This window comes from Antechinus flavipes, chromosome 1 (genome assembly GCF_016432865.1).
Source record: "Antechinus flavipes isolate AdamAnt ecotype Samford, QLD, Australia chromosome 1, AdamAnt_v2, whole genome shotgun sequence".
NCBI lineage: Eukaryota > Metazoa > Chordata > Mammalia > Dasyuromorphia > Dasyuridae > Antechinus > Antechinus flavipes.
The window spans coordinates 635,891,877-635,963,965 of NC_067398.1; positions in this window are offsets into that span (position 1 = coordinate 635,891,877).

The following is a 72,089-nucleotide window of genomic DNA, read 5'->3' on the forward strand; positions in this document are numbered from 1 at the left end:
CTAGGTGAAAAGGAGGATGAATCAGATGAGAATGGAGTTAATTACAATTCGGAATATGATACTTTACAGCAGGAGGAATTAGGTGATTCCACATCTCATGACCCTCCCCCCGCAATTAACCCTTCATGGGTGGAACAAGGGGGAGGGAGAGAGACAGAAACACAGTCAGCTTCTCCTGTAAAGCAGAATTTAACAAGATTAGAAAAAGCATTAATTAAGGCAAAAAATGAAGAAGAAGATATATCTGATTTTATAAATGCATATCCTGTGATTGAAGAGCTCAACTTCTCAGGTCAAAAAGAGAGAAAATACACTCCTTTTAATTTGGGACGCAATAGGCAAAAAGGAGCTGTTGTACAAATCACTTTTGACCAACTAGCTGGTGAAGGTCAGTATGCAGAGAGTTCAGAACAGATTTATTATCCCATAACAGTCTATGAGCAAATTTCTAAGGCTGCAATAAAAGCTTGGAATTCTCTCCCTGGACAGAAAGATGGAAATAATGCTTTCACAAAAATAGAGCAAGGTCTCAATGAACCTTTTGCAGATTTTGTGGGACGTTTACAAACAGCTGTAATAAGAACCATTGGAGACAATGCAGCAACAGAAATAATGACTAAACATTTGGCTAAGGAAAATGCCAATGAGGTTTGCAAAAGAATTATATGGGGGCTAGACAAAGATGCTCCTTTAGAAGAAATCATTAGACACTGTGCCACAGTGGGCACAAATGCTTATTATGCCCAGACTATGGTGAACTTGGAAAGACAAGGTCCTTCTTGGCAGAGGAATTCTAGAGAAACTCGTCGATGTTTTCATTGCGGAAAAGTTGGACATTTGAGAGCCCAATGTAGAAATGGAGATAGAGTGAGAAGACAGGGTGAGAGAAAACCCAAAACCCCATGTCCAAAATGTAACCGAGGCTTTCATTGGGCCTCTAAATGTATATTGACCCAGAGGAAGGAGAGGTAGGGCCCAGCTCTAAAGTATCAATCAAAAGACAGGTGGGGCATGATAGCAGTTGAAGTTACACCCAGAGAGACTTTAGAAATTCAGAACTCTGATGTCATCAACCAACAGAAAAGCAATCAGGATTACAGTTGGGAAGAATACAGGCCTTTTAAGACAACAAGACAATATCCAATGCAAACAGCTCCAATGTAATTACCAGATGATGAGGAGAAATCCCAAAAGTGGTAAATAGAAGAGAATTAGATAGGTTAAGTGCTTGGGGAAGAGGATCTGCTTATATTTCCACAGATGAAGAAAGAATCAGATGGCTGACAATGAGACTGTCAAAAGGATTCTTAAAATCTTCAGAAATCATTGGGTTCCCTGAGATGAAAAATTGTTGATGAGACTTTTGCAGTACTTCAGAGCTTACAGGAATTATTAGATTCCTGGCACATGAACTAATGGACAATGGATTCCTTATGGACTATTTCTAGGACTTATGGACATTTGTAAATTTTCAGGTCGATTTATGTTGTTACATTACTACTTGCCTGTGTTATATTACTATGTGCTTATGTATTTTAAGCAATTGCAAGAATCATTGGATTTCTTGAGATGAAAGATTGTTGATGAGACTTTTGCAGTAGTTAAATTTTCATGTTGATTCATGTTATTTGTTACATTACCACTAGCCTGTGTTATATTGCTGTGTGCTTTTGTAAATTATGTATAATGCCTCCCATATTGATGGATTTATGTATACCATGTATATCTGTTACAAAGTTCTGGCCCATATTGATGGATTTATGTGTACCCCTTCAGAAACCCCCTATGTTTTAAAACAAAAGAAAGGGGGAGATGTTGGAATCCTTACTAACTGCTAACTAATTAGAGTTGATCTAATCTTACAAGAAGATGTTTTGGGCAGAACCTGAAACAAGGTACTAAGTAGAACTAAGTTCAATGAGTTCACACCTCCCTTGAAGCTCGTTGGGCCAGAGAGCACTATGGGAGAAAACCCATAATCCCTCTCTCTCGTATCCCACAATTCCTCCCTCTTGGATAAAAGAAACAGACAGAAGCTCTCGGTCAGATTTCAGTAGAGTTACGCCAGAAGCCCTCTCTCCGAGGCAAGGCAGAATATTTTCCACTTGGCTGGCTGGTGGCAGAAGTGTTCTTCGGAGAGTGAAGATGCTACAAGTCGAGATTTCAGCGGAATGACATGAAGAGTTGGAGCTGGCTGGAGGCTGAAGAAAACTGAGGCAGAGGCTGAAGGACCAGACCTTTGGATTTGGTGACATTCGGAGAGAGCTCTTGGAACCAAGCAGAGAGATAGGGCTCTAAGCTAACCGGGCTATATTGGGACAATAAAAGATCTGAACTTTTATCACCTGGCTGCGTTTTGAGAAGAAAAAGCTCACCACACACGTGCAATACCAATTACCTCTTTTTCCTGGATACATGAGAGTTCCAGATGTGTTGCTATGGAATAATAACATTATTATTAATAATAAAAATGAAAATGAGATCATATTCCAAGATGAACTATATTCCAAGAAATGGAGAAATGTGTGGATTGAGCCACTATCATTGATTCTTGAATCATTATGGCAATAAGGAGAACAGCAATTGGGAGCCTCAGAAAAAGGAAAGATTACTCCAGTATTCAAAAAATGGATAAGGTCCTGAGCCTTTTGGTTTTGTTTTAGTGATATAAAGAAGACAGTAAATTAAAATGATATTCAATCATTTGGCAATTATATATTTAGAAGTTCTATTCTCCAGACAAAAACTAAGCATAAAGTAATTTACAAACGTGAATTAGTTATTACAATGTTAATTTAAAATAAACGGTCTTGAATGTTGGAGGGGATGTGGGAAAACTGAGACACTCTTCAGGGGTCCTCAAACTACGGCCCACAGGCCAGATGCAGCAGCTGAGGATGTTTAATCCCCTTACCCAGGGCTATGAAGTTTCCTTATTTAAGGCCCACAAAACAAAGTTTTTGTTTTTACTATAGTCTGGAACTCCAACAGTCTGAGGGACAGTGAACTGGCCCCCTATTTAAAAAGTTTGAGGGCCCCTGCTACATTGTTGGTGGAGTTGTGAACTGATCCAACCATTCTGGAAAGCAATTAAGAACTATGCCTAAAGACCTATCTATCAAACTGTGTATACTCTTTGATCCAGCATTAACTCTACTGGGCTTATATCTCAAACAAATCGTAAAAAGAGGGAAAGGGACTCACATGTGCAAAAATGTTTGTGGAAGCCCATTTTTATAATGGTAAGAAACTGGAAACTGAATGGATGCCCATCAATTGGAAAATGGCTGAATAAGTTATGGTATATGAATGTTATGGAATATTATTGTTTTTTAAGAAATGATCAGGAGGATGACTTCAGAAAGGCCTGGAGAGATTTACATGAACTGATGCTGAATGAAATGAGCAGAACCAGGAGATCATTGTACATGACAATAGCAAGATTATATGATGATTATATATGATAGACATGACTTTTGTTAATAATGAAGTGATTCAGACCAGTTCCGATAGTCTTGTGATGGAGAGCCATCTTAAGAGAGTGGACTGTGGGAACTGAATGTGGATCACAAAATAGAATTCTCACTCTTTTTGTTGTTGTTTGCTTGCATTTTGTTTTTTCTCATTTTTTTCCTTTTTGATTTTATTTTTCTTGTGCAGCAAGATAATTGTATAAATATGTTTACATATATTGGATTTAACATATATTCAACACATATTGGGTTGCTTACCATCTAGAGCAGGTAGTAGGTGGAAGGGGGAAAATTTGGAACACAAGGTTTTGCAAAGGTCAATATTGAAAATTTATCCATGCATATATTTTCAAAATAAAAAGTTGTTTATATGAAGTCTGATAGTGCAAAAAGTACTGATTGGTACTGCCTTTGCTGCATTAATACCAATAATTGCAGTAGCATTAGTAATCATAAGAATATTGATGAAAAGTAACATGGAAGATCCTCAATAAAATCTTGATTAATGACTTTTGGGAACTTTTGAAAGAGGTTTTCAATCTTTTATCCATAATGAAGATACACATAAACATAAAAACTGAGATATATAGAGTATAGAATATAGATAGAACCACAGAAACAGAATGGATTGGCTGAATAGTTTTCCCGACAAAGCTATCTGCCAAAAAATGGTAAGGACTCTGTGAATAAGGCTAGTTGAGCTAATCAGGCACAGAGTGTATCATGAGATAAATTGTATTGCTGACCTGTCTCTCCAGAGATAAGGAAAGCTTTTCCCTCTGGATTTACTTTTACCCCTACAGCTTTCACTCCCAATTCCTGAATTCCTGCCTGGGGTTTCCATGTGAGGAAGTTCTCAGACCAACATGTTCACTTCTTAAATTATCTTGCTCCAGACTCTCTAGACTTTCCTAGCAGGTATTCCACCCTGAATTTGCCTTTGCCCTTTGATATTCTCTTCTGATAGGTGAGTTCCCATTTGGGGTCATGTCATGAATTAACAAAGTAATTCATGATTATTCTCTCCAAAGACTTTTCTGTCATCATTCCCCTTTATGCAATTTAAAAATAATGTTTTAAATTGAATTCTAGAGAGGCGCAATCAAAGTAAACATTGAGATGAGACATTTTTCTAACCCAACACAACTTAGAATGTTAGAAATAAAGTGGGTGGAGGGAAGTTAGCCCAAAATGTGGCAGCAACATCAACAGTAGATTTTAGAGCAGGCAACAGTTGTAGCATCACCTTAAGGAATTCTCAGTCCAGGAACCATAGGGGGTCAGATAACTGGAAAAAAAATTATAAAGGACCCATTCCTAGAACTAGATGCATTACTAAAACTGTATGAAAACTCCATTGCCCATGTGCAAAGCTATATTGCAGTTAAAGATTAGAGAGGAGTATTTGTAGTTGGTCCCAAGTAGTAGGGACCTTTGTGATAGTTAAAGTTATAAAAAAAAAAAAAAAAAGTGTTAGAATGTGTGTCATAAAGGAACAAATTCCTTCCTAGGTAAAAACCAGAGTGCAGACTAAGGAGAAAAATGACCATTTCCAGATCATACCAATTTGGGAGGCCCAAAAACTTACACACCTTCAAAAGTAGCTCTGAAAACAAAAATGCAAAAAATCCTGAATCTTGGGGTGGTACCTTCCCACTCCCTACTGAGCAGATTCCGGCTTTAACATAAAATTCAAAGTCAAAAAATAGGCTAGAAAAATGAATCAACAATAAAAGAGGAAATTGCCTGTAAAAGGCTACTTGATAATAGCAAAGATTAAGATGCATTTAGAAGACAGCAACATAATAACAATAAAAAGAAAAAAAGGCTTCAAGTGAAGAAATGCAAATTTGACACAAAGACAACAAAAAATCCTGACTGAACAGAAGAAAGAAATAAGAAAAGAAAAAAAAAGATGGGGAAAAATGAGAGTGATGTAAGAATAGTATAAAAAGATAATACACTTAGTAGGAAAATAGGTACAATAGTATTGAATAAAATCACAATTAAAAAGCAGAAGTGGCCAGACAGTAAAAGAAGCATGAGAATACACTGAAGAAAAGAACTGCATAAAGAATTGCCAAACAGAAAAGATATTGAAAAATTCATTAAAGAAAATAATTCTTGAAGAATCACAATTTGTCAGTTGGAACCTAATGACTCCATGAGATAATAGAAAACAAAACAAAAGACAAAAAAAATAAGGAAAGGTGACATATTTCACCAGAAAGAAAAAAAAAAAACTAACCTGAATAATGGATTGAGGAGAAATAAGTTTTGGATTACTTGAAAGCTTAAAGATAGAGAGAGACAGAGACAGAGATAGAGACAGACACAGAGACTGAGACTGAGAGACAGAGAGAAAGAACACCTAGATATTATTTTAAAAACCTATAATGAAAATAGCCCCCAAACTTTAGAAAGAGAGGGAAAATACAAATTGAAAGAATCAATTACCTCTTAAAAACAACATCAAAATAAAAACTCCAAGAAATATTGTAGCTAAATTCCAGAGTTTCTGTGTGAAAAAGAAAACAATAAAGGAACTAGAAAGAAATAATTAAAATATGGTGGATTTATACGATTATGCAAGATTTGGCAGCTCACAAGTTAAAGGAGCAGACGTCATGGAATATAACATTCTGAAAGTGAAAGAAACTTAGATCTAAATCCTAGAATAACATATCCAACAATATTCAGTGTAATTTGTCAAAAAAATATGGGTAGTGTTTGACAGAATCAAAGATCCAAGTCTTTGGAGTAAAAACTTACCATGTGACAAAAATTAATGTGAAAACTGAAAAGCAGTTTGAAAGAAACTAATCATAAATGAACATCTCACATTTTATGCCAAGATAAGATCAAAATGTGTACATGATTTAGATAAAAAAGTTATATCATAACCAAAATGGATAGGATTAAAAAAAAAAAAACCTACCTGTAAGTTCTATGGCTAAGAAAGATCTATGATCAAATAAGATATAGGAAAGATCTGAATGTATTTTTTTCCTTTGTAAATAATACAAAAGTTTTTCATAATCACAATCAATGCATCCAAAAATAAAAGGAAAACAATAAACTGGGAGAAAATAACAGCAAGTTTCTCTGGTAAAGGTTTAATTTCTCAAATATATTGATAACTGATCTAAAGTTATAAAAATAAAAACCTTTCCTTAATAGATTAATGAAATAAAGTGAAATATAAACAAGTAGTTTCAGAAGAAAAACCAAAGCCATTTATAGTCAAAAGATACTTTTAAAAATCAAATCTATTTGTAGTAAAAATATTTTTTGTTAATTAATGAAATTCAAATAAAACAACTCTGAAGTACCACCTCATGCTTGTCAGATTATCTAACTATCAGAAAAAAGAAAAGGATAAATGCTGAAGAGGATATGAAAATATAGGGACATTAATCTACTGGTATAGGTGTTGTGAAATGGTCTAACCCTCCTGGATAACAATTTGAAACTTTGACCAAAAGGACTATAAAACTTCATACCCTTTGAAAAAAACTCACACCACTATTGGTCATTATCCTTAAGTGATTAAAGAAAAAAAGGAAGGGGGGAAGAGGGCAGGGGAGGGCGGGGGAAGCCCTACATGTATAAAAACATTCATAGTTGCTTTCTTTGTCATGGCAAGGAACTTAAAATTGAAGAATGTATATCAATTGAGGACTGGTTGGACATGTTGTGGTATATGTTTGTGATGGAATACTGCTGTGCTATAATAAATGATAAGCAGGATATGCTTAAAAAAAAAAAAACTAACAAAACTTACATGAACTGATACAAAGTAAAGTAAGCAGAGCCAGGACATAATTGTGAATAGTAACAGCAATAGTTTAAGGATGATCAACTATGAAAGAATTAGGTGCTCTGATTAATATAATGGTCCAAGATTATTCCAAGGGGATCATGAAGAAAAATGCTATACACCTTCAGAGAGAACTGATAAACTCTAATTCTTTTTTAGTTTATTTATCTTTTTTGTGTCATGGCTAAAGTGGAAATATGTTTTACATTACTTATTATAAGTGATAGCACATTACTCACCTAAATTGATAGGAAAGTGCCTAAAGTAAGTGATACAATAAAATAATATCAGAAAATATTGTCACTTAGAGCAAAGTTTAATGTCCTCCTAAAAATTTTTGGCTGATGAATTTAAGCAAAATTATAGGCTTATGATAGTTTACAGATGCCGGGATGGAAATTTTCCCAATTATCCAACAGACTAAACAGCTATAGTCAGCAAAAATTGATTCTGTGCAGTTACATGAAGAATTAAAAGAGAAGACAAAGTATTCAGACTGGGGTTCTGAACAGTGTTTAAAATCACAAGTTAGAAGATAGCAGTGATTTGGACCATGTGAAAAGAGAATCAGAAGATCAACTGGGATCATTCTTCACTCTTTTGAAATTACTCAAAAAAGGTTTCTGAACACGATAACCTTCAAAACCCTCAAAGTGAGAAGGCTAAGGACAAGAGCAACCCAGTCACAGGAGGACATTTGTCCATACAGTTGGAGGACCCAAAGTTAAATTGGTGAGTAATATAAGAAAAAAAAAAAAAGAGAAGTCAAAGAGTAATAGGAAAAAAAAACCCTGAATAAATAAATAAATATGTATATATATATATATATATATATATGATAAAAACACATAAACATCCAAAAAGGGGATCAATACCAGATAAAAGAATATATGCAACATCAGAAACCAGTGGGTTCTAAATCAATATAATAAAAAGGCAGCAAATTAATATCATTTGATATATATCATAAATTCAAACCATAAATATTTATTAAACACTCTGTGATAGTCAGTGTGGCTTTGAATTCCATACAGATCTTGCGACAACTATGGAAAAATATAGACTACTTCTTAATAGAATTCAGTCATAAAATAAGAAGTTAGGAATTGATTCAGATAAACTATTATAGATTTCAAAAAGATTTTAAAGAAATTTGGAAAAGTAGAGAAAAAGTGAATAAATGATGGAAATTTGGGGACAGTTCACTGCTTCCAGAAATTGATAAGAATACTCTTTAGGAGTTTTTTGACCAAAATAGATTATGGAAGGAAATGATAGGAACTGAGTCAAATATTACTGAGGACTGTTGAAATTTATCACTTACAAAATACCTGGCAAAAAATGACTTAGTAGTCAGAAATATAACTCAGAAGCACATTACATCTCTAATGGACCTACAGATGAAATCTCCAGATAACAATACTGAACAAAAATATTCTAGAAAACTTAAGCAACATACTATAGGGGAACTACTTCTTTATCAAAGACCAAACTGTTTTTCTATTACCAGAGTGGTGCTGTGCATTATTTCAGTAAGCCCTATAATAAGAATTTACATCTAAATATATTTAGTCTACTTAAAAAAAAAAAAAACAGTTATTTTATCCAACAGTGCAATGGACTATAGAATATGAAATATAAAAGAGCAGTAGCAGGAAAAATTACTTAGAACAATTTTGATGTTATCAATATAATAAAGATAAAGACAAAATGCTAATAACAATGACAACAACAAAGCATTAACACCTCTGTAGAATCATTCTTAACCACTACATCTGGAACTGTTCTGGAACAAATGAAACAGTCCCTGTGTTCAAGAAGATTACATCATACTTGAGAAGTATTCCATGTTGACCATGGGGACAGTTTATTTTAAAATTTTCATACAACTTCCTCTTTAGATTAGAAGATCTCAGTTTTGTTTAAGAAAAATGATAATGGATTTAAATTAGTCAGAATAATAAGAGATTTTAAATTTACCTCTGAAAGAAAATGAATATTTAATGTCAATTACTCTTGACATTGTGTTATTATTTTTAAAGAATTTTCACCATGGAAATTAATGCTGGTATTCTTTCTATACTTTCAACATGTGAATAAGCCAAGGACATAAAGAAGAAAAAGAGGTTTTGAGGTTATCTACAGAAATAATATGAATAATATAAAGTTTTGGGGTATCTTATTTAACAATTACACAATCAATAGTATACTGTTCATTATATTCCCAGAACTTTTTGACAGTCTTTTTGCTGCTCATTCAATATATTATTTTCTTATAGGCATTTGTGTATTTATGAACATATTGTACTACATGTAATAAAGAATATGTTACCCTTATTTTTTGTTGTCATTTTTTGTCATGTCCAATTCACTATGATTCCTGTTTTAAGTTTTTATGAGCAAAGATACCAGACTAGTTTGCTACTTTTTTCTTCAGCTCATTTTACAGATGAGGAAATGGAGGCAAATGATTTGTCTTAGGTTACCCAGCCAGCAAATATCTGAGGCTGCATTTGAACTCAGAAAGAAGAATCTTCCTGAATCTAGGTCTGTTTGATGTCAATAAGCTGCCTAATAATGAATATAGCATTTGTCAAATTTTCTACTCATCATGTTTTCTTTTTTTTAATCAGAAATTCTTGAAAGTCTCCTATTTCACTGAATACTCATTTTTTTCCCATGGAGGATTATATTTAGTTTCATTTTTTTATCCCTTGTTAGCTCTACTTATTCTAATATGCCTTTTGCCATGATGATAATTGCTATATGTATTATTGTGTGAATGTCCTGAAATGTGGTTTATACTTTCTGTTTATTATAGTCATACAGAAGGCAAACTTTTTAAAACATTTTCAGTATGAATCTCCTTTTTCTATCCATGTGATAAAACTCTAAACAAACTTTTTATTTTAGAAAATCCATTCCAAGTATACAACTTCTTCTAAAAATAATTTAAGATTTTGTATTGTGTTTTCACCCTTCTTATTATTTGGTAAATTTTCTATAATTTGAGTAATAAGTACTTTAATGACCTATGAGTATTCAATTTTTCATTTTTAAGATTTCAACAGCCTTGGATTTAATTTAATTTTATCTAAGTTGTAACAATAGAATTATGTCTTTTGATGTTCCTATACTCTCTAATAATACATTAATGTTGCATTTGGATAGTTTTAACAAAAATACATGCACACAAAAAGTAATATGAAAACCTTCCTTATGAAATTATTTCTAATTTTGTTATATTTCATAATAGACATTTTAATCTTCAATTTATTTGAAGTATATTTATAGTTTGTTCACTTTAATGATCAGTACCACCTGCATTAAAGTGATTCCAACAGCTAAAATATTGGGATTTCTGATTTGTTCTCCTATAACTTTTCTTCTTATTTTGTTAGACTTATAAAGAAGCACCACTAGCTCCTCAGTTTTTGTGTCAACCTGAGCATCACAATTATTTCTAGTGGGATTGGTCTTAAACCTCTGCCCCTACATCTATCTGATTCTGAATAGAAGTCATATTACACTGGCCAGATTGCTAACCTAATTAAGAAATTGGTAGGTCTACAGAAAGAAGCCCTACATTTTAAGTTTGACTATGATATCTACTAATTTGTTACCATCCACTTTTCTCATCTCTAAGTTAGCTAGATCTAACAAGATGATACAGTAGTTGTAGTGCTGGAACTGAACTCAGGAAGATGTGAGTTCAAATCAAGCCTCAATTTGATGATGTTGAATATGTCAGTCAACCTCCTTATATCTCTGCTTACTCATCTATTAAATGGACATAATACCATCTATATAACAAGATTGTTGTGAGGATAAAATTATGTATTTGTAAACCTCTTTGAAAATCTATATAAAAGTATTATATAAATACTACCTATGATGAGATTGATGATGAAAATGATGGTGGTAATGATGCTTAGGGATCAAGGGATCATCATATTCTGGTTCCTATAAGGACTGCAGGTGTAGTCTCAGAGAATATGAAAATTCTTCTTGGATATCATGCTGGTTAACATTCTCTTACCTTGTCATTGTTATTATCCCATAATCTACCACAATCCCATGTCACTGGAAATATCCTGGACTTTGAGATGGTTAATATCATTATAATCATCACCTTCCCTGTAGTCTCATGTATAGAGAAGTGGTCCCAAACTAGGAAATAAAGGTTCCAGTTGCATCTCTTTCTGCATAGGTTATATGGCCATGGATATGTTCATGATCTGTCTAAGATTATATAATACCAAGAAAATATCAACCTATATTAGTAGAGAGAGCTTCCTTATCTGTGAGTTCTTTACATCACTAAAACTATAATTTCTATACTATCATTGATAATAATAATATTACATTCTCCTTTTTTATTGCATAGAAGAAATTATTGACAATTAGATTTATCTATGACCATAGTAGACTGCCTGAAAAATTGCGAGTGCTACATCACTGGAAGTACATAAGCATAAGCTATTTAACTCTTATCAGGGAAACTGCATATATTGAAATACTTTCAATAATAATAAAACCACCACCTTTACAATCAAATGCCATAGAAGTCTCCATTATTCTATAAGAAGATGTTGAATTGGCACATCAGGAATTGAACTCTCGAGGGAAACAATCTAAATAGAAGGAATTATGCCTGGAAAAAATCCTTTCCTGAAAGTAACATCAACTTGAAAGCATTGGTTATTTACAAGATATCAATGAAAGTTAAAATTTCAAAAGAATGGAAAATTTATGGATGACATTATTATCTAAAATAGATTTTATCATGGACTGCAGTAACTTTGAACTTATATAACAACTTTATTATTTTTAAATAAATATGTGAAGGCTAGTCATATATGAACCTATAAGAAGGGAATAAAAAAGACATTCACAAATTATTTTCTAGTGTTAATCACATCTTTATTGTTAAGGAAGATACAATTCCTTTTTAAAAATTAGTTTATTTCTTTGGTAATATTGAACACAAAAAATTTAAAATTAATACAGGGAAGAAAAGGATGAAAACATCTTCTTTGACAAGGAGTCTTTCATAACTTTGCTAATAAACAGAAAAATTAAACAGTTAATTCAACTCATTGAACTTCTGATGATCAGAATAAAAGAGGAAATAAATAATTGGAAGAAATAAAACTAGAACTAAAGGTGTTTTCTGGTATCATGTGGAATTCTTTGTATAGAGTTCATGTGGAAACCTGTAAATCGTTCAGATATCTCTTTTTTTATGGAGGATACATTACTTCATATCCTAGAACTCAGTTTCTTAAACTTTGGTTCGCATTCCCATATGGGGTCTTATAACTGGATGTGAGAGTCGTGAAATTATGATTTATTATCAGTAAATGTTTGATTTGTTTATTTATTTTATGGGGCCATGTAAAAAATTCTTGAAAGAAAAGGGGTCATGAGTGGCAAAAATTTAAAAAGTTCTGTCTTAAAATGCCACAAGGATTACTCAGTTGGACACTTTGTCACATAAAATATTTGTAAACTTTTACTGTATAGTAATTTTTTATTTTTACAATAATACAAGCTTAGCAATCCATATAAGAAAAACTAAATGGATGAAAAGTGCCAATTGTCCAGACCATAACATTCATTAGGATGCCCACTCCATTAAATCATCACATTAGCATATATATCTGTTATTGTTATTACTGATGAATAACAAATTGTATTCAAAATTGAATTAGAAGGAAAAATGGGATAAATTACATATAGAAAATTTTGGAATTATTTTTAGTAGTCAAAACTTCTTTTTCACAAAACTTTCCTTCTAAAACATTTCTGTCAATAATGCTATAGTGATTAATCTTCAAATAAAGAATTCTACAATATTAAATAATTAAAATAATTATCAATTAAATATAATCTAAAAATAATAGATTCATTTTGTTACAAGTAGAATATAGTATATTTTCAACAATGATCCCTCTTGAAAAAGAAATGTTTTGGATATGATCAAGGAAGCAAATTAAGAATGATAAATAAAATAATTTTAGTATAATCTTTGTATTAGTATCCAGGGCAATAGTGTCCTAGACAAAAGACTTCAATATATGTTCAGCATCTATTGATGAAAATGAATGAGTAGTAGAAAGTTAGAAGGCGTGAATATTTTGAAATTAGGGACAATGGAGGGATTGTATAAATCAGTATAATAACTTTGTTAAAATAATGAAATATAAGCAGAATGGGCTATTTGGGGAATAATGAGATATAATTAATAGAGGTCAACAAGCAAATTCTAAATTGAATATTGAAGGCATGCCAAGCTATACCAAAGGATGATTAAGAATAACTTGTTATAGATATTTTTAGTTGTTTTTGTTGTGATGTGGTGGTGATTGTGTTGTTGTGGTTATTGGTTTTTTTTTTTTTTTTTTTTCCTCAAATCTACTATTTCTCTGATGTATGGAGCTCTAACTGAACAACTTCCTCTCCAAACATAGATGGGCAGTTTCTTTCTCTCTTACTGCCTTAGACTGTGCCAAGCAATGGCTGAGGATAGGAAGATAGGGGAAATACAGCCATTTCTTGCAAGGATTTCTCTGTTTAAGGTGGGAGTGATAATACGAAAATGATATAAATAAAAGATAAAGAAAAGAAAATGTCAGTTGTGGGAACTTCCACTTATGTGGAAACTAGGAGTATGCAATTGAAAAAGTGAAGTCTCATTAAGAATTCTCTATTAGCCTAATTATATAATTGAGGGCAGCTTTAGAATGTTTGTGATACACATTAAGGATAAAACAAAATCATAGTTTTCTATAATCTGTACAATGGAATCACTGATTAAGAAAATGAAAGGTAGTGGGCAGCTAGGTGGCGCAGTGGATAGAGCACCAGCCCTGAAGTCAGGAGGACTCGAGTTCAAATCTGATCTCAGACACTGTCTAACTGTGTGACCCTGGGCAAGTCACTTAACCCCAATTGCCTCAGGGAAAAAAAAAGAAAGAAAATGAAAGGTAAAGATTTCAATATACAATTCAACCCAAATATTAAAAATACTACAAATAAAATTACAGGGTCTGACACATTAAGGAAATGAATTTAAGATAATGAGTCATAAATTTTGACTAGTTACATGAGACTGGTAAAAAGCAATGTGTGGTGATAGGATAATAAATAAAATAATCTGCATAACACAGAATTCTTGTTGTGGAATAGGGACAAACAAAGCTAGAGTGATAGTTTGAAGCTACACTGTAGAAGGTCTTGAAGAAAGAAATTTTAAATAATAGACAACTCTTTTCTCAAAGCATCATAAGATAGCAGAGCATTGGGGAAGCACAACTGAGCAAAATATTAGCATCCTCTAGGCAAATAAGCACATCTTCCAGACCTCCTTCAAAGAGCCAAACTGTCAGCTGGACAAGGCACATTTCTCTACTCCATACCCCTACCTTTTCTTCCTCCCAAATGGCAGCTGGCTTGAGGTAAATTGCATTTGAGACCTGCCTCTCGTTTCTATGATTTATTAGCTTAGGCTTTCAGCAGGGTAAGGATGCCGAGTTTATTGGATAGCACACACTCTGGGAATTTATGTTGCATAGCTAAACATCATGTCTGTCTATCTCCTCTCAGTAATCTCTGATAATACCCAAATGGGCCTTTTATTTTAAACATCTGGACAGCCTTATGGTGGGTTGGAATTAAGGTGCCGCATGAAGACAACAGCACAGCCGTAAAGACTGTCGGATAAACAAAGATTTCTCTGGAACATTAACTTCCTCACCAAGAAATCTTCCCGGTTCCTAAAAATGCACTTAGTAACTTTACGTCTTAATCTCCAGGTATCACTTTTCTCCTACAAATACTCTCATGGCAGTTAATGGGGCCATTACTGGAAGAAACTGTGAGGTATTAGCATAAAAGGAACATTGAAGTAAGAATTCTGCAAGAGACTATCTCTTTCCCTGTCTTTATTTCATTTTATTTTTATTTTTATAATCTTTTCTGGCTTTTGCTTTTGTTTTATAGCAGCTTAAATCGTCTTTGACTGTGCAAGATTTGGGTAGTACTCATTTTCACTTACTAATAAATGTTAATGTGTTTGTTAAATTTATTAATAGTCATTGACTGTTGCTTTTATTTAAGGTGGAACCATAGATAGAGGATAATCAAGAACTACCAATTTTTGTTTGTTTGCTTTTCAAACTAGGATGAGAAAGTAAGTGGATCTCTATCCCTTTATTTGTGGTATCTCTTGTTCTAACTTAGATTTCATTTTTGATTGACAGTGCTACCCATAATATTTTTCCCCACATATGGGTCTGCCAGAAAGCTGTTAAGACACATTGTGGTTTAGCAGCCATGCAAAACCAAGCAAATGATTCCCCCAGTAATGAGTTTACTCTTATTAAACCAATCATTAAGGAAGCATCAGTTTAAAACAAAAGATCAATTCAACATGACCAAAATAATACTCGTGTATTTTTTTCACCTAAAATTAACTCATTTATAAGTATCCTTATTTTTGATGAGGCAACTGGGATTAAGTGACTTTTCCAGGATCATATAGCTAGTAAATGTTAAGTGTCTGAGGCCAGATTTGAACTCAGGTCCTTCTGACTTCATGGTTAGTGTTGCTCTATCCACTGCACCATCTACATGCCCCCATCCTCATATCTTTCAAAGACATTATCATTCTTTGAGTCATCTAGATTCACAGTTTCAGAATCATCTTAGATTACTCACCTTTCCCCACCCCACATTTCTAGTGAGTTGCCACATATCATTGGTTCTGATTCCACATCTCTGATATTTATACAACAAGCACCCTAGTACAGGCCCTTATAGCTTCTCACCTGGACTCTAGCAATAACCTCCTACTTGGTCTTTCTGCCTTAAGTTTCTCTTCTTTTTAATCATTTCTCCAAATAGCTGTCAAGTATAAATATGCTGGATCACGGTCTGACCATGTAACTCCTTTTCTCCATAATCTAGAAGTTCCTAGTTATCTCTAGTATTAAATATTTTCTAATCTTCTATATAAAGGTATCTGCCATTTGGTGGCAAATCTATCTTTCCAGCATTATTATATATTAATCCCTTTCATATAGTCTTTAATTGAATCAAACTGACATTAGTGTTCTGCATAAATCTGCTCCTGTTCTTGGTTCTCATACTGTTCCTAACATCTTCATAATTTTGCATTGACATTTCTCTACACCTGGAATATATTAATCATTGCTTCTTAGTACTATTTATGTCCTTAAAAACTCAGTTTGTTCTCTATCCTATATGCCCCTATACCTGTTATTTTCTTTCTTTTCAAAATTACCTTTGAGTTATGTTGCACATATTTTGTACATTTGTATATATTTAAGTCTGTATTTTTGTACTTATCTACATGTATCTGTAAATATATACACTTCATGATTCTCCAATTGGAATGCATGATGTTTGAGGGCTTGTCTTGATTCAAATCTTTTTAAATGCATAGTGCTTAGCAAAATGCATAGAACAAAGTAGGCACTTCATAAATTCATATTAATTGGTTAATTAATGAGGCAGAAAAATTAGAGATTATGTCAGAAATGTAATTTAAGTCTACATCATAGCAAGTCTTGAATCTCAGTTAAGTGTTTTATTTTATCCAATAGACAGTGGGTGAACAGAGGGAGAAGAAAAGTACATAGGTGGACAGAGTAACTTGATCTGCCAGGAGTATAGAAAATTGAACCATAAGTTTATTTTAGGTTATTGAAGTAAAGGAATAAAGAGAGAAGTGCAGTTAGCTTAGATAGTATACTCATGAATATACTCATACTTTATTAACATAGTATACATAGATTTTAGTGAATCAAATGGCAATAACATCATGAAAGAGAACAATGAATTGTTTGTATATTTCTATGAGCATCCCAAGTTGATGACTTTAAGTGAAGCAGAGATTCACAAAAGTATCAATCTTACTCTTACTATTGTAATCAAGTTCAGTGATAGGATAAATATCAGGATGACAGGCAATGGCCCAGACTGCCTTAGATGACCTTAGTGTTTTCAATGTCTGATCAAGTTCTTAGCTATTGTTCAGTCCTTGCTGACTTGTTATGACTCCATTTGGGTTTTTTTTTTTGGAAGAGACACAGCAGTGGCTTGCCATTTACTTCTTCAGCTTATTTTACAGATTAGAAAACTGAGGCAAACAGTTAAGTAACTTGCTCAGGATCACTAATAGGTTTCTGGAACTAGATTTGAGCTTAAGAACTTCAAACTTCCTGACTCCTGGTCCAGCACTCTATATACTGAGCCACAATCTGTGTTCTTAAGAACCTTAGATTTGATTGTACAATGTGGGAGGCACTGGCACGGGCCCACCTAGCATGTTGTACTCTCATCAGAGTAAGTGCTGTGATCTGTGAGCAAAGCAAAATTAAAATGGCTCAGGAGAAACAGGAGATACACAGAGGATCCATTCAAAATGTTCCTTATAGACTATTGGCTTTTAGCTTATGGCAGAGAACTTGGATTTCATATTACCCTGATGGGCTACAGTGAGATACAGTGTAACTTGACTCTAACATTGTAATGTCATTATGATCTTCAAGTACAAAGGACAGCAGCCAAGCTCTTATTCTTCCAGTTTCTTCTTCAGCTGCCTTCATGGCAATTGCAACAAATTGTTCTCATCCACCCACTTGACTGGACTAAGCCTTCACCTACTTGGAGTAGACATCCCTGTATCTCATCCCTGTGTGTGAAAGCAATTGGTTACTCTCAATTTGGTTTAGTCCTTTTGCTGATGTGGTTTACTGGCCTTTGGTTGCTGTACATGCTACAGCTACAGGTGAGAGTTGGCTGAAAGTGAATAACAAAGGTGGATGATAAGCCTTGAAAAGGTCTTGGTAAGATCACACATCAAAAGTGCCAGTCCTTCCTGAACATTCCATACACTCCAGAATGGTGAATATTTGAGAAATGAAATCTTCTCTCTTCTCCTACAAATAGAAATCTTCCTTTACTGTTTGTTCCCTGGACAGAATAATTCTGATTTCTCCCCACTTCCCAGCAAAATAAATAAATAGACAGACAAATAAATGACTCCTACCAAGCTTCATTGTATATTTCATTGGAATAATTCCCTTGAGACCCCAAGAATATGCAGAAATAAAAGGAATTAGTGGGAAGTGAATTGATCTTAGTGTGTCCTGTTCTAGAAAAAGTCCACCTGACATTTATTAATTAGGGGACTCATTTCAACTCACTGAGCTTAAAATGACTAAATTTTAAATGATAATTCCTCTCTTTTTGAGTTAACAGGAATAGGAAGAATCTGATCCAATAATGAGATGTCTGGGATTCAAGTGCCAGCTAACATATATATTTAATATTCATGTGCCAAAGGTAAGATTACTCCTTTCATGCTCAGTCTCCACTATCAAACAGAATTTGAAGAGATGATATTGAAATCTCCTTGAATTTCTAAAGATTTAGGATTTTATGAGTTGCACTGAATTGGATTTCTTTATGTTTTTCCTTGACTAATCTATGAGATTTTTCAGTTCAGGAAATCCAATTTCTATTTCTCTTTTTTATCTTCAAAAATTTAATATATAACTGGGTTTGTAGCAAATTCTCAATAATAATTATAATTATATATGTATCTAAATCTTTAGTACTTTAAGGTACATAAATCATATTCATCCTTACAATGTTATGAGGAAGATAATCAAAGTATGTATTTTTATCTCTACTTTGCTGTGAAGAAACAGGGCTATTAAAAATGTTAAGTGATTTGTCGGGGTTCATACAGCTGGTTTTAAAGTTAATAGCTAGCTCTTACTAAATGCCTACTCTGTGCCAGACACTTTTAAAAAATATTATCTCATTTTATCCTCAAAACATCCATAGAAGGTAGATGCTATTATCATCCCCATTTTATTCCAAGAACTATTTTTCAACCAGTCATTCAACGAATATTATTAAGTTATTCATAGCTATCAACATAGTCAATTAGTACATGTCAAGGGGAAAGTAGGCAACAATCTAGGATTCTATATTATGCACTATTATTACCCATCAAGGCACTGTTTTCCTGTATATAGCTCACATTATATATATCCATATATATGTTTGCATGTTATCTCCTCTATTAGACTGTAAGCTCCTTGAGAATAGGAAGTAATTTTAGCTTCTTTTTATATTACTCAATACTTAGCACAGTTCCTGTTACATAGTAGATGCCTAAAAAATGTTTGTTGATTTATTGAAGGCAGTAGCACAAGTTTCACAATCTCTCGCACTGCCTGGGCCTTATCTGTGTTGAGAAAAAAAAAAAAGTTGAAAAATTCTTGCCCAACATCTACTTTCATTTTAGAAGGAGGTTATCAATCTTTACAGTCCAGGAAGCACTGCAATTTAATCCAGATAAAATATTTTTTGTTGTAGTGCTTATTGATAATTCTGCCAATTAATGTTATTCCTAGACCAAAAGTCATGCAATTATCTCTTCTTCCTAAAAGTTTATGGATCTTAAAACTATACATTGCACAAAGTTCTTGCATATGGCCTTGAAAGACAATGTGATACTCCTTAGTAGCCTAATGTAACCCATGACACTTGTCTGCTTAGCCATCTCTACGACATCTATAGTTACCCTGATATATGAAATATTAAACAAAAATGAGTGTTGATCTGTTTCTTATATGCTTTAAAGTTTGGAAATTCATTCAAAGGAATTAATGTCAGACATTCAGACCATGAAAAAATAAATGTCACTTTTCTTCTGACATTTACTAAAATTCTATTTCTTTGAATCATGATAATCATATCCAGATTTCCAATGACAGATAACACATAAAATATGACAATTTTGTGTCAAATATTAGGTTTCTAAACTAGAAAAAGGTGTTTTATTTAACCTTTGCCTTTCACCTAGAATTTGACACTTATTGCATTAAATAGGTGCTGAAAAATTATTATTGAATGAATAATTAACATGTCAAGTGACATCTTTAGTCTCTTAGGTGATTTATATGTATCAGTTCTGTATACTATGATAATGATTGGATATCATGTCTGTATTGACAACCTCTCCTTCAGTAACTATTTGAATATATTTAGACATAATTATGAGAAATAAATTATGAGTTGCTTTTAGAAATAAAAGAAAGGTTGTATAGGTGGGTCATGATGTTTTTAGTTCAGTCTGATCAATAACCTATCCTATAAATTGGAGTGACTAATTTTATGAACTTATAAGCATTTTATTAAGCAGTTAGTTGGTTAACATTTTTAAAATGTCTACATGTGCTAGACACTGTGCAAAATGTTAGGAATAGGAAAAAAAAAAGGTTCTCCCCACTCTTAAGGACTTTAAAATCTGAAAGAGACAGCAAAGACAAAATGACATGAAAAATAATGCAGAAAGGACAGTTTTTAAGAGTAAGCTAAAGATCAAGAAAATCTGAGAAACACTTCTCACAGAAATTGGGACTTTTAAAGAAGGAAATCAGGGAAATGAAGAAGATTGTTCCAGAAATAGAGTAGACAATGGAGATAGAGGGATATGTGAGTTAGCAGTAGAAAGATAGTCAGTGCCTCTATATCATAAAGAAGTTGAGTAAAGAGTTTAGAGGACTTGAAAGATAAGAAGGGACTTGCTCATAAATGCATCTGGGAGCAAAATAGTACATGTAGTGAAAACTAGGTCAAAACTTAATGAGTTAATCTTGTTTTATAACATCAAAGCTGAAAGAACATCAAATTAGGACTGATAATTAGCCTGACATTTCAGAGAATTTTAGTTTTTACATTTCACTTCCTCTTTTTATGTTTGACTGATTTTTGTACCTGATATTGGTAATGCTATCTACAAGATGAAGAAAGAATTTTATAAAGGATCCTTGAGACCTTTATTTATAAAATGAGCCCTTCTGTTTCTTAATATTATCAAAGGAAGAGTTTATAACAGGAGAGGAAAGATTTAAAATGTTATTTACAATTACGCAATTTTATGTGTAAAATCCTTAATCCAATTTTGATAACATTATCTAAACATAAAGTTTATATTTTCCAGGAAAAAGAAAGAAAAATAATTTTCACATAACAAATTAATCTATTTAAATTCATTTAAACCGGTAGGATATCCAAAATTTTATCCTACCATTTTTAGTCTTGTTCTTAATTATCTAAGGATCATAAAGAATTAAAAACAAAAACCATATTATCCAGGAGCATTATATTTAGTAGTCATTTTGTCATTGTTCTTAAAATATTTGAAAGATATTCGTATATAATATATGTATGTTTGTATATAAATTATATAAATATACATATCATATTCCAGTTCTGAGAGAAAATAGTATAATTTTGTTTTCTCAAAGTGAATATTATTATTTCTTTTAAATGTAATTTTAAACAAAATCTAAAATTAAAACTTTTACATATGTTAGATAACATTGTTATATCTATTCTTTGAAAAGATGTATATATGTAAATATATGTATATCTGTGTGCATATGTGTGTATATATGTTTGTCTATATGTGTTTATATATGTAGATGGGTAATTACATATAGCTAGAGATACACAGATATCATCATATAATCTGAAAAAATGAAATTAAAATGTATAGAGTTGATGGCCCACATAAATGCATAATCATTAACAAAAAGATGGATGGTAAGTCTATGAATTCATTTAGTTAGTTGCTTAGGTTAGGGAATTTTTTAAAATAGGGACCATAAATCCATAATAGAAAAATGAAAAACATTAAGATCTTTCATATTTGTATCTTTTTATAGGAAATTAGTTTTACTTTTGCAACGATATTCATTATTTTAAAAGCACATTTTACATGAACCATTAATTGAAATTTACTATGAAAGGAAGAAGGTGTGACATGGTTATAACAATACCAAAAAATGGCTCTTCAAGGGCACCGAGGATCTGACATAAGTATAGGATAAAGCTTTCTTATCTGTTTGATTCTAGGTAAAAGTCATAGTTAAAATTTATTTTGGAATAGTCAAACATATAGCAAAGTTACTCATTATTCACAGGCACAATACCCAGGTACAGGATCACCCTAGTGGGAAAATATTCTGATCAGAAAGGAAGTAGTGCAATGGAGAAACTGATTCAAATGAATCTTACTATCACCTCTGTAAAGTTGTTCTTTTCCCCTTCCCAGGCATAGACATCCATGTGTAACAGCTCTCATATTGTATTTGTCTTGAATATTCATAACTCTTTCCTTGAATAGTAGATGAATGACAATGAATCCAAACAATAAAACCTGAAATAAAAATTATGAAAAATATCAAAATATCGTCCTAAGATATTTTACTTCATTTAGCAAGTTTCAGTAATCATAAACTAGTTATTATTACTATTTCCTTTATTCTATAATAATAAACATTAAACACATAAAAAGTCTTACTTTATAAATCTGATCTTGTTTAAATCAAACCTGAAATAGAAATCAATTATTAGAAATTGAGAAAAATCACATTCTTTGACTACACACAAGACAAATACATGATAGTTCATTTGAAAAAAATAAAATTGTCCAAATTATCAGCTTCCAGGTTGACAGACAGGCACATCAAAATGTATTATATACTAATTTATAAGAAAAATTATGTACATATGTAATAACATACATATATACATACACAATGAGAATAAAATTAATTCAAAAGTATATGATCAATAAATACTATTGCAGGCATATATGATTTTCTTAAGCAGTAGCCAAACAACCCATCAGTAAAAATCCCTTTTACAAAACAAACTTGAACAGTATAAAATCAAATAAAAAAATTAACAGTTTTTAAGCATTGTGATCATATCTTTTAACTGCTTCATAAAAATCATTGTGTCCATATTTTCTTACTGCATGTTATCTAAGTACTTATACTATAATAGCATCTAGATTAGAAGGAAAGATATTTTTTCTAAGTATACAATTACATCATTCTAAAGGTATCATTTTTCATATTTTTAGCATTTCTTATACAATGATTTCCCATAAGTTACTATACAAGAAAAATTAAAAGCCTAACAATAACATAAATCATATTGTGGATTATAAAAAAATAAAACAAAGCTTATCGCCAGGCAACATCAATTCATTTTATAGCATTTACAAATAATCTTACAAAGAAAATCATGCCATACATTTATCAATTTGTCATTCTATACTAATCATATTCAAAATCCAATATAGGGTAATTTTGAAGCAATTACATTTTAAATTCTTTTCATGAAGCATCTAAATACATTGCTTTAATGAAAAATATCAAGTGTATTTTGCATTAATGTCTGATTAACCTATAGATAATTAAACATCAAAATTATATTAGTAAGAGAACACATCTTACTTTAAATGAGAATACATTATAATTTAGTTTTAGGATAAACTCAATCAGAGTAAATCTGAATTTATAATTAGAAATTTTCCTGTTGTGATTCAGTTATTTCAGTCATGGCTGACTGTTGTGATTGCATTTTTGAGATTTTCTTGGCAAAGATGCTGGAGTGATGTGCTATTTCCATCTCCAGCTCATTTTCACGATGAAGAAACTGAGGCAAAGAGGAGTAAGTAACTTGTCAAGGGCAGGACTGTTTCTAAGTGTCTAAGACCAGATTTGAAATCAGGAAAAACAGCCTTTTTGACTTCAGAGACTTATCTTCTATCCTCTGTCACCTAATTTTCCTTATAATTACAAATAGTATCATTCAAAATCCCAATTTTCCCAAAGGCCATTAGCAGCCATCACCACTGACAGGACCCATTGTTAGTTAGAGTTCAATTCTTTCCAAAGATTTATAGTGACAGATTTGCATTCTCACCTAACTCTTATGGGTTCTATAAGGTTTCTTTAAAAAGTGGAAACTATAAACATGATGACATAATGATGGTATATACCCCAAATAAAGTTTGGAATTTAATCTTCTACTTATCTTTCAGTCATGGAATTTTAGTGTTTTACTCAAGTAATTTCATGCTGATATTTATTTTACAATTATTTTAAAATATGAATGTGTAAAATATAGATATAAATATTTAAATATATACATTATAAAATAGTTATAGATACATTTATATTATATTTACTTAAATAGTTTTATTTGAAAATTGTTATAATTAGATGTAATATTTTCCATTTTAAATCGCTAATAGGCATTCCCACCCCAAGTGTCCACATAATTATAGACATAGAAAATTTCTTATATCTCAATGAAATTTTAAAAAAATTCTTTAAATCTCCCTTTTCATAAGAAAATGTTTGCTTTCAAATATTCGATTTACACTGTCAGTTCAAATGAACTTACGTTTCCATCCATTCTCCTATCTTTATTTGCTTAAACCTTCTCTCTTTTTACTCTTCAGTGGACTTTAATTAAAGTCCTACAAACTACAAAATTGCATCTTTCTGGTTACACTCTGATTCAATTCTTCACTTATCTTCATTACACTCTTCTCTATCTTATCTTTATTTTCAAATCATGTGCTTGCCCAATATTTTGAATAATTCCTGTACAAATTTCCTTTTACTGTATCAACTAATTGTAAAACATTTGCATTCCAAGTTGTTTAGTCTACTTCTATTTCTTTAAATAAACTTGCTTCTCATCTAAAAAATGATGGTTTGTTAAATCATACACAGAAGAAAATACATTGGTAAGGAAAAAGAAAGATTATATTTTTACTTGATAAGAATTAATTTTTTCAAACAACAAAATATTTTTTCTTTGATTTAAGGTTTTCTTAGAATTCTCTTTATAGTGAAAATGGTGGAGAGGACACACACATCTATCTAAGCTCCTTCTTGCTCTCAGAATACTTTATTTCATGACAAGGCCTTGGAATTAGTGCTTGACTGAAAAAACCCACAAATACATTACCTACAGAAGATATCCTCAAAATTTACCAGAAATAGTCTATTTTTGCTTGTGGGTGGAGACAGTTAGATAGGGTGCCCACTAAAGGCAGGCAGCAAGAGCATGGAAGGCAGGGATGAGCATGGCAAGCAGCTCACAATGAGCAGACCTGAAGGTGGTGGGGTGTGATCTCAACCATTTCTGTGGGTAGAGCTTTACCACAGTGTGACTACTTTGCCCTGGCAGCAAACCAGTAGATCAGCAGAGAAGCTATAAACACAGCGGGTAAAGACTATAGCTTGGCAAGAGGGTCTGGATAAGTCATTATACCCATTTAAAGATAGAATGGATAAAGAAATCAAATCCTTGAAAAGAAGAACTAGCAAATTATAAAAGGCAAACAATTCCAAGGAAAACAGAATTAGTGAATTGGAAAAAAAATAGCTCTCTAAAAATAAAATTAGTTGTAATGGGCTAAAGCTCTTGAAGCTCTCATTGCACTGAGGTCCCTCTTAGCACTTGAGGCTAATTGCAATTGGACAATACTCTATTAATATATGCTTGGAGAAAGAATGGCTTTGCCCACTTCTGTGCAAGTTTGATGTGTTGTATAGGAAATTGTGTAGATGATTTGGTGGCACTGCTGGCCAGATTGGTGTTGCAATTGCTCTCACTTTGTATCACCATTCCCCTTCACCTCTGCAAAGAATAAAGATCAAGCATTTTCCCTTATTCTGAGTCCAGCTGATTCTAATATACTCTGGGTGCTAAAAGTAGTCATCACAATTGATAAAATGGAAAAAAATTCCATAAAACAAAACAACTCACTTAAAAACTCATTTGGATAATTAGAAAAAGAAATTTAAAAGTGAGTGAAGAAAATAATTCATTAAAAATCAGAATTATACAAATGGAATCGAATGACTTGAGGAGACACCAAGAATCAAGTCAAGCAAATCCAAAAAAAAATGAAACAATAGAAAAAAATGTCAAATACTTTCTTGGGAAAACAACAGACCTGGAAAATAGATCTATGAGAAATAATCTGAGAATTATTGGACTTCCTGAAAAATATGATGAAAAAAAGGAGCCTGAACACTATTTTCCAGGAAATAATCAAAGAAAACTGCCGAGATGTTATAGAAATAAAAGGTAAAATAGACTGAAAGAATTCATCGATCACCTATTGAAAGGGACCCTAAAATCAAAACTCCAAGAAATTTGTGGCTAAATTGCAGAACTATCAGACCAAGGAAAAAATGCTACAAGCTAATAGAAAAAAAAAAATTCAAATATAGAGGAGCCACATTAAGGATGACTCAGGATTTAGCAGCATCCAGATTAAAGGATCGATGGACCTGGAATCTTATATTCTGAAAGACTAAGGAACTTGGTATGCAGCCAAGAATAACTTACCCAGCTAAAATGAGAATTTTTTTTCCAGGGAAGAAGATGGGCATTCAGTGAAATAGGTGAATTTCATCTATTTCTGATGAAAAAATGGAACTAAACAAAAAGTTTGATCTCCAAATCTAGGACTCAAAAGAAACATAAAAAGAAATCTTGGGAACTATATTTCTGTTATAAAGATACATAAAGAACACATGTATAATTTGTTCTAGAAACTACAGGTGGAAAGAAAATTGTACCAGAAAAGGGTAAAGTGGGGGTGCTACATCTCATGAAGAAGCAAAGGAAACCTATTATAAGCTGAGAGAAAAAAGGGAGGGGGATGAACATACTGTGTATCTTACTTTTATCAGAATTAGCTTAAAGAGAAAAATATTACACATATTCGATTTACAGAGAAACTCCTCCCTCCTCATTGAAAAGCAGGAGGGGAAAAGTGAAAAGGGAAGGAGTAAGTGGAAGGGAATACAGAAATTGTGATGAAAAAGGGTAAAAAAGGGGGAGGAACTCAAGCTGAGGGGAGGGATCCTAAAAAGGGAGGGCTGTGAGAAGCGAGTGGTACTCACAAGTTTAATATTGGGGGAAGTAAGTAAGTTGTACAGGAGACTGTGTAGATGATTTGGTGGGTGGAGTGAGAGTGCTTGATGTGCTCACAAGTAAGTGCTCACAAGTTTAATACTGGTAGGAAGTAAGGGGGAAGGAAAGGAGAAAAGCATAAGCAGAGGTTAACAAGATGGCAAGTAATACAGAATTAGTAATTTTAACCATAAATGTGATTGGGATAAACTCTCCCATAAAGAAGAAGCAGATAGAGGACTGAATTAAAAGCCAGAATCCTACAATATGTTGTTTACAGGAAACACACTTGAAGCAGGGCGATATATACAGAGTAAAGGTAAAAGGCTGGAGCAGAATCTACTATGCTTCAGGTGAAGTAAAAAAAGCAGGGGTAACCATCCTTAGATCAAGCAAAAGCAAAAACTGATCTAATTAAAAAAGATAAGTAAGGGCTATATCTTGGTAAAGGGTAGCATAAATAATGAAGCAATATCAATATTAAACATATATGCACCAAGTGGTGTAGCATCTAAATTCTTAAAAGAGAAATTAAGAGAGCTACAATAAGAAATAGACAGTAAAACTATGATAGTGGGTGATCTCAACCTTGCACTCTCAGAATTAGATAAATCAAACCACAAAATAAATAAGAAAGAAGTCAAAGAGGTAAAGAGAATACTAGAAAGATTAGGTATGAAAGATCTTTGGAGAAAACTAAATGGAGAAAGAAAGGAGTACACTTTCTTCTCAGCAGTTCAAGGAACCTATACAAAACTTTACCATCTATTAGGACATAAAAACCTCAAATTCAAATGCAGAAAGGCTGAAAAAGTAAATGCATCCTTTTCAGATCACAATGCAATGAAAATTACATTCAATAAAAAGCCAGGGGAAATAGACCAAAAAAATTGGAAACTAAATAATCTCATACTAAAGAATGATTGGGCAAAACAGCAAACCATAGACATAATTAATAACTTCACCCAAGAAAATGACAAAATGAGATGCCATACTAAAATGTGTGGGATGCAGCCAAAGTGGTAATAAAGGGAAATTTTATATTTCTAGAGGCCTACTTGCATAAAATAGAGAAAGAGAAAGTTAGTGAACTGGGCTTGCAACTAAAAATGCAAGAAAGGGAACAAATTAAAAACCCTCACTCACACACTAAATTTAAAATTCTAAAAATAAAAGGAGAAATTAATAAAGTTGAAAGTTAAAAAAAAACTATTGAATTAGTTAATTCAATTAAATTAATGAAGAATTGGTCCTATGAAAAAAGCAACAAAATAGATAAATCCTTAGTGAATCTAATTAAAAAAAGGAAAAAGGAAAAATCAAATTGTTAGTCTTAAAAATGAAAAGGGAGAACTCACTACTAATGAAGAGGAAATTAGAGTAATAACTAGGAGTTACTTTGCCTAACTTTATGCCAATAAATTCGATAACTAAATGAAATGGAAGAATACCTTCAAAAATATAGCTTGCCCAGATTAACAGAGGAAGAAGTAAATTGGTTAAACAGTCGCATTAGAAAAAGAAATAGAACAAGCTGTTAATCAACTCCCTAAGAAAAAATCCCCAGGATCAGATGCATTTACATGTGAATTCGGTCAAACATTTAAAGAGCAATTAACTCCAATGCTATATAAACTATTTGAAAAAATAGAGATTGAAGGAATCCTAACAAATTCCTTTTGTGACACAGACATGGTACTGATACCTAAACCAGGTAGGTTGAAAACAGAGAAAGAAAATTATAGACCAAATCTCCCTAATGAATATTGATGCTAATATCTTAAATAAAATATTAGCAAAAAGATTACAGAAAATAATCCCCAGATAATACACCATGACCAAGTAGAATTTATACCAGGAATGCAGGGCTGATTCAATATTAGGAAAACTATTAGCATAATTGACTATATCAATAAGCAAAACAATAATCATCTCAATAGATGCAGAAGAAGCATTTGATAAAATCCAATATCTATTCCTAATAAAAACACTTGAGAGTAAAGGAATAAATGGACTTTTCCTTAACATAGTCAGAAGTATCTATTTAAAACTGTCAGTAAGCATCATATGTAATGGGGATAAATTGCAACCATTCCCAATAAGATCAGGAGTAAAACAAGATTGCCCACTATCACCATTATTATTTAATATTATATTAGAAATTCTAGCTTCAGTAATAAGAGTTGAGAAAGAGATTAAAGGAATTTGAATAGGTAATGAGGAAACCAAATTATCACTCTTTAGAGATGATATGATGGTATATTTAGAGAACCCCAGAGATTCTACTGAAAAGCTTTTAGAAATAATTCCCAACTTTAGCAAAGTTGCAGGATACAAAATAAATCCACATAAGTTCTCAGCATTTTTATACACCACCCACAAAATCCAACAGCAAGAGATACAAAGAGAAATTCTATTCAGAATAACATAAAATATTTGGGAATCTATCCACCAAAAGAAAGTCAGGAATTATATGAGCAAAACACTTTCCACACAAATAAAGTCAAATTTAAATAATTGGAAAAATATTAAGTGCTCTTCAATAGGCTGAACGAATATAATAAAGATGACAATTCTACCTAGACTAATCTATTTATTTAAGGCTACACCAATCAGACTCCCAAGAAACTATTTTAATGACCTAGAAAAAATAACAACAAAATTCATATGGAAGAACAAAAAGTCAAGAATTTCAAGGGAACTAATGAAAAAAAAAAATCAAATGAAGGCAGTCTAACTGTACCTGATCTAAAGCAGTGGTCACCAAAATCATTTGGTCTTGGCTAAGAAATAGATTAGTTGATCAGTGGAATAGGTTACGTTCACAGGACAAAATAGTCAATGATTTCAATAATCTAGTATTTGACAAACCCAAAGATCCCAGCTTTTGGGATAAGAATTTACTGTTTGAAAAAAAAAACTGCTGGGAAAACTGGAAATTAGTATGGCAGAAACTAGGCATGGACCCACACTTAACACTGTACACCAAGATAAGATCAAAATGGGTCCTTGATTTAGGCATAAAGAATAAATAAATTAGAGGAACATAGGATAGTTCACCTCTCAGACTTGTGGAGAAGGAAGGAATTTGTTACCAAAGAAAAACTAGAGATTGTTATTGATCACAAAATAGAAAATTTTGACTATATCAAATTAAAAAGCCTTTGTACAAACAAAACTAATGCAAACAAGATTAGAAGGGAAGTGATAAACTAGGAAAACATTTTTACAGTTAAAGATTCTGATAGGCTTCATTTCCAAAATATATAGAGAATTGACTCTAATTTATAAGAAATCAAACTATTCTCTAATTGATGAATGGTCAAAGGATATGAATAGACAATTTTCAAATGATGGAATTGAAACTATTTCTACTCATATGAAAGGGTGTTCCAAATCACTATTGATCAGAGAAATGTAAATTAAGACAACTGTGAGATACCACTACACACCTGTCAGATTGGCTAAGATGGCAGGGAAAAATAATGATGAATGTTGGAAGAGATGTAGAAAAACTGGGACACTGATGCATTGTTGGTGGAACTGTGAATGAATTCAACCATTCTGGAGAGCAATTTGGAATTATGCCCCAAAAGTTATCAAACTGTGCATACCCTTTGATCCAGCAGTGGTACTACTGGACTTATATCCCAAAGAGGTACTAAAGAAGGGAAAGGGACCTGTATGTGCCAAAATGTTTGTGGCAGCCCTTTTTGTAGTGATTAGAAGCTGGAAAATGAATGGATGCCCATCAATTGGAGAATGGTTGGGTATATTGTGGTATATGAATGTTATGGAATATTATTGTTCTGTAAGAAATGACCAGCAGGATGAATACAGAGAAGCTTGGGAAGATTTACATGAACTGATGCTGAGTGAAATGAGCAGAACCAGGAGATCATTATATACTTCAACAACAATTCTGATGGAAGTGACTATCTTTGACAAAAAGGTCTAATTTAGTTCCAATTGATCAATGATGGATAGAATCAGCTACACCCAGAGAAGGAACACTGGGAAATGAGTGTAAACTATTTGCATTTTTGTTTTTCTTCCCAGGTTATTTTTACCTTCTGAATCCAATTCTTCTTGTGCAACAAGAGAACTGTATGGTTCTTCACACATATATTGTATCTAGGATATATTATAATATATTTAACATATATAAGACTGCCTGCCATCTAGGGGAGAAGGTGGAGGGGGGGAAAGAAAAAGTCGGAACAGACGTGAGTGCAAGGATTAATGTTGTAAAAAATTACCCATGCATATGTTCTGTCAATAAAAAGTTATAATTAATAAAAAAAAAGAATTGTCTGGGTAGCAACAATTAATCTTTCAATTTCCAAGAGAAATATTAATAAGGAAAACTAAGTCTTTAAGTACTGTTTGCAAATAATGTTAGTCTCAGGGAGCTAAAAACTTCCAAAATAATCTATTACAATATTTCAATATTTATAAAGATATTCAAATGACAATTAAGAAATTTACAATAAAGTTGTTATATTCTGGTTACCAGTTTAGTCTCTAATTAGTTTATGGTGCCATAAACTTTTCCTTTTTTTTTTTTTTTTTGGCTGAAGCAACTGGGGTTAAGTGACTTGTCCAGGGTCATACAGCAAGGAAGTGTTAAGTGTCTGAGTTCAAATTTGAATTCAGGTCCTCCTGATTTCAGGGCTGGTACTCTAATTTTCTCCTTTTTTCTTGTTTGTCTTTATTTCTCCAACCTAAACATGGCAAGGTGGTAAAAATGGAGAAGAGGCTATCTTGTGGTTTTTCTGGACTATTGTAATGGCCTTTTCTCACAATGAAAGTCTAATCAAAGGGCCTGTAAAAGTAGATTGTTGCTAATTGGGAAGGAGAGCATCACCAGAATTATAACACATATTATGAAAAGCTCATTTAAATATGTTCCTTGAATATTTAATTAAATTAATATAACATTTTATTTTTTTAATTACCATCTCTTGTGATTCAGAAAATTTAGAAGAGACTAATCTCAAATGATTTGCATGAGTATAATCTTATCTACTGTTCTAAGTTTCTCAAATTTGTTCTAACTTTGCTGTCTCACCTGCTTTTCTTAAGAATATTTTAAAAAATTGGGGAATGAGTATTATCAATTTCCATTTATGACTCAAATGTGGGTGCTGATACTTAAACCAGACAGAACCAAAACAGGAAAAAAATTATGGACTTATTTCCCAAATATTGATGCAAATAAATAAATAAAATTTAGCAATAACAATGACATTATAACAAGATATCATAAACATCATGAACATGAGCAGATAGCATATACAAGAGCAATACATGTCTGATTCTGTATTAAGAAAACTATAAACCTAATTGAACAAATGAATAAAAAAGACAAGAAATATCTGAATAGATGCAAGAAAAGCTTTCAACCAAGTATTCCTATTAAATATCAATTTCTGTTAAAAAAACACTACAAAGCATAAGAATAAATTGAGCAAGTCTTTAAATGGTAAATACTAAGTATTATATATCTGAAAGCAAGAGCAGCCATTATATATAATGGGGAAAGGCTAGAAGCTTTCCCAGTAATATTAGGAATGAAACCACGATGTTCATGATAAGACTATTGTTGAATATTTTGTGAAAAATGTGAGCAATCATACCAGAAAATGTAATTGAAAGAAAAAATTTGCAATGAGGAAACAAAACTATCACTTTTTGTAAATGTAAGATTGTATACTTAAAAAATACTAGAGAATCAACTAAAAACTTATTGCAACAATTAGTATATTTAGGAAACTTGAAGAATATAAATTCATATAAATCAATAATATGATTAGCATCATTAGCATCAACAAAACTCAGAGGGAAGAGATAGAGAAACTGCATTGAAAATAATGAGAAAACATAAGATATTTGGAAATCTACTTATCATGACAAAAAATTGTACAAAAAATTACTTGGAAAGCTAGAAAACAATTTGCCAGAGACTAGGCATAGCTCAACTTCTAGCAACATATACCTAAATAAAGCGAAGTTAGATATATGTTTTAGACATAAAGGATGATATCACAAGTAACTTAGGAGAGAATGGAAAATTGTCAGATCTATAGATAAGAGAACCATTTATAAACAAAGAAGAGATAGTCAGGAACATAAGAAAAAAATGCAATGGATTATTTTGATTACATGGAATTAAAAATTTTGTATAAAAAGGATAAAATTAGAAGGAAAGAAAGGGAAACTTTACCAGGGAAAAATTACAGGACATGTATATGCTAAAGGCCTTGTTTTTATTTTGTTTTATTTTTTTATTCTTTAAATAACTTTTTATTGACAGAACTTATGCCAGGGTAAGTTTTTACAGCATTATCCCTTGCACTCACTTCTTTCTGATTTTTCCCCTCCCTCTCTCCACCCCCTCCCTCAGATGGCAAGCAGTCCTTTACATGTTGAATAGGTTATAGTATATCCTAGATACAATATATGTGTGCAGAACCAAACAGTTTTCTTGTTGCACAGGGAGAATTGGATTCAGAAGGTATAAATAATCCGGGAAGAAAAACAAAAATGCAAGCAGTTTATATTCATTTCCCAGTATTCTTTCTTTGGGTGTAGTTGCTTCTGTCCATCCTTGATCAATTGAAACTGAATTAGCTCTCTTTATCGAAGAGATCCACTTCCATCAGAATACATCCTCAAACAGTATCGTTGTTGAGGTATATAATGATCTCCTGGTTCTGCTCATTTCACTTACCATCAGTTCATGTAAGTCTCACTAGTCCTCTCATCCTGCTGGTCATTCCTTACAGAACAATAATATTCCATAACAGTTATATACCACAATTTACTCAACCATTCTCCAATTGATGGGCATCCATTCATTTTCCAGCTTCTAGCCACTACAGACAGGACTGCCACAAACATTTTGAAGGCCTCATTTTAAATATTAATTCCAATATTAATAGTTGAGCCAAATTTATTTTAAAAAACTAGTCATTTTCTAATTGATAAATTCAAAGAATATGAAAAGAAAATTTTCAGAAGAGGAAAACAATTATCAAAAAACAACCTGAAAAATTGCTCTAAATAACTATTGGTTAGGGAAATGTAAATTAAAACAGCTCTGAAATATCACCTCTCTCATCTATCAAATTGGCTAACATGATAGAAAAGAAAAATGACAAATTAAGCAGTGGTGTGGAAAACAGGAATACTAATGCATTCTGTGGAATTCTGAACTGACTCAACCCTTCTGGAGAATAATTGGCCCAAATGACTTTTGGGGAAGTTAAGTGGCAGAGTAGATAAAGTATCTAGACTGGAGCCAGGAAGTAACTTCCTAAGTTTAAATTCAGTATCAGATGCCAACTACATAAAGGAATCTGGACAAATAATTTAGCCCTATTAGCTACACACACACACACACACACACACACACACACACACACACACACATACACACACACACATATATATACCAGTAACAGGCAATAGCAAACCATCTGCTATCTTTGCCGAGGAAACTCACACAAGGTGTCACAGAGAGTGGGATATGATTGGGGAATGATCAAACAACAAAACAACAAAGGAGTATAAAACTCCCCAATCTTTGAAACAATAATATCACTATGAGGTCTATCTTCCTAAGAAATCAAAGAAGAGGCAAAAGGACCTATTTGTAAAAGAAATACTTATAGCAGCTCTTTCTGTGGTAGTAAAATATTGGAAATTAAGGGAAATTAAGGGGAAAAATTGGGGAATGTCTGAATATGATTATGAGGAATACTATTGTATTATAAAATTAAGATTGGGGTGAATTCAGAATAAAACTCAAGAGTCATATATGAACTAATACAAAGTGAAGCAAACAGATCCAAGAGAACATTATACACAGTTATAGCAATATTACAATGATTATCAACTGTGAAAGACTTATTTATTCTCATCATAGAAGTGATCCAAGATAATTCCAAAAACCTCATAATGAAAAATGCTATTCATTCCCCAAGTGAGAATACTGAATGCAGATTGAAGTACATTTTTTCACTTTCTTTATTTTTTTTAAATTTTATTTTGCAATATGGCTAATATGAAAACATGTTTTTCATGCTTTCACATGTATAATTGATATATTACTTGCCTTTTCTTGGTAGAAAGGAAAATTCTGAAGAGCAGAGTACTGGGAATTCAATTTTTTAAAAAGATGAATTTTAAAAATTAAAATTGTAAATATTTACTAAAAGATAAAATATATATTTTAAAATAATGAGAAAGTCAGGTGGTTAGATATGTACTTTAGGAAGATCACTTTGGCAGCTCATGGAGTAGTGATCAACTAGAAGGAACCTTGTTGCAAGGAGACCAAGAAGCAGGCTATTTTAATATTTACCTCTTCTCCATTAAGGTCCAATTCAAAAAATGTCTCACAAAAAAGATGGTCAAGAATAAATTATATGATTATATTCCTAAATTGGTTTTACATTGCTAATAGGATTGAATCACGTTGATTAAAACTGGATCTTATTAAAAAAATGAGGGGACAAGTTCAGGGACAGAGCCAATATGGCAGAGTGAATCCAAGAAGCTATTCAAGCATTTGCAGTTCCCTTCAAAAAGTACATGAAACCAAGTCTCTGAATAAATTTTGAAATGACAGAATCTGCAAAGAGATGAAATGAAACAAATTTCCAGCTCAAGACTGGTCAAAAGAACTTCAAGAAAAGTCAGCCTCATTGGGGTGAAAAGTGTGCTCAGCACAGGACAGAAGTTATCTGGAAAAACCAGTGGGAGTATCTTAATCACATTGGATAAGGAACTGACACCCTCAGATCTGTCTCACTAAAAAATTAGCAGAACAGACAACTTATAAAGCTGATAGAGATCAATATCCTTAATGAATATTGATGTAGAAATTTTAAATAAAATATTAGCAAAGAGATTACAAGTTATCAGCAGTATAATACACTACCAAGTGGGAGTTATACCAGGAATAAAAGGCTGTTTCAATATAAGGAAAAAATATTGGTTATAACTGACCATATCAATAACCAAACTAATAGAAAACACATGATAATCTCAATATTTGCAGAAAAAGCTTTTGACAAAACATCACTCATTCCTATTCAAAAGGAATAAATGAAGTTTTCCCGAAAATGATAAGCAGTATCTATCTAAAACTATCAGCAGTCATGATATGTAATGGGGAAATTGTAAAGTTAGAAGCATTCCCAGTATGACAGGGATGAAACAAAGATGTCCATTATCATCACTATTATTCAATATTATACTATAAATGTTGACTCTAGCAAAAAGAAATGAAAAAGAAAATAGAAGGAATTAGAGTAGGAAATGAGGAAACAAAACTATCACTCTGCAGATGTTATGATAGTTTAAAATAATGAGAAAGTCAGGTGGTTAGATGTGTACTTTAGGAAGATCACTTTGGCAGCTCATGGAGTAGTGATCAACTAGAAGGAATCTTGTTGCAAGGAGACCAAGAAGCAGGCTATTTTAATATTTACCTCTTCTCCATTAAGGTCCAATTCAAAAAATGTCATACATAGAGAATCTTAGAAAATCATCTAAAAAGAAACTACTAGAAAAATTAACAATTTTTGCATAGTTGCAGGATATAAAATATAACTTACATGAATCATCAACATTTCTATCTTAACAACAAATCCCAGCAGCAAGGGATAGAGAGATGCCATTTAAAGTAGACAAAATAAAATATTTGAGTTTCTATCTGCCAAGAAAAACCAAGGGAGTATATGAATAGAATTACAAAATACTTTTCACACAAATAAAATAAAATCTAAACAACTGGAAACTGAGCTAATATAATAAAAATGGCAATTCTACTAAATTAATGTACTTGTTCAGTGACATACCAATTAAAATGCAGAAATATATTATTTTATAAACCTAGAAAAAATAACAGCAAAATTCATATGGAAGAACAAAAGATCAAGCATATCAAGGGAATTAATGAAAAAAATGCAAAGGATGCTGGCCCTATTGTTCCTAATATTCTGTTATGAAGCAGCAGTCAACAAACTTTTTTCGATAACTTCTGTCCTGTGCTGAGTACCCTTTTTACCCCAATGAGGCTGATTTTTCTTGAAGCAAAAATGTAACTGGCTGAGAAATAGAGTGGTATATTAGAAGAATAGGTTAGAATTCACATGATACAATAAACAAAGACTATAAAAATCTACTGTTTGATAAATCCACACTTCAGCTTCTGGGATAAGAACTCACCATTTCACAAAAATTGCTGAGAAACTCAGCATGGAGCTATCTCACACTTCATTCCAAAATAAGGTAAAAATGCACTCATAATTTAGGTTATACTGTGAGATATAAGATAGGTGATACTATAAGAAAAATTAAGAGAGCTGGGCATAATTTACATATCAGATCTTTGGAGAAGAGAGGAATTTATGAACAAAGAAGAACATTATGAAATGCTAAGTGGGTAATTTTGATTACATTGGAATAAAAAAGGTTTCCCACAAACCAATGCAGCCAAAATTAGAAGAAAAACAGAAAGCTGAGAATTTTCTTTTTTAGAGTGTGTTTCTGATTAAGTCTGGATTTCCAAAATATATAGAGAATTGACTGAAATTTATAAAAATACAAGCCATTCTTCAATTGATAAATGGTGAAAGGATATGAACAACATTTAAATGAAAAAATTAAAAGCATCTATAGTAATATGCAAATGTTCTAAATTACTATTTTTTATTATTTATTATTTTTATTTATATATTTATTATTTATTACTAAATTAAATTAGAGAAATAAAAATTAAAACAACTTTGAGGTAACTGGTCACACCTATCAGATTGGCTAAGATGACAGGAAAAAATAATGATAAATGTTGGAGGGCATGTGGAAAAACTGGAATATCAATGCATTGTTGGTGGAATTGTGAAATGATCCAACTATTCTGGAGAGCAATTTGGACCTATGCCCAAAGGATTATTAAACTGTGCATACCCTTTGAATCAGCAGTGCCACTGCTAAATCTGTATTCCAAAGAAATCATAAAGGAGGGAAAAAGAAACACATGACCAAAAATGTTTTTGCAGATTTTTTTTGTGGTGGCAAGGAATTGGCAAATGAGTAGATGCCTATCAGGTGAGGGATGGCTGAATAAGCTATTGTATATGAAAATGATGAAATAATTATTATTGTATAAAAATGATTAACAGGCTGATTTTAGAAAGGCTTTGAAAGATTTACATGAACTGATGATGAGTGAAGCAAACAGAACCAGGAAAACATACATAGCAATAACAAGATTGTGTATGCATCAGTGGCAATTCCAATAAATTATGTATGGAAAAATGCCATCTTCATCCAGACAATAATGAAGACTGAATCTAGATCAACACTTGCTATTTTCACTATTTTTTTCCTCTACTGGTTTTTCCCTTTTGTTCTGATTTTTCTCTCCTAACAAGATGCATATAGAAATATATTGAAAAATGAATGTACATGTATAACAAAAATAGTTTTTATTTCTAAGTGGCAAAAATAAGAATAATGACAAAAATAAATAAAGATTATCTGATATGAACTAAAAGGGGAATGAAAATCAAATTTCACTTGCAATTCTTAGGAGGAATTCTAGAAGTCACAATAAATGGAGAGCAAGAGGTATGAACAAGGACATTAGAAACAAGAACTGACATAGATTGGAATTAGGAAACAACGGATGATGATTAGAGAAAGAAACTTGACACAACCAAGGCTACTAACTCTAATGAGCAAATCCTATTGTACAAGTATCAGATTATTTAAAGATTGACTATTGTTCATCCTTTAATTGTGCAAGCTGGCAATATACTCCTAATGTAGGTTAATATTTAGCAACCCTGATTTGAGAACATTGCAGAGAATGCCCACTTATAACCAGGGGAGCCTTTGAATGATGACAACTACCCTATTTTCTGTGGTGAGTGTTTTTCTCAAATGTAAAGGTTGTTAAACCACTTTGAAAATGCACTATACAAATATAAAAGATTATTTTAATTAAAACACACATTTGGAGTCAAGAAGCTTGATTTAGAATCTTGAGTCCTAAAATATAATAATTGTACTACATGACTTTAGGAAAATAACATTCTCTTTCAAGGCCTTAATTTGGTCTTTGATACAATAGGTATGAGAATAGTCACATTGCCTATCTTATAGAATAGTTATGAGGATAATAAATCTTTTTTTTTTAATTTTTATTTAATAATAATTATATTGACAGAATCCATGCCAGGGTAATTTTTTTTACAACATTATCCTTTGCACTCATTTCTGTTCTGATTTTTCCCCTCCCTCCCTCCACCCCCTCCCCTAGATGGCAAGCAATCCTATATATGGATATGTTGCAGTATATCCTAGATACAATATATGTTTGCAGAACCGAACAGTTCTCTTGTTGCACAGAGAGAATTGGATTCAGAAGGTAAAAATAATCTGGGAAGAAAAACAAAAATGTAGATAGTTCACATTCGTTTCCCAGTGTTCTTTCTTTGGGTGTAGCTGCTTCTGTCCGTCATTTATCAATTGAAACTCAGGTCTCTTTGTCAAAGAAATCCACTTCCATCAAAATATGTCCTCATACAATATCGTTGTCGAAGTGTATAATGATCTCCTGGTTCTGCTCATTTCACTTAGCATCAGTTCATATAAGTCTCGCCAGTCCTCTCTGTATTCATCCTGATGGTCATTTCTTACAGAACAATAATATTCCATAACATTCATATACCACAATTTACCCAGCCATTCTCCAATTGATGGCCATCCATTCATTTTCCAGCTTCTAGCCACTACAAATAGGGCTGCTACAAACATTTTAGCACATACAGGTCCCTTTCCCTTCTTTAGTATTTCTTTGGGATATAAGCCCAATAGAAACACTGCTGGATCAAAGGGTATGCACAATTTGATAACTTTTTGGGCATAATTCCAGATTGCTCTCCAGAATGGTTGGATTCGTTCACAACTCCACCAACAATGCATCAGTGTCCCAGTTATCACACATCCCCTCCAACATTCATCATTATTTTTTCCTGTCATCTTAGCCAATCTGACAGATGTGTAGTGGTATCTCAGAGTTGTCTTAATTTGCATTTCTCTGATCAATAGTGATTTGGAACACTCTTTCATATGAGTGGTAATAGTTTCAATTTCATCCTCTGAAAATTGTCTGTTCATATCCTTTGACCATTTATCAATTGGAGAATGGCTTGATTTCTTATAAATTTGAGTCAGTTCTCTATATATTTTGGAAATGAGGCCTTTATCAGAACCTTTAACTGTGAAGATGTTTTCCCAGTTTGTTGCTTCCCTTCTAATCTTGTTTGCATTAGTTTTGTTTGTACAAAGGCTTTTTAATTTGATGTAATCAACATTTTCTATTTTGTGATCAGTGATGGTCACTAGTTCATCTTTGGTCACAAATTTCTTTCTCCTCCACAAGTCTGAGAGATAAACTATCCTATGTTCCTCTAATTTATTTATAATCTCGTTCTTTATGCCTAGGTCATGGACCCATTTTGATCTTATCTTGGTATATGGTGTTAAGTGTGGGTCCATGCCTAATTTCTGCCATACTAATTTCCAATTAGAGGATAATAAATCTTAAATTGTAACAATAATGTCAATTGGTTTTAGTAAATATGTCTCACCAAGAGTCAAACTTTAGTAAAATTCTGAAGGTAGAGTTGAACCCCAATATTGCCATTTTATGTCTCTCCTCTGTCTCTCCTATACCTCCAGTATCAAGGTGGTACTCCTTGATATTCTTCTCTTACTATATTCATAGTCCCTATAATATCTCTAATTTTCCTAAAGTAAGCAGATAACTTAGAAGCTCTTTAAAATCAATTCTGGTTCTTAGATCTTTTGATATCATAACTTTCTCTAAATAAAGCCTTTAATATAAATTTATGTTAACCTCAGAAAAATTAAAACACATATTTACATTCTCTAGGATATTTGCACTTAGGTATTTGTGTCTTTTAATGAGATGAAATGAAGGTCTTATGGAGTCATTTTCTATTAAGTGGGACCTCAGACATAATTAAAAGATCCATGTGAATATGGAGAAAAGAGATCACTCTTAGTTCCTCTGTCTTTTTTTTTTTTTTTTTGGAACTGATTGGCTTAGTTGTGAGTTAACATTAGGATAACTAAAAAATAGTTTGAATTGTCTGTTTTGATACTAGTTGATGTTTCAGTCATTAGTGACATCGATCCTACATAGCATCTTGGATCTAGAAAGGACCAAAATAATAAGAAGCTAGAATCCTGGGAAATAGAAGGAAATATCTGGAACATAATCAACAAGATGAAATGAGGTGGAAAGATTTAATTCGATAATTAGATTTTGTTTTGCATCATGTGTGCTTGCATCTTGTTTGCTTCTATCTGCAACATAAATTAGGTTTCAAGCACACAAACTTCTCATTCTTAATGGGAATGTCAGCACACAAAGGATGAGTGAGAAAGAGATCTGGAGAGCAATAGAAAAATATAGGTGTGTAGATTTTTAAATAAATGAATTTTGTCTTATATCCTTGTGCATTGTGGTGGTGATTTAATTGTGCCTGACTACTAAATAAATAGGCCCATTCTCCACCCCTGCTCCCTTTGTTAAGACAAAAAGCCTAGCTATCTGGAAATCATTAATAAGGTGAAACGAGGGTAGACCTTCATGGCATTTACACCTAGCATCTTGCATTATAGATAGACATCTTGCCACAACAGTTAGCCTTGTGGATTAGCCAAGAAACAAACAAAAACTTAACAAAACAAAAAAACAAAAAAACAAACAAAAAAAATGACTGCAGATCTAGCTTTCCAACAAAAATGAATGTTAAGGAGAATTTTTCAGTGAACTGTACAGATGGTTTTGTTGTTGTTTCTGCCTTTGATGACTGCAATGATCAGAGTGCAAATTATTCTCCATCTTAAATAGGGGAAAACAAAACATGTTAGGTAAAATGAATCTTCTGTACTCTCCATTTTACCAAGGAAAATTAACTTTATTTAAAATAAGGGGGGGAGTATGAAGAAGTGGAGTGGATGAGAAGGTGGACAGGAATCTTAATCTTCACTAATATAATGAAAGAGAAAATAAATTTCAAAAAGAGGACAGAAAGAAGAAAAGTCATTGAATATTTTGGAGCTATTGAAAGATGTGCCCATGTAGTCCAAATAATGTCTGAACCAGAATTCATTCTAAAATCTATCCAACTCATAATCATTCAGATGAGATTTTGTTCAGAAAATCTATGAGTGGAAGCCTATTACCTTTCAAGGTACTCTAAGGACTATAAAAATCGAGTTTAAATCAACTTACCATCTTACATCTATCAAATTTACAAAAATAATTGATGTCTTTCAATTGAAAATTCACTAAACAAATTGTGGTATATGATTATGACAGAATATCACTGTGACATAAAATATGATGAGGTGGTTGATTTAGAAAGGCATAAAAAGACTTGTACCTATGGAAGAAGATACTATCTGCCTCCAGAGAACGAATGTGACAAATAGCAATAAGCATAATATGGCCTTGCATGTATGTATATGCATGTATGGGTATCTATGTGTGTGTATGTATGTTTGTAGATATATGTCTGTGTATACATATGGATATATTTGTATATATATAGATAAATACATCTATATCTATGTCTATTCATATATTTATTTTATATAATAAGTTTTATTGATTGATTGAGGGAACACCAAAAAAAATACTAACCTAAATAAAGACAGAGAAGAAAAGTTCATCACATTTGTATTTTTTCTCTTTATCTTTCTTTAAGTCTCATATTGAAAGAGCCATAACCTCTCTCTCTCTCTTTCACACACACACACACACACACACACACACACACACACACACCAGCACTTATCTATCCTAAACAGAATGAAGAGATGATCCTTAGGCTGAAAATAACAACAAAAATGTCTAATAAGGAGTTAATGTCTCCCAGATAAGTTGGGAACTAATAAGAAAGAAATTACACACCCTCTATGAGTTCAGCTAACCTGGTTCAACTCACCTACAACTTTAGTTACTAACCAGAATGTGAGACACTATTCATTTTAGAGATGCACAGATTTTCGGAATTGAACAATGCATATCTGAAAATAAAAGGTGATATTTGAAATACTTTTGAAATACCTTGAAAAATAGAAGAGGTATCAAAGTACTATAAAAGGGCAAATCCTTTATTTATAACAAAGGAAAAAAAAAGAAAGTTTAGAAATTGTAAATTAATTAGATTAATTTGTATGATTTTAAACAAAATGCCCATATGTAACAATAACAAAAAACTATCATTTCCATAATATTATAAGGTTGACAAACTATATCATATTATCTCAATTAATTTGTAAACCTGTGAAGTAGGCCTTACTTTGTGGCTTATTTTGCAGAAAGATAAACTTAGAGAAGTTGTGATTTTTCTCAGCACCATACAGCTAGTAAATATCAGAGGCAGTATTGAAAGTTAAGACCATCTTAACCCAAATCTGGATATCTGCCAGTTTTTAGTTTTAGTATCAATAATAATGCTAACAATAATATTTAACACATATAATATTCTAAGATTTTCAAAATACTTAATATATTATCTTACTTGACCTAACAACCTGTGATAACATTTGTATAGCACTTAAAATGTTTCTAAAATACTATATATATATATACCATCTCATTTGATTCTTATAACCATCTAAGGTAAACACTATTCTCACATCCATGGAAGAAAAAACTAAGGTTTAGAGATTTGTCTAAGCTAAAACAACTATTAATCATTAGGTAGAATCTAAACTCAAGACTTCCTAACTCTACATTCACCAGTCTATTTACTTTGCCAACTTATAGGTTTAATGATAATTATGTAACTTGTTAAGATTTTAGGGAAGCAATCGACAAGGATATTAATGTAACTCACATTGAAATCATTCAGAGCATTGAGCACCTTTAAGTATTTTGAGGATTGGTTAAAGAGCCTGATTCAAAATATAGACAGATTTCTTCCTGATCCAATTTTCTCTTCATATTGTTCAATGTCAGCTTGAAAGGCAGTTGTTAATAGATTCCTTCTTCAACCTTATTGTTCAGTGACTCGAATAACACCTTGGGGAGGATGCTTATCAAATTACAGATGATACAGAGGTAAAAGGATTTTAGCTAAAATATTGTCATGGTTCAAAAATATCCTGACAGAATAGAATACTAGAGTGAATCTAATGAGAGTGAAACATAATAAGGACAAATAGAAAGTTTCACAATGGGGTTCTAAGATAGGGAACATAGAATTATACAGCTGTTCTTCTGGGGGGCAGGGAACAACAACAGGATTCTAATGGCCTTCTAACACAAAATGCATTAAAAGAACAACATGAAAATTATTTTCTTTGAAAAAGCCAATATGATCTTAGCCTGTTGCAATTTAGATACAACATCCATAAATAAAACAATTGTTCTGTCATAAGTGTTCTGTCATGTTTAAACAACTTTTTTTTTGTATGGTGTTCAAAGTTTTAGCCCAAAATTTTAGAAAAGTCTTTATCAATAATGCACAGGAAGGCAACCAGGATGATGTGTGCTTGAAGATTATTCCATGAGAGGATTTTCTGAAAAAACTTCCAATTGGCAGCCTAGAGAAGAGATGGAGAAAGGACCTAGTAGTTGTTTAAAAATATTTGAAGGGCTATGATGTGTAAGCAATGGTAGATTTGTTCAAGTTAGCCCTTCAGGATAAGAACAATGTGTGAAAGTTACCAAAAGGCAAATTTAGGATCAATTTGAAGAAACAGCTTACAGACAGAACTGACCAAAAGTGTCAATGGGAAAGCCTCAGGAAGGTATGAATACTTGCAGACTGAAAATCTTCAAGCAAAGACTGATTAATTACTTAGTAGGTATGTTATAAACTCCAGGTTCAAACTGACTGGCTGGACTATTTTAGTCTGTTCTAACTCTAACATTTGCTAATGGCAAAAAACCAAAACAAACTAACGAAACAAAACAAAAACTATGCTGAAGTGATTGGAAGGAAAAATCAAAATATGCACAAAGAATAACAAAAAAGAAACTAATTTACCAGAAAGAATGGCAGATGTAGGCAGCATCTGTCTCTCAAGTAAAGTCAGGGTAAGTCAAGGTCAGCAGGGACAGGGCAAGACTGATGCTGGCAGAATTTTGGGCAAACAGATGCACCTGAGGATTATGAATTTTACAGGAACAGTCAACAATAGTTATTTAAGTGCTTGCTATATGGCAGAAAGAGTTTGAGGTATTGGGGTAAAAAGAAATGCAAAAATTGCATCCCTGCCCTGTGATTATGCACAGATTATTGGGAGAGATAACATGCAAACTACTAGTACTAATAAAATATGTACAGTATAAACAGGACAACCTCTCATATTGTACAAGACTGGGGAAGCTGATTGAAAAAAAATTTTGTCTGAGTCTCAAAGGAAGCCAGAAAACAAAGAAAATATTCCAGTAAAAGTGGATCAAAGAGTAAGAGGAGAGGGATGAGATTTAGCAAGACTGGAAGATTTTATATTTGATTCTACAGGTAATATGAAATCACTGAAGTTCATTAAATGGGGTTTTGGGGGAAGACATTCACCAAGAGGATATGGCAATACAAGTGCAAGGTGATGCGGTCCTGCAACATGGTGATGGGAGTGTGGGAGGAAAGAAAGACATGCATATCAAATATTACGAAGATAGAATCAACAGGATTTGGCATCTTATAGGAGAGGAGGAGAAGAAAGAGAGAGAAGACTCCAAGATGATCCTTACTTTAGGTTGTAGTTGGTAAAATGTAATACAATTTGCATAGGTATCCAAATGCCTGTATCATACTTCCAATACTATACTAAAAACTTTCTAAAATAAGCTTGTTCATCATTTTGTATAAAACAGTAATATTTTGTTACCTTCATATACAACTTATTCAGCCATCCCATAATTGATGGCCATCTACCCATTTTGTAATTTTTTGCTACCACAAAAACAGCTGCTACATTTTCGTACGTGTGGATCCTTTTCCCTCCTTTACGATTTCCTTGGGATACAGACACAGTAATGCTACTTCTGGATCAAAGGGTATGCACAGTTTTATAGCCCTTTGGGCATAGTTCCATATTGTTCTCCAGAATGGTTGGATCATTTCACAACTCCACTAATAATGTATTAGTTTCAGTTTTTCCACATCCCCACCAAAATTTATAATTTTTCTTTTCCTGTCATCTAGCTAATCTGACAGGTGTGAAGCGGTACCTCAGAACTGTTTTAATTTGCATTTCTTTAATCAATTTTGACTAAGAGCACTTTTTCATTTAACTATTGATAGCTTTAATTTCATCATCTAAAAATTGTCTGTTCACATTTTTGACCATTTATCAATTGGGGAATAACTTTTGATCTTATAAATTTGATACAGTTCATGATATATTTTAGAAATGAGACCTTTATCAGAAACACTGGCTGTAAAGATTTTTTCTCCCAGCTTTGTATTTCCCTTTTAATCTTGTTTCTTTTGCCTTTGTTTGTGCAAAGCTTTTTCATTTAATATAATGAAAGTTGCCCATTTTGTCTTTCATTACATTCTCTAATTCTTCTCTGATCATAAATTCCTCTCTTCTCCAAAGATCTGATAGGTAAGTTATTCATTGGTCTCCTAATTTGTTTATGATATCATTCTTTATGCTGAAATTATATGCTCATTTTGACCTTACTTTGATATGGGGTGTGGGATGTAGATGTATGCAAGTTTCTGACATATTATTTTCCAGTTTTCCTAGAAATTTTTGTCAAATAGTGAGTTCTTATTCCAGAAGCTGAAGTTTGGTAGTATATCAAATACTAAATTATTTTAGGCCTTGATTATTTTGTCACATGTATCTAACCTACTCCATTGATCCACTACTCTTATTTCTTAGCCAGTACCAAATGTCTTTGATGATTTTTGCTTTATAACCCAAATTTAGGTTTTGTGCTCACCATTCCTTTGTATGTTTTTCATTAATTCTCTTGATGTTCTTGTCCTTTTGTTATTCCAGATGAATTTATTATTTTCCTAGTTCTAATTTTTGACAATTTGATTAGTATGACACTGAACTAGTAGGCCAATTTAGGCAGAATTTTCATTTTTATAGTATTAGCTCGGCTTATCCATAAGCAATTGATATTTTTCCAATTTTTGTGACAAATATTTTGTAATTGTGTTTTAATTAGAATTATTGTATTATTATTTGCATTTATTATTTAATGTCAATGAACAAAAATTATTTTTTCCTACTTATATCTATTTTTCCATTGGGAGAAAAAAAAAGAAAAACAAAATCTTGATAATAAACATTTCGTATTCTTTATCTTGAATCCATCTCTGTTAGGAAATGAAAAAGTGTTTCATTGTGAATCTTCTGGAATCATGTTTTTTCATTGCATAGATCAAAATTCTTAAATATTTCAAAGTGTTTCCACTTTATAATATTTTTATTATTGTATAAATTGGGCCTACTTCATTTTTATGATTTGACACTTTTCCTAGGTTATTTTCTCTTTTAACATATATCACAATTTGTCAGTTTGATATTGATGACTCCTCCTCGGTTTCTAATTTGTAATTGCCACCACAAAAAGCTACTATAAAGGTTTTTGCAAATATAGATGCTCTCATTTTTTTTTTTTTTTTGGTTTGGTTGCTGTTTTGTTTATTTTGTCCTTTTAATGTATAGATCTACTACCACAGAAAGTACCTTAGTGCTTCATAATCAAGAGGTACTTTCTAGCTCATTACACAATTAAATTAATTAATGTCCAGAGAGGAAAAGTAAGGACTTTTCCAAAGTCATAGCCAATAAATAATAGTGTTGTATTCAAAATTGGTCTTGTAACTCAATATGTGTTATATATACAATTATACTTTCTATTTTATACCATTGAACTGTGACTGTTACACAAAAGCATTATACTTATCCCTGAGGAATGTCATGGTCAAAATAAGGTAAATAAAGACACAAAGTCTCAAGTATAATGAATTTATTAGTAAATTGTGTATTTACCAATAAATAGGGTCTCAGCTTCCTCAACAACCCTAAGATCCTAGACAGAGTTGGGGGACAGAAAATGATTCCCCTTTTATAGGTTTTTAAGTATGTGAAAAACAAAAGACTTCATAGTTAGGGAGAAGTTTAGATTGGTTACAGAGTGATGATATGAGTGGGAAACAATATGATGGAAGTTAGGAATAATAGGCTAGGAACAATCTCCCTCCTATAACTATTGTATCTTTATTAGCTGAATAAAGTATACCTCAGATAATGAATCACCTATATTCGCGTTGGAATGATGGACAGATCAAGGTAGAAGGATTTTAAAGATTAATTTTTTTTTCTCCTTGAGAATGCCCAGAATTAATCAACAGAGCTTTAAATACACAGCTCTCTCACAGTTAGACTGTTTCTGAGTTGCAGGCATCATTAGTTTTAAAATTTTCCTGTCTTTCTAAAATCTATTTGGTATGTTTTTTTTTAAATTAATTTTATTGAAAGCTAATTGATTTTGTCCTATATCTGCCTAAGGAATGATTATTTTTTAACTTTAATAACTTAATTCATAAATTTACCCAACATTATTTTTCAACAACTTTAAATTTTAAATTCAAATTCAATCAAAGCAGCAGAGACAATAAAAAAATTGAAGTGAATTTATAAAATAACAATAACTTGTAAAATTTGTAAAAATGAGAGCCATTCCTCAATAACCAGCAAAATAATATGAACAAACAGTTTACAGGAAAAAAAAAAAAGCAAAGCTATGTATAATCACATTTTTAAAAAGCTCTAAATCATGATTGATTTAAAATGTAAATTAAATTCAAATTGCTTACTTTTTCTAGGGATAGAGAAAAGAATGGAGAAAGGAAGAATGCTTAGAAATTTAAACTGGATTTAAAACCAATTCTTGCTTAGAAATACAAATTATAACAACTCTAGGGTACCACTTAATAGCTGTTTATAAGATTGTTTAATAAAACAGAAAAATTAAATGACAAATGTTAAAAAGAATGTGGAAAAATTTTCTGTTGAAGGAGTTTGAACTATGCCTAAAGGGCAATAAATATGTGCATATCCTTTGCCTCAACAATTCTAGTACAAGGTCTGGTATTTCAAAATTTGTTTGTTTGTTTGTTTGTTTTGAAGAGGACCTAAATGTACAAACATTTTTAACAGTTCATTTTGTGAAGGCCAAAAAAAAAAAAAATAAATAAATAAAAAATAATAAGAAGAAGAAGAATGGAAATTGAGAGCATATCCATCCATTGGGAGTGGTTGTGGTGATAGAATACTATTGTGTTATAAGAAATGATGAACTGAAAGGTTTTAGAAAAATCTGGGAAGACTTATATGAACTGATTATAAGTGAAATGGGCAGAAACAGGAATATATTATAGACTGCAGCAGCAATAATGTATGATGATCAACTATGAATAACTTAGCTCTTCTAAGCAGTACAAAACAATTCTGAAGTGATGTATGATAAAAAAAAATGCTATCCCTCTCCATAGAAAGAACTGATGAAATTTGAATACAGATAGAAGCAAACTTTTTCCTTCTTTCCTTTCATTCATTCTTTCTTTCTTTCTCCTTCCTTCTTTCCTTCTTCCTTTCTTTATTTCCTTCTGTCCTTTCCTTTCTTTCTTTCTTTCTTTCTTTTTCTTAGTATTTGTTTGTTTTGATCTGTTTTATTTTGCATATGGGTAATATGGAAATATGCTCTGCATGACTTTATATAAATAATCTATATCAGGTTGCTTACTTTTCCAGTGGAAAAGAGGGAAAGAGGGAGGAATGCAGAATATGAGAATGTTTAGAACTCAAAATTTTAAAAAATAACAAATATTACATATTTTACATGTAATTGAGAAACATTAAATGAAATAAAATATTTTGAAAAAAAGAATAATATAAAATGTATTGTGTCTCATCAAATGACATTATGAATTTTGTAAAGGTATTGGTTTGGTTGTGGGGAAGAGTGGGATTTTTTGAGTAATATGTACTTTCTTTATAAAATCCAATCACCTATAATTGTATTGGCAGAATTCTAAGACTTTGAACTGAATGTTCTTTTGAATAATAAAAGAATAAAGATCAATGGATTGTAGATTTGTAGTTATAAGGACTTTAGAGAGTATCAAATCCAAACATTATTTTTATAGAGGAAGAAACTGAATCACAAGGCATTCAATCAACTTTTCAGTGTCACACAACTAAATAAGTCCATGAAGTGGGATTTAAATCCAGTTCTTGATTTACATGTAATGCTCTAATTCCTCTTCTCATACAGTACTGGAAAGTATAATTTGATAGGTATTTTGAGATTAGTTTTTTATTTAAATTCCATGTGTTTTGTATGTATTTTTTTTTTTTTGCACATTACTACCTCCATTAGAATGCTAGTTCCTTGAGGGCGGGGACCTGTTATATCATCACCATTTAGTTTAAATAGTTTATATAGTTTACACAATTTACTGGAGCATAGTAAATTCTTAAGAAATGCTTATTGATTTCTAGATTATTTAATAGACCTAATGATACTTGTACTAGCTATTTTAGAAAACAGTCATTAGGAAAATGTTTTGCTAAACTAAAAATGTAATAAAAGTTTGATATAGTCAGACTTTTTCACCAGCTCCCCACTCCCATGGCTCATATTATTGAGTTTATGGGCTCTAAGGAAGCAATCTGTGAAAATATGGGAATCATGCAATCACAAAATAAGAATGACAAACATGATTTTCCAAGAATATGACATGCAGCTGGATGGCAGTTTGACAAATCATTTCATTGATATGCATATTGTAGGTAATCGCTTCAGATAAACAATAAATGGATCGAGAATTAAATAGAAGGAAGAGAGGAGCACTGGATAGATGTATTTGGGAAACAGAATAGAATATTCAATAGTGCCCAAAGGCTCATTGCCAAAAACAACACAGACATAATTATACAGACATACACAAACATGCACACATAAATATTTATATCTGTCTATATACACACACAAATACATACAAAGAAGCTGAAGTCTTTATAGTGATAATGTCTAGTGATGACCTACTGTACAAAGGGTGAATCATTTCAAATGCATTTACATATGAAAGTGAAAAGAGTAGTATAGTTCTGCTAGATGGCATAGTAAGTCAAACACCAGTCCTGGAGTCAGAGTGGACCTGAGTTAAAATCCACCTTCAGACACTTACTAATTGTGTGATCCTAGGTAATTCACTTAACTGTGATTGCTTCTGAAAAACAATTTTTTTTTTTAAAGAGTAGCATGGAAGAGTGTTGGAATCTGTTAAGAAAGGGAATAGTCATTTTAATGAATACATGCATGTAAGGATGTAAGATTACATTTTATAGAAATAAAATATTAGGAAACTTTGGGTTTCCTAATGGATGGTAGTTGCCAATGAGGGAAAAATTTAATACATCTGTTTCTTGTATTTCTACATGTACATCCTAAGGTGAATCAATTAATGCCTTAGAATCTTAATTTCCCCATTTGTTAAATAACAATTATTACACAGAATGAACCCTAAAGTTGTTCCCAGCTTAAAATTCTTTCTCTATGCTCAGTAATCACCAAGCACAGGACATTTGTCAAAAAAGTTATCTAAATTACTTTTTTTCCTAATAAATTTGTCAGGAAAGTTATCTGAATTATTTTTTTTCTAGCAAATTTATTTATTTTTAATACACATTGCTTCATGATTCATGTTGGGAGAGAAAAATCAGAGCAAAAAAAAAAAAACTATGAGAGAGATTAAAAAACAGAAAAAAGAAGTGAAACTAATATACATTAATTTACATTCAGTCTCCTTGGTTCTTTTTCTGGATGCAGATGGCATTTTCTGTTTAAAGTCTGTTGAGATTTCTTTGAATCACTGGACCACTGAGAAGAACCAACCCTTTCAGAGTTGATCATTGCACATTCTTCATGTCCATCAGAATTGGTCATCATATAATCTTGTTGTTGCCCTGTACAATGATCTACTTGTTCTGCTCATTTCACTTAGCTTTAGTTCATGTAAGTCTCTCCAAGCCTCTCTGAAATCATCCTGCAGATAATTTTGTATATAACAGTAATATTCCATAACATTCAAATACCATAACTTCTTTAGCAATTCTCCAATTGATGAGCATCCACTCAATTTCCAGGTCCCTGCCACTACAAAAAGGGCTGCCACAAATTTTTTTTGCACATTTGGGTCCCTTTCCCTCTTTATGATCTCTTTAGGATACAAGCCTCATAAAAACATTGCTGGATCAAAGAGTGTGCACACAGTTTGGTAGCCCTTTGGGCATAGTTACAAATTGCTCTTCAGGATGGTTAAATCAGTTCACAACTCCACCAAAAATGTATTAGTGTCCCAGTTTTCCCACATCCCCTCCAACATTCATCATTATCTTTTCTTGTTATTATACACAATTTGAGAGGTATGTAGTGGTACCTCAGAGTAGTCTTAATTTGCAGTTAACTGATTAATAACAATTTAGAGCACCTTTGTATATGACTAGAAATAGTTTTAATTTCTTCACCTGAAAATTGGTTGTTCATGACTTTTGACCATTTTATCAATTGGAGAATGGCTTGAATTCTTATACATTTGAGTCAATTCTCTATGTATTTGAGAAAAAAGGCCTTTATCAGAATCTTTGAATGTAAAAATGTTTCCCGGTTTATTGCTCTCTTCTCGTCTTGTCTGCATTAGTTTTGTTCATGCAAAAAAATTTTAGCTTAATATAATCAAAATTACCTTTTCAATTTGATATGATCAAAATTTTCTATTTTGTGATCAATAATGATCTCTAGTTCTTCTTTGGTCACAAATTCTTTCCTTTTCCACAGATGGAGAGGTAAATTATCCTATGTTCTTCTAACTTGTTTATAATATCATTCTTTATGTTTAGATAATGAACTTCTTTCATTCTTATTTTGGTATGTGGTATTAGGTGAGGGTCAATGCTTAATTTCTGCTATAGTAGTTTCCAATTTTCCCATCTGTCTTTGTCAAATAGTTAATTCTTATCCCAAAAGCTGGGGTCTTTGGCTTTGACAAACACTAGATTATTAGTCATTTCTTATTTTGTTCTGAGAACCTAACCTATTCCACTGATTGACTACTCTATTTCTTAGCCAGTACCAAATGGTTTTGATGACTGCTGCTTTATAATATAGTTTTAGATCTGCTACAGTAGGCCATCTTAACATGCATTTTTTAAAATTAATTCTCTTGAAATTCTTGACCATTTGTTCTTTCAGTTGAAATTCTTGAAGTTTCTCCAATCTATTATGAGCCAGAGAGTGTTTTCATTCCATCAGACTTTGTCCAGAGCCTTGGTTTCATGTGGTTTTTAAGGGAAACTGGGAAACCTGAAGCAGGTTTCCGGTGTCACCACCTTGGCTCCATTCCTAGAAGTCTATCTAAATGATTTCTTCTGTAAGAACAATGGTGAATTTTTTCTGAGATGAATCCTTAGAGGTATCAATTTCTATCTAGGCCTTGGACTTCAGTTATTGTTATGAGCCAGAACTTGAAACAAGGTGTTAACTCATTAGAGTTGATAGAAACAATGCTTATATAATTGGTTCACACATTAGAGCTCACACCTTTAAGAGAGTTTACACATTAGAGCTCACACATTAGAGTTCACAAGTCTAATCTATCCAAGTTTACACCTCCCACAATCCCACTCTCTCAGAGGAGGAGTCAACCTTTGGGTTCACACTTTTAAGAGATCATATAAAAGAAGCTCTCAGTCTCAGTGAGGGTCAGTTGAAGATCTTGAGATCTACAAGTCAATGAAGAGTCAGTTGAAGAGTTTGAAAGCCAGAAGTCAGTCAGTGGAGGGGATTGAGAAGCCAGGAGTTGGAGTTGAGCTAGAGGCAGAAGCTGGCAGAGGCAAAAGACTAGCAATGGGAGCTCTTGGAACCAAAGAAAGCTAACTGAGCTATTTTGGAAGAAATAATAAAGAACTGGATTTTAACTCCTGGCTGCATTTCAAGTGATTATTACTCTGAACTGAAACTAAGGAGGTTTCCTCTAGAAACCTCCCCAAGAAACCTGCTACCAGAGAATCATCATATTCTAGAAAAGAAGAAGACCACAAGTCATTTGCTAGGATATTCCACAACAGAGAGTTTTATGATATATAAATCAGAAAATCCTTATTAGTGTTACAATTCTGGGTGAGTTACTCATCTCTCCTATGTCTGAGGATATTTCTTCTATATCAATATACAAAATGGGTAAAACTACTTGGAAACCTTTTTCCTATGACTAAAATCTCTACTCAAATATAAGTCCCTTGAGTCTAAATCCACCTTGAAAGGAATGGTCTTCTTTGCTTTGGAAAAATCTTTCAGATTTGATGAACTCTAAATGACTGTGTGAGAAGCCAAAAGACTAGGGAAAATTGTTAATACCAAGGACTTTATTAGGTTTTTGCCATTAGATCTTATTATTTAAAACTTTGTTTATATGGTAACATACAGAACTTGCCTCTGAATCATTATTTATTTATTCAATTATTTATTCATTCAGCTGAATCATTGTTGAATAGAATGTAAGTGAAAAAAATCCAAACAAAATAAAACAAAGCAAAATTGATGACCCATAACATAATATTTCCCATCTTTGCCTAAAAGCCAAGCTACCGACACTTCCCACTCAATTTTTGACTTCCTGATCAGGCCATTTGTGGTACTGAGGGGCCAGATCATGAAGATGTAGATCTATACAATCCTGATTCTTGACAGTATTTTTAAATGATTATATATGAATTTATATTATTATTCTATTCAACAAATGTATAAACAGCAACCTACATTTAAAGCAGTGAAAGGTACTATGAAAAATATCAAAATGTAACCCAAGCTTAATATTAACAAGGGATTTATAGTAAATGTGAGGTGAATATACCTACTGGAAGAAGAAAAAAATGTTGCATAGCAACATAATTCACGATGCAAGATAGTCCTCTAGGGAGAAAATGACAAATGTTTCACTGATGCATAGCATAGGTGTGATGTGTTCAGAGGAAAGGGAAAGGATAAATTTGCACTGGGGGATCAACATGGATTCATGGAAGAAGCAGGCTTTGAATGGAATTATAATTCAGATAAATGATGTAGAAGAGACAGGCTATTGTGGACAAAGCTCTAAGTTGATGCACTTACGCGCATGTGTACACACACATAAACACACACAAGGGATTATGTAACATGTGCATCCAGAATTGAGAGAGGAGGAAAAGCAAAAGAAAAAAAAAAGTAAGATCATAATACCAGAAAATCACAGAATTGGAAGAGTCTTCCAATTATTTTGCCTAAACTTTTCATTGTACAGATGAAGAAACTGAGGATTACAAAGCATACATACACACATATGAATTATCACAAAACAAATAATCATTTCCACCATGTACAAAGGAGATACCTTTTCCCATATATCATAAAGTTACCTGTACAGAAGGTACATACAAAAAGACCTTATGTACCCAAAGAACACCTATAATGCAAATGTATGTGGCCAAGGAATATAGAAGTAGAAAAAGTAGATAGAATATAGAAGTAAAACCCATTTAACAGTTATGTTTACTCATTAAACAGATGATCAAGGTGACTCAGAGCTTCACACCTGTAGATGTGATGGCTGATGTCCTTTGCTAATGTCCTCAAATAGCTTTCTGCTGGATATCTTCAAGTTTCATGGTCTCCAAGATTCTCCTCTGCTACCAGTTTCTGGGCTTTATCTCTTCAGAGGCACCTGTTGGCCATCCCACATCCCATTTGTTAAAGGAAAAAAAAAACAAAAATCTAAAAACTTTTTTTTTCTCTCCCTGATAAGGGCTGATGGAGAGCTCTCTAGTTATAATTCCATCAATTATTCAAATAATACAACTAGGTATAAAACAGAACCTAGTGAGAGAGCATTGAGAAGGGGAGGTGGGAGAGGGCATCTAATTGGTTGTTTCTGTTTGGAGAGATTGGAATGGAAGATTTCTGTTTCCTTGAAATCTCCTAATTTCTAAGAAACAGAAAATCAGGCCTGCAGGCTTAATCAAGCAGATAGTGGTCAAGCTAATAGACTAAATATTGATAAATGTCAAATACTGATAAATGTCATTAGCGCTCAGGTTAAGTAAATATGTTTATAGCTGACCAAGGCTCAAGTAAATATGAGCCTGCAGATATTATACAGGTCATAGGGGAAACACAGAAATAATGAAAATAAAATGCAGAAAAAGAATTCATACATTCCTGTAAGTTCTTCACCTTATCTCTATTCCATATAGTGAGGAGTCAAGAATGACACATAGGTTGCAAGGCTAAGGAACTCAAAGGAGGATGTGGTCTACAGATGGGGAAGATTTTGAAGGAAAGACAATGAGTTGGATTTTAGATATGCTGAGTTTAAGATGTCTACTGGACATTAAACTTGAGATGTCTGAAGAATAGAAATGCCAGATTGCAGCTCAGCAAATCCATGGGAGATGATGTAAGGCATCATGTAAGGAAGTGACAGAAAGGAAGAAAAGAAGTGGGATCAAGACTGATACCTATGAAATACTACATAGCTAGAGGTTGGTAACTGGATGAAAATACAAGAGAAATTGAGGAGTGATCAAAAGGTAGAAGGAGAACCAGGTGGGAATAGTGTCCTGAAAACTTAGAGAGAAAAAAGATTCAATAGAAGAAGGAGATCAAAACTGTTAAAGACTACAGAATGGGTAAGGAGAATGAGGATAAAGAAAAGATAATTCAATTTGACAATTAATAGATCATTGCTAAATTTGAAGAGAGTAATGTCAATGAAATGATTAAGATGGATGACAAATTGTAAAGAGTTAAGAAGAAAGTGAGAGGGCAGGAAGTGTAACTAACTATTGTAGAAGGTGTTTTCAAGATTGTTAACCACAAAAAAGATATGTGAGATGGTAATTAACAAAGATAGAATAACAGGGTCTTTTCATAATAGGGACATGGCAATGTTCTTAGGCAGTCAGGAAATAGTCAGTAGATATGCAGAGATTGAAAATAAGTGATAAAGTATGTATGAAAGAGGAAACAAGCTGTTGAAATGAGGAGGATTTAGCTTTGGTAAGATGTAAGACCACTTCGTTATGTGAGACAAATTTGAAGGAGAAGATGGTAACTGTATGAGTGATATGAGATGAGGAAGAGGAAAGAAGAGGGAGCTTAAACTAAATACTCTACTTTTTTGTTTCTAGTAATTAAGAAGCAAGAGTATCAGTTGAGGAGGTGAGTGTAAAGAAACCCATGGAAAGTTTCAAAATGCCTGAAAAGGTAGGGAAGAGACCTCGTGGAAAGTAAAATAGTAAAATAAAGAGGTAGGTATAGTTGGATTGCTTAGCAGTAATGAAGGTTGAGGCTAGATATCATAAATTTGTAATGAATCTAATCAAAATGGTTGTATGATATTTCTTCACTTTGATTCTGCAGAATAGTGTATATGACTATGGAAGTGATCTGAGTCTTAAACTTGGTAGGGCTTAATTGAAAAAATGATTAGGAGACGAAACTCTACAAGAGGACAACCCAAATTTTAATTTGTTCACTAAAGAGTCAAGAAAGAGAAAAAGGAAGAGAATAAATAATGAACAGGAAATAAGCTGATAGAGAATTGAGGAGACAAAGTATTTGAGGTCATGATGTAAATGAAGAATATAGTTTCCTAAAGCAAAGGTGAGGGAATGGTGGGAAGTTAATAGATCATGGTCAGGAAAGGGCATTTTAGAACTCAAATATGAAGAGTACATTTCTGGGTGATTGCAAGATCAAGGGTATGACCATTTTGTGTATGATGGAGTTAGGTCATGGGAAGTAAATGGGTTGAAAAATTGAAGGAATGGTTCTGGTGTTTGAAGGAGATTTAATATTTATGTTAAATATATATATCTGGGGCAGCTGAGTGGCGCAGTGTATAGAGCACCAGCCCTGAAGTCAGGAGGACCTGAGTTCAAATCTGGACCCAGACACTTAATATTGCCTCACTGTGTGACCCTGGGCAAGTCACTTAACCCCAATTGCCTCAGCTATATGTGTGTGTGTGTGTGTGTGTGTATGTCTCTGAGTTTGAGAGCAGGGATTAGGGAGGCATGAAAGATTGTGAGCCCTGTATCAAATGTACTGAAGAAGGAAGGAGAATTACCTGGAAGTTTATAGATAACTGCTACCAGGAATTTAATTGGATTATGATGGTGAATAGCATAAGTCACAAGGAGAGGTTTTAGAATGATAAAGAGAGAAGACCTTCAAACAGCAATATGAATCAATGAGCATTCTAATTACCCAGCCTTGACCAGTGAGGCAAAGAGAATATGAAGACGTAGTCATTACTGAAAAGGATGACCAGAGAAGTTATGTAAGCAGAGGAGAGAAAGGTGAAATATAGGAAAAAGAAAATTCTTAGAATTTTGTAAGTTTGTAAGTTTGTTTCCTATGAAATAAGCATTCTAAAGAGTAGAATGAAAGCTTAGAGTGATTATTAGATGGAACTTTGGATTAAGAAGTTTAAGGGAGATAGAGAATAGGATATGGAAAATTACCTTGAGGGGTTCAGAATTACTAATATATATATATATATATATATATATATATATATATATATATATATATATATATATGGCATATAGAGTGCAACTTATGAGAATATCATTGAGTAGAAGATGCTATTTCTTTTCCTAACGTTGGCTGAAGATGGAGTAAACAAGTATGATATAAAAGGAATAAGGTCAAATTGACTGATGGGAATTCCTGTTTCACTGATGGGAATTCCTGTTTCACTGCTGCATTTCATTTCCAAATTTGGCAGTTAGGCAGAAAACAGTAAGGAGATGGGATTTGAACTTACACAAAAGAAAGAAGTCCTCTTCCTTTAAGGGACAGGCACAACATTTTTTGCATTGGAGGTTCTCCATATTTCTATTGTTGATCGGGTTGGCAGAAGAGATGGCAATTGGTCTTTGCTTGCATTAAATGAAATCTGTTCCACCTGGTTCCTTTCCACATTCCCTCTTGGGTAGATGAATCAGAAGATAGAAGGCAGCACTCAGAATAAGGTCGAAAGTCAGAATCATCTCTCCTATCCTAAATCCAGTATTCTTTAGGCAATGACAATAATTGTAGTTGTACAAAAACTGCACATTTGAAGCATTGTGCTTCAAACTTCCTTAGTTGTGCTTAATTATTCCTGTAGCTACTCCTAAACAAAGGTACTGTAAGGACCAAGTAAGACAAAAATCTGTAAATCATTCTGCAAATTTTAAAATTATATGTAAATGTGCTTTCACAAGATGATTAATTTTTAGGTCTGGAAAAAACCTTAAAGATCATCTAGTACAGCCCTTCATTCACCAGATGGATATTCTGAATCCTAGGCAAAAAGGAAAAATTATGTGATAGTTTGGCACTTTATAAATGTTATCTCATTTTATCCTCATAACAACCTTAATTATTTGGGTATTATTATTATTATCACCCCCATTTGACAGCTGAGGAAATGAAGGCTGGAGCAGTTTAAATGACTGGTATAGAAGCTATACAATAAAAAGTCTCTGAAGCCAGATCTAACTCACATCTACTTGACTCCAAATCCTAGTGCTCTATCCACTTCATTACCCTCAGTTTCTAAGATACTGAAAAAGTATCTTAGAAACTAATTGAATCACCAAAGGCCACATATTGAATGAATAGAAAACTTATATAAATGCAGGTGCTCTTATTCTAAGATCAGAGTTCTCTCCATAATTTCCCATAAAGCCACAATGCTTCCTTTATTGAGAAAAAAAGACATTTTTTGCATTATTTGGAACTTTAAACATGAGGTACTTGCACAAAGATATTATCATCTTTACCTACATAATTCAGCTGATTCTCAGATCTTTGACCAGTCAAAAATTGTTTGTTAAGAGTAGAATTCACCCAGTGTCAGGACATCTCCTTTGAGAATCCATTACAGAAATCAACATCTGCTGGGAAACCAGCACCTAACTCAGAAGCCATCAAATTTACAAAACAGGTAAAAAGACTGGAAAAAGATGTTTCTATTTCTGACAGGATCACTGTTTGGCTACCATTAAAAAAAAAAAAAAAAAAAAAAAACAAGGCAAGAGGCAGTAGAGGGAGTCAGATAGCAGGACTTAAGGGCTTGAAGTCTAACTGTCTAACTTCTGCCTTATGTGGACAAGCACATTTCCTTGCATTCATGTGTGTACAATTGTCATTACTGGTGTAAGGAAAGGAGAAAGTGATACTTCCCTCTTTTCTTGAAGTCCAAGGCACATCAGCATACTTCTAAATAAGTAAAAGCGAAAGAGAGAGGCAGAGTTGGGGAATGAGAGGAAGTTGTTTCTCACTAGTTCCTCTTATAGTCAACTGAGGGAACAGCTCTTTCTGTTTTACTCACAAATTATTTTTTGTCTTTTTTTTAATTAAAGATTGTTATTTTCAAACCATATAAACAGATACTTTTTAACATTCATTCTTGCAAAATCTTATGTTACAATTTTTTTCCTTCCCTTTCCTCACCCTTTCCCTAGGCTGCAAACAATCCAATATATGTTAAACATGTGCAATTTTTCTATACATATTTCCACAATTATCATGCAGCACAAGAAATATCAGATCAAAGGGGAGATGGAGCCAAGATGACAGAGAAGAGATACAACTTTATCTGACCTCTCCTTGTTATCCCTCAAGTTACCACCAAATCAAGCCTCTGAACTGGTTTTGAAATGACAGAACCCACAATTATTTAGAATGTAACAAATTTAAAGCAGAAGATATTTTGGAAGAATTTCAGAAAAAGACTGTATTAACTGGATATGGAGGGAGGGGCTAAGTGCAGGTAAGTACAGAGATCGAGGACAATGTTGCATCCCAAGAAGTCAGGTAATATAACCAGAGGAATCTACAGCAGTGTTGGCTATTCTGATCTGCTAGCAAGCCACTAGACCAGCAGATTAGCTGCAAGACATGCAACAATACAAAAAGCAAATAGTGCATCCCTACCCCCCAGAATAATATAGGACTTGGCCCCACTCATCCAGGACCGGAAGTTTGATAGCACTGATCTAGCATAGCTACTGTCACCTATACAGCAAGGTTGGACAATCTTTCCTTTGCCCTAAAACCAGACCTTAACTTTTTTTTTTTTTTTTAATGAGCAATAAAGGAAAAAAGAATTTTGACCACAGATAGATTTTCATGGAGAAAGAAAAGAACAGATTTAAAATCCTGAGGATGCTAAAAGCAGATCATCTTCAGATGAAGCCCCAAAAGATGATAAGAATTGATTCCCATCTCACAAGGCTCTCTTGAAAGAATTCAAAAAGGACTTTAAAAGAAAGTTAGAAGACAAATGGGGAAAGGAAATGAGGATTTTGCAAGAGGGTTTGGAAAAGGAAAAACAGAAATTATCTGAAGAAAATTCCTTAAAAATAGACTTAGTGAAATGGAAAAAAACAAATAACTCCTTACAAAATAGATCTGACAAAATGATAAAATAATATTACTCATGACAAAATATATTTGACAAAATGAAAAAAGAAAACAACTTGAAAAACAGAATATGTGAAAAGGAAAAAAATCCATTGAGCAAAACTTGAAATTTCAATTGGCCAAATACAAAAAGAGTTAAAAAAGATAATTAAACAAAATAATTGACTAAAAATTATAAAGGAAGAAATGGAAATGACTCAATCAAGAATCAAACAAAACTAAAATAAAAAAAGGAAAAAAAATGAAGAATTCATAAAATATGTCATTGGTAAAACAACTGAACAGGAAAATAGATCTAGAAGAGACATTGGACTTCCTGAAAACCATTATGAAAAAAAGAATCTAGATGTTATCTTTCAGGAAATCATCAAGGAAAACTGCCCAGATATCCTAGAATCAGAAGGTAAATTAGCCAATGAAATAATTTGTCAATCACTTCTTGAAAGAGCTTCCAAAATGAAAACTCCATGTAATATCTTAGCTCAATTTCAGAATTATTGTTCCAAGAAAAAAAAATATTGCAAGCAGCCAGAAAGAAACAATTTAAATATTAAGGAGCCACAATCAGGATTACCCAGGACCTAGCAACTTTCACTTTAAAGAATTGAAGGGCCTAGAATCTGACATTCTGAAAGACAAAGGAAGTAGAATTGTAGCCAGGAATCAACCTTACAGCTAAATTGAGCATTATTTTTCAGGGGAAAAGATGGACATTCAATGACACAGGTGAATTTCATTTATTTCTAATGAAGAGTAGAGTCAAACAAAAATTTTGATCTCAAAATACAAAACTCAAGACATGTATAAAAAGATAAAAAGAACAATGAAGTAATTCAGAACAATTCCAATGGTCTTATGATGAGGAAAGCAATCTGCAGCCAGAGAGAGGACAGTGGGAAGTGAATGTGAACCATAACATATAATATTTTCACTCTTTTTGTTATTGTTGGCTTGCCTTTTGTGTTTTTTTTCCTCATTTTTTTTCCTTTTGGATCTGATTTTTCTTGTCTAGTGTTATATTTGTGGAAATGTGTATAGAGGAATTGCATATGTTTAAAATATATTGGATCACTCGCCAATTGGGGGATGGGGGAAAGGGATGGAAAAAATTAGAACATAAGAGTTTTGTAGGGGTTGAAGTGGAAAAGCACCCCAAGTGAGAAACATAATCTTGAATCTTTGCAGTTAGAAGTTTATTACTAGTTCTTTACTCCCTAATGCAGATGGTATTTTTATATCCCCAGATGTGCTGCCCTGACAAACCCGAGACCTTAACAACCTGATAAGCTTAAAGAAATACTGCCTATTGCTATCTGGGAATGACCCCCTTAGAGTGATAACTTTTTGCCTCTTGTTTAGAATAGAAATTCCTTTATTATGACAAATGTGTCAAGAAACATTTTGATGTCTCTCTCTCTTTCTCTTCTTTCTATAAATATGTGGCCCTGAGGCCACTCATTACTGACCTCTCTACTCTTGGTGTTGGGGGATCCATCCTGGCCAGTAATAAACGCTCTTAAAACTTCATTATTTTGGCTGCTCTGTTTTTCTCTCACCTAGATACTTCAGGGTGAATGTCAAAAATTATCCATGTATATATATTTAAAACAAAAGATATAATTAAATAGAAAAAAAATTTAAAAGGAAAAAAAATCTGATAAAAAAGGGAAAAATGAGAAAGAAAACAAAATGCAAGCAAACAACAATAAAAATCAACATATTGTTTAAAAAAATCACCCTGGCATGGATTCTGTCAATATAAAGTTATTATAAAATAAAATAAAAAAAATGTAATAAATAAATAAATAAACAGATTAAATAAATAAATAAATAAATAAATAAAAGTCAGCATATTATGTTGTGATCTGCACTTAGTTCCCACAGTTTTCTCTCTGGGTGCAGAAGGTTCACTTCAGACCATCATAGCCACCTCCATCAGAATTGAACATCATATACTCTTGCAGTTTCTGTGACTGGTTTTACTCACTTCACTTAGCAGCAATTCATGTAAGTCTTTCCAGGCTTTTCTAAAATCACCCTGCCAATAGTTTCTTATGGAACAATAATATCCCATTACATTCATATTATACCATAACCTATTTAGCCATTCTTCAACTCATGGGCATCCACTCAGTTTCCAGTTTCTGGCTATTACAAAAGGAGCCACTACAAATATTGCACACGTGGGTTCTTTTTCCTTTTTATAATATCTTTTGAATACAGATTGTGTAGAGAGAGATACTGCTGGATCAAAGAATATGCACAGTTTGATAGCTTTTTGGGCATACTTCCAAATTGCTTTCCAGAATGGTTGTGTTAATTCTACCATCAATGTACTAGGGACTTGGTTTTTTCACATCACCTCCAACATTCCTAATTATCTTTTCTTGTCATCTTAAGCAATCTAAGAGGTATGGATTGGAATTCAGAGTTCTCTTAATTTGCATTTCTCTTATCAATAATGATTTAAAGCATTTTTCATATGACTACAAGTATTTCATCTGAAAATTGTTCATATCCTTTGATCATTTATCAATTGGAAAATAACTTGAATTCTTATACATTTGAGTCAATTCTATAAATATTTTAGAAAGGAAGCTTTTTCAGAACTCTTGAATCAAAAATCATTTTGAATAAAAGTTCTAATAATGAGAAAGCAAAAGCCCTTGTTTATACAATTCCTTCAACAAGAGACCTGAAATTGTGCCTCAATCTCCAGAAATGTCTATGTACATATTCTGTGAAATTCCCCCTTCTTACTCATTATAGTAGCATGTCTCACACTCCTGTGCCATAATATATAGATGATTTTTTATGTTCCTGTTAGCTATTTTATTATGACTCAGTTGTTTTCGCATGCAATGAAGTAAAATTTATTCCATTTTGGTTTACTATTCTGCTTTGCTTTTTAATTTTTTCCTCCCTGAGGCAATTGGGGTTAAGTGATTTGTTAGGAAGTGTTAAATATCTGAGATTAGATTTGAACTCAGGTCCTCCTGACTTTAGGGTTGTTGCTTTATCTATACTGAGCCACCTAACTGCCCTGCTTTTCAATCTTATTCATTTTGTTTAAGATAGTATTTTGGTCTGTGTGACACTGGGTAAGTCACTTAGCCCTGATTGCCTCAACAACAACAACAACAAAAAGATTGTATTTTGGAGGTCTTTGAGGTCAATATTTCTAATTTAAAATAAGAACCATAGGGTCTTGTTCTTTGTTCTGTTTTCTCTTTAGGTAATGAATGTAAAGGAGGCTTGTGGCATTTCTCCAATTCCAAATGGAATTGGGTATGTATTTTTTTTTTTTGGTAATATAGGTATGATATTAGGATTGGTATATAGTTGTTTTACTACATTTACATGCTAATTGGTCTTGAAATACAAAGGCCAATAATAAAAACACTCAGACTTTTAGAGATCATGTTTGTGTAATCATACTAGCCTAGGATATACAATATCACCAATATGTAGTCATCTAGAATCTGAGGGAAAACTTAATGCCTCTTAAAATATTCTGTTGACTAATAAATAGATATTACTAATTTTAAGGGTTTTTTGTATTTAATTGAAATCTATTTCTGTAAGTCTTTTGAAATTGATTCCCATTCTGCTACTTAAGTGCAACAAAATTATTTTAAGACTCACATGAATGCTCATCAAATGTTTGAACACAGTTCTTTTACCATATATCCCAGATTTATCTGAATTAAATATTCAGCATTCCAATTAACTAAGGATCATATTTTATGTCTGTGAAGTATTTCTGCATCTTAGCTTCCTTAGTCAAGATATGTTCCAATTTGTCATTATCAGTATAAAATATACACCCATATCTGTACAGTTATCTAGATATTGCCTGAACAGGTAATTATAGAATATGAAGCAGCACGGTATACTGAAAAAATTCCTGGGATTTAAATTGGAGGACTTGAGTCTAATTCCCATATCCTATATCTAATTCCCATAATATCCTATCCCATTTCTAAATCCCATATCCCATATCCCATATCCCACTTAGAGCCATTGTTCCAGTGGAGAGAGGTCAAGTTTCCAGAGGTAAGAAGAGCTACACCTGAGACTCTGATAGTGTTTCCATGGGCAAGTTGTTTTCCTTCTGGCATCCAAGATAACTCCTTGAGACTATAAAATGCAGATTAGTTGTCTATCTGCTTCAGGATGAGAAACCATGATGTCAGGATTTTCTTATACAGCTAAAATCATATTTCTTGAACAAATGAAGAAAAAAGATGCCTCCCAAAAATATATTAGCATCTGAGAGCTAGAAGGAGTCTTCATAATGTTATATATTTTAAACTGTGTATTGTATGTGGTAATCTTTCCCAGAGCATTGCTGGTCCTGATTCCTCTAGTCTAATCCTTCTTCCCTTCCTCATTTAAGGTGTTAATTTTTCTTTGTTGAAATCCTATTTATGTCTAAGGTTCAGAATGATCTTACTGACATAGTTTACCTTACAACTGTGGTACATGAATCCCAAGAGATACTTCACTTTCTCTCTCCACAAGAATTATTAAAACCTCCCTTTCTTAATGGTTAAAATTTTTTAGCTCAGAAGCATATGTGGAAAATTCAGTAGGCAGAGGATTGTTTAGATGGTTTAAGATCAATTTATTCGCTTTTTTGTGGATAAAACCTTCCTATCTGGGTAACAGAGATAGCTAAGCATTGGGAAACAGCTCCATTTGGCTGTGCTAGCCTTCCACAGTTCAAAGAACACTCTGTTCCCAGGAAGGTTGGCCAACACAAGGCCCATTTGCAGCTTAACAGTGTGATTGTCCCAGGAGTGACGTTGTCACCATCCATGCTACTCCATCTGGATGCATCCCATTGGTTTGTGTTAGGGCAGTCACATAACATTAGTTGTGTCATCCAACATCTCTGTGCACTGTTGGACAAATGCAATCTGATACACAGGTCGCTGGGGAGCTAGGAAGAAAGATGATTTCTGAGAATGGCCATGAAGTGAAACATTTCAGATGTGGAAACATTCAATATCCCATAGTAGTTGAACAACAGTACAGATGCTCTAACTTGGCAATTAGCAAAATTGGAAAGTCAGGTTTATGATTTTTTTTATCTCCTTCATCCTGTTTTGGGTACCTATTCTTTATGACTGAATTCCCTCCCCCGCTCCACATCCTTAATAATATCATCCTACATTCTTAAATTCCATCTATCAAATCTTACCTTCCTATGTCTCCTTTTCTCAATGATAACGATGATAGCTGATTTTTACATAGTAAAGTGTTTTGTAAAATGGATTTTAAGTAATAATTCATTTGATCTTACAATAAGCCTTTGCAATAAATAATACTGCTGTCTCTATTTTAGAGCTGATGCTCTAAGAAGTTAAATCATACCCATGGTCACATCGTTGATAAGTGGTCAAGGCAGGATATCAATCCAAGATTTTCTGACTTGAAATCCAACACTCTCCTGTATTGATTCTGTGTCATCTAGAGCAACCTATTCCTCAATGGGAACCCATCTTTAAAAATCGCTCATAATGTACCAGTTTTCAATTTGAGACAGAATTGATGTCTGAAGAACTGATGAGAACTCTTCTAACTCAAGAAGAATTTTCCCATCATTGCTTAGCTCTGATTACATGATTATATAATTGTGGATTCAGAAGCAACCTATTTTTTTAATTCATGCAATGTAGTCCACTAATTTAATAGACAAGCTAACTAATGCCTAAGAAGGTTAAAAACATTGGATATCATCACATCATAACTGAATGAAAGAGTTGAGTTTTGAATCCAACCTCTTGACATTTAAACACAGAATTCTATTTCTCTTTATATTGTGCTAAAATTAGCCTTTTAAATGTTTCTAACTTTGACTTCTGTTTGTACAGTCTTTGGCTAAGAAATAGAATTCCATAATTTGCAACAACAAGAAAACAAAACATGGACATTGTGTTTATTAAGGAAGATCAATGGATGGGGACAAAAAAGAGATAGATTATTGTTAATGAGCTTCTAAATATTTGTAGCTGTTCAAAAATGAAATGACCTTCTTGAGAAGTAGTGGATTCTCTAACACTTAAGGGATTCAAATAGTGAGGAATTCTCACTTAATTACATATATGAATTGTTTGAAGAATTTGGATATTATTTTTTATAACTTTTTATTGACAGAGCCCATGCCTGAGTAATTTTTTTTTTACAATATTATCCCTTGCACTCACTTCTGTTCCGACTTTTCCCCTCCATCCCTCCACACCTTCCCCCAGATGGCAAGCAGTTCTATACAAGTTAAATATGTTGCAGTGTATCCTAGATACAATATATGTGTGCAGAACTGAACAGTTCTCTTGTTGCACAGGAAGAATTGGATTCAGAAGGTAAAAATAATCCGGGAAGAAAAATAAAAATGCTAACAGTTTACATTCATTTCCCAGTGTTCTTTCTTTGGGTGGAGCTGCTTCTGTCCATCTTTGAGCAATTGAAACTGAGTTAGATCTTCTCTTTGTCAAAGAAATCCACTTCTATCAGAATGCATCCTCATACAGTATCATTGTTGAGGTCTATAATGATCTCCTGGTTATGCTCATTTCACTTAGCATCAGTTCATGTAAGTCTCGCCAATCCTCTCTGTATTCATCCTGCTGGTCATTTCTTACCGAACAATAATATTCCATAACATTCATATACCACAATTTACTCACCATTCTCCAATTGATGGGCATCCATTCATTTTCCATCTTCTAGCCACTACAAACAGGGCTGCCACAAACATTTTGGCACATACAGGTCTCTTTCCCTTCTTTAATACTTCTTTGGGGTATAAGCCCAGTAGAAACACTGCTGGATCAAAGGGTATGCACAGTTTGATAACTTTTTGAGCATAGTTCCAAATTGCTCTCCAAAATGGCTGGATGTGTTCACAATTCCACCAACAATGTATCAGTGTCCCTGTTTTCTCACATCCCCTCCAACATTCTGCATTATCTTTCTCTGTCATTCTAGCCAATCTGACAGGTGTGTAGTGTATCTCAGAGTTGTCTTAATTTGCATTTTTCTGATTAATAATGATTTGGAGCATATTTTCATATGGCTAAAAATAGTTTCAATTTCTTCATCTGAGAATTGTCTGTTCATATCTTTTGACATTATCAATTGGAGAATGGCTTGATTTCTTATAAATTAGAATCAATTCTCTATATATTTTGGAAATGAGGCCTTTATAAATCTCTGACTGTAAAAATGTTTTCCCAGTTTATTGTTTCCCTTCTAATCTTGTTTACATTAGTTTTGTTTGCACAAAAACTTTTCAATTTGATATAATCAAAATTTTCTATTTTGTGGTCAATAGTGATCTCTAGTTCTTCTTTGGTCATAAATTCCTTCCCCTTCCACAGGTCTGAGAAGTAAACTATCCTATGCTCTTCCAATTTATTTATAATCTCATTCTTTATGCCTAGGTCATGAACTCATTTTGACCTTATCTTGGTATAAGGTGTTAAGTGTGGGTCAATGCCTAGTTTCTGCCATACTAATTTCCAATTTTCCCAACAATTTTTGTCAAATAATGCGTTCTTATCCCCAAAACTGGGGTCTTTGGGTTTGTCAAACACTAGATTATTAAAGTTATTGGCTGTTTTGTTCTTTGAACCTAACCTGCCCATTGATCAACTAGTCTATTTCTTAGCCAATACCACATGGTTTTAGTAACCACTGCTTTATAATATAATTTTAGATCTGGTACAGGTAGGCCACCTTCATTTGATTTTTTTTTTCATTAATTCCCTTGAAATTCTTGATCTTTTGTTTTCCCATATGAACTTTGTTGTTATTTTTTCTAGGTCATTAAAATAGTTTTTTGGGAGTCTGATTGGTATAGCACTAAATAAATAGATTAGTTTAGGTAGTATTGTCATCTTTATTATATTTGCTCTCCCAATCCAGGAGCATTTAATATTTTTCCAGTTGGTTAGATGAGACTTAATTTGTGTGGAAAGTGTTTTGTAGTTTCACTCATAAAGTTTCTGATTTTCCCTTGGCAGATAGATTCCTAAATATTTTATACAATCAGTAGTTACTTTAAATGGAATTTCTCTTTGTAACTAACTGTTGGGTTTTGTTAGTGATATGTAAGAATGTTGATGACTTTTGTGGGTTTATTTTGTATCCTGAAACTTTGTTAAAGGTGTGGATTGTTTCTAATAACTTTTTAGTAGCATCTCTGGGGTTCTCTAAGTATACCATCATATCATCAGCAAAGAGTGATAATTTGGTTTCCTCATTTCCTGTTCTTATTCTCTTTCTTTACTTTAATCTCTTTCTCCACTCTTATTGCCAAAGCTAGCATTTCTAATACAATATTAAATAGTAATGTGATAGTGGGCAACCTTGTTTCACTCCTGATATTATTGGGAAGAATTTGGATATTATTAACATGGAGATAATATTTATAGGATTATGATTGTTATGTCCAAATGTTTGGAGTGCTATTATGTAGAGATGGAATCTAAATTATTCTGTTTATTCCCAGAGGATATTCATATATGTTTCCAGAATGTAAATTTAGAATTGATTTGAACAAAATCTTATGAAAATTTAAAATTATCCAAAACTGGAATGGCTTGCTTGAATAAGTGGTATATATTAACTATTTAGAGCTCTTCAGATAGAAGGTAGATTATTACTTGTCTGTTATGTTAGGAAGGAAGGAGGGAGGTAAAGAGATTGAAAAGAGGGAGGGAAGAAAGACTTTTTTCTTAGAGAATTCATTAATGACTTCTTCAATTTCTTTTTCTAAAATGGGACTATTTAAGTAATATATTTCCTCTTCTCTTACCTAGGCAATTTATAATACTGTAAATGTTCATCCATTTCAGTTAGATTTTCAGACTTGCTGCCATATAGTTGTGCAATATACCTTCCAATTTATGCTTTAATTCCTTTTTCATTAATGATAAGTTCACCCTTTTCATTTTTGATACTAGTTATTTGTTTTTTCTTTTCTTTTTTCTGATAAAATTAGCTAAAGATTTATCTATTTTGTTTTTTTTTAATAAAACCAACTCTTAGTTTTGTTTATTAGTTCAATAGTTTTTTTTTGTTTCAATTTTATTAATATCTCCTTTGAGTTCCAGAATTTCTAATTTGCTATTTAATTAGGGGTTTTAATTTATTCTTTTTTGTTGCATGCTTAATTTATTGAGTTCTTCTTTCTTATTTGATTCATGTAGCTATTTAGAGATACAGAATTTCCCCTCTGAACTGTTTTGACTGCATCCCATAGGTTTAGGCATTTTGTCTCATTACTGTCATTGTCTTAGATGAAAATATGGATTGTTTTTATAATTTGTTCTTTGACCCCACTCATTCCTTAGAATTAGATTATTTAATTTCTAATTGGTTCTTAGTCTATCTTTCCCTGGCCCTTTATTAAATATATGTTTATTTCATTGAGGTCTGAAAATGAAGCATTTACTATTTCTGCCTTGCTACATTTGATTGTGAATTGTTATTCCCTAATGTATGGTCAATTTTTGTATAAGTGCTATGTACTTCCAAGGAAAAGATGTATTCTTTTCTCCTTTTTCTCCTTTTCTCCCGAGGTATGTCATATCTAGGTTTTCTACAATACTATTAGCCTCCCTAGTTTCTTTCTTATTTATTTTGTGATTACATTTGTCTGATTCTGAAAATGGATGGTTGAGGTCACCCATTAGTATAGTTTTGCTGTCTATTTCTTCTTGGAACTGGCTTAAAATCTTTAGAAATTTGCTTCCTCTCCCACTTCATGTGCATTTAGAGTTGTTATTACTTGATGATTTGTTATATCTTTTATGAAGATGTACTTTCCTTCTTTTTCTCTTTTAATAAGATCTATTTTTACTTTTGCTTTATCTGAGATCAGAATTGCTACCCCTACTTTTTTTTCTTTAGCTGAAGCAAAATAAATTCTAATCCATTCTTTTACTATACTCTGTACATCTCTCTGTATCAAATGTGTTTCTTGTCTGTATCAAATATGTTTCTTGTAAACAATTCATTGTAGGATTCTGTTTTCTACTCCACTCTGCTATTTGCTTCTGTTTCATGGGAGTGTTCAGCCCATTCACATTCACAGTTAGGATTATGTGCTGTGTATTTCCTTCCATCATATTTTCTCCACTGAATGTACTTTTATTATCTCTTTCCACTCTGTCCTTAAGTTGTGTGTTTTTAAGCCATCCAATCCACTATCTTATCTTCTATTACCCCCGCCCCTTCTCTTAGTAGTGTTTTTTTTTTTACCCACCCAATCCACTACTTTATCTTCTATTGCCCCTTCCCCCCTTCTCTTATATTTTTCCTA